Source organism: Aptenodytes patagonicus, unplaced genomic scaffold (genome assembly GCF_965638725.1).
Source record: "Aptenodytes patagonicus unplaced genomic scaffold, bAptPat1.pri.cur scaffold_210, whole genome shotgun sequence".
NCBI classification, from domain to species: Eukaryota; Metazoa; Chordata; class Aves; order Sphenisciformes; family Spheniscidae; genus Aptenodytes; species Aptenodytes patagonicus.
The window spans coordinates 1-70,300 of NW_027472145.1; the positions used below are offsets into that span (position 1 = coordinate 1).

Consider the following 70,300-nt stretch of genomic DNA (forward strand, 5'->3'; position numbering starts at 1 on the left):
GGATTTCTTGCAAGGATGGGGGAGAAAATTGGGATTTTTTTCAAGGAGGGGGAGAAAAACCGGATTTTAGCAAAATGGGTGGGAATAAATGGGAATTTTTGGCAAGGATGGGGAAAAAATCGGGGATTTTTGGCAAGGTTATGGGGGCAAAAATAGGGAATTTTGGCAAAGATGGGGGAAAAAGGAATTTTTGGTAAGGATGGGTTAAAAATAGGGATTTTTTTCAAGGATGGGGGGGAAAAATAGGGATTTGGGGAAGGATGGGGGGGGAAAATAGGGGTTTTTTTTCAAGGATGGGGGGGGGGGGAATGGGGATTTTGGGGAAGGGCGGGGTCTGGAAGCCCCGTACCTTGATCAAGGTGACCGTGGCGCTGTAGAAGAGGCTGAGGATGAAGAGGACGATGAAGGTCGAGGCCGTCGCCCAGAGGTTGTTGAGGTCCTCCTCTTCCACCTCCGTGAAGCCATCGAGGAAGGCTTTTTGGGGGGGGGGGGGGGGGATGACACGACACAAGAAGGGGGGGTTAGCACTGTCACCCGGCTGAGGGGAGCACCCTGGGGTGCAGCACCCTGGGGTGCAAAGGGAGGGGAGGCGGGATGCCCGTTTTGGGTTGATTTGGGGGTGTTTTGGCTACGCACGAGGCTGGGAAGGGGGTTTGGGGTGTGGAGGTGACCGGGGCCGGGGGGGAGGGGGGGCACTGCATTCAGGGGCCGGGGGCTGCTCAGCAAGCGAGGCGGGGGGGGGGGGGGGGTTGGCGTCAGGGTGCGTGCACCCCAAAATCCAGGGTGCGCACCCCAAAATCCGGGTTTGTACCCCAAAACCCGGGGTTTGTACCCCAAAAAGCTGGGGGTGCACGCTCCCCAAAAGCGGGGGGTCAGATCCATTGCATGCAGCCGCTCCCCCCCTGCCTTGCAGCGGTGGCGGGGGCGGGGGGGGGGGCCCAATTTTTCGGCCTCCTCCCCTTCTGCCCCTAAACCGGCATTTTTAGACCCAAAACGTGGGCAGGATCGCCCGCAGGGGGCAGATTTCCCCTTCCCCCCCCCCCCAGAAAAAGGGGGTGGGAGCCGGCTTTGCAAATTTGGCAGGATTTGGGGGCGGGGGGGGGGTGGGGGTGGGGGGGAAAGGGCTGCAGCTGCAGCTGCGTGCAAGGGGAGGGCGCACGCGAGGGGACGCTGCGGGCGATGGCGCAAGAGGACGGTGCAGCGGGAGGAGGCGCGCAGGCTGCGGGAGGACACGCGCAGGGTGCAAGAAGGAGGACGGTTGCAAGATGCAAGGGGAGGACGGTTGCAAGAGGAGGACGGTTGCAAGAAGAGGACGGTTGCAGGGTGCAAGAGGAGACAGTTGCAAGATGCAAGAGGAGGACGCGTGCAAGAGGAGGACGGCTGCAGGTTGCAAGGAGGAGGACGGTTGCAAGATGCAAGAGGAGACGGTTGCAAGAGGAGGACGGTTGCAGGTTGCAAGGGGAGACGGTTGCAAGACGAGGACGCGTGCAGGTTGCAAGAAGGACGGTTGCAAGAGGAGGACGGTTGCAGGTTGCAAGAGGAGGACGGTTGCAAGATGCAAGAGGAGACGGTTGCAAGAGGAGGACGGTTGCAGGTTGCAAGAGGAGATGGTTGCAAGACGAGGATGCGTGCAGGTTGCAAGAAGGACGGTTGCAAGAGGAGGACGGTTGCAAGATGCAAGGGGAGGACGGTTGCAAGAGGAGGACGGTTGCAAGAGGAGGACGGTTGCAAGAGGAGGACGGTTGCAGGTTGCAAGAGGAGGACGGTTGCAGGGTGCAAGAGGAGACGGCTGCAAGATGCAAGAGGACACCTGAAAGATGCAAGAGGAGGACGCGTGCAAGAGGAGGACGGTTGCAGGGTGCAAGGAGGAGGACGGTTGCAAGATGCAAGGGGAGACGGTTGCAAGAGGAGGACGCGTGCAGGTTGCGAGAAGGACGGTTGCAAGAGGAGGACGGTTGCAGGTTGCAAGAGGAGGACGGCTGCAAGATGCAAGAGGACACCTGAAAGATGCAAGAGGAGGACGCGTGCAAGAGGAGGACGGTTGCAGGGTGCAAGGAGGAGGACGGTTGCAAGATGCAAGGGGAGACGGTTGCAAGAGGAGGACGCGTGCAGGTTGCGAGAAGGACGGTTGCAAGAGGAGGACGGTTGCAGGTTGCAAGAGGAGGACGGTTGCAGGGTGCAAGGAGGAGGACGGTTGCAAGATGCAAGGGGAGACGGTTGCAAGAGGAGGACGCGTGCAGGTTGCGAGAAGGACGCATGCAAGAGGAGGACGCTCGCAGGTTGCAAGAGGAGACGGTTGCAAGACGCGAGAGGAGACGGTTGCAAGGAGGAGGACGCTCGCGGGTTGCAAGAGGAGACGGTTGCAGGTTGCAAGAGGAGGACGGTTGCAAGACGCAAGAGGAGATGGTTGCAAGACGCGAGAGGAGACGGTTGCAAGGAGGAGGACGCTCGCGGGTTGCAAGGAGGAGACGGTTGCAAGACGCAAGAGGAGGCCGCGTGCAGGGTGCAAGAAGGAGGACGCGTGCAAGAGGAGGACGCTCGCGGGTTGCAAGAGGAGGACAGTTGCAAGACGCGAGAGGAGGTGGTTGCAAGAAGGAGGACGCTCGCGGGCTGCAAGAGGAGGACGGTTGCAAGACGCAAGGAGGAGGGCGGCGCAGCGGGATGCGGCAAGAAGTGGGGGGGGGGGGGCCGCTGGCAAGAGAGGCGGGGGGGGGGGGGGGGCGGCTGCGAGCGATGCTGCGAAGGCGACGCAACGCCGCCGAGCGGCCAGAAGCGCCCCAAAACGAGCCACCCCCACCCTCTTACACCCTCCCCCCCCCCAAGGAAGAGCTGCGGGCCGGCCCCGGAATGCAGTGCCAAAACTTACCCCCCCACCCCCCCCACCCCGAAACCCCGCCCCACCCCTCCCCTCCCCAACGCAAAGATCGGGCGCGGCGGCGCTTCTTTTCCATCAAAATTTGATTTTATTGCCTTTTTTTTTTTTTTTTGGGGGGGGGTGGTGGTGGTGGTGAGTTTTTTTTTGGCTTTTAGGTGACGCCCGGGAGGTTTTGCTTTCCAGAAATTCATACGTGGGGGGAAAAAAAAAAACCCAAACCAAACCAACCCCAAAAACGAACCCCAAAACCCACAAACACCAAACCACACGTGACCAAAACAACCACAAAAATTATATAAACCCCCCCCCCCCCAAAAAAAAACAACAAACGGGGGCGGGGGGAGGAGGGAATTTAGTAGCAGGCGCTGGCGGCGTCGGAGAGGACCAGGGACACGTTGACGGAGGTGGGTTTACCCGAAGCTTTATCCACCGATTTCTGAGCCACCTGCAAAGGGATTTGCTCGTGGCCGACCAGGCAAGTGAAGACGTTGCCGGCTCCCCAGTCCTCGCCGCTGACCGTCAAGGAGCTGTAGGTCAAGTAGGAGACGGGGGGTTGCGATTCGGGGACGGGGGGCATGGTGACGTAGTCGGCGGCGGGTAGAGGCTCGCCGTTGCGGAGCCAACGGACGAAGACATCCGGCGGGTTGAAGCCCTTCACCAAGCAGGTGACGGTGGCGGTTTCGTGCATGGAGAGTTGCTCGGAGGGCGGGGAGAAGACGAAGATGGAGGGGGCTTTGGCGTCGCGGCCTGCGAGGGGAGGGGAGGGGAGGGGGAGGGGGGGGGGAAACACAAAAGAGAGGAGGAGTTGGCGGGTGGGTGCGGGGGCGCGAAAGAAAGGGCGCGACGGCGGCTTCGCGAGGGGGAACGGCGCGGGCGCAGCCCCCGCGTTGTAAATAAACAAACGGTGGGAGCGCGGCCGCCTCTCCCCGGATTTGCAAGACAGAGGGGAAAAAAAATTAAAACTTAAAAATAAAATTTAAAAAAAAAAAGGAAAAAAAAAAAAAAAAGGTGACGCGATCGCTGCCCGGCTTCGCAAAAAATAAGTGGTGGCGCGATCGGGCCCGTTTTCCCCAGGTTCGCGAAAATAAATGCGCTGCGATTGCAGCCGTTTTCCCCAGATTCGCGAAAATAAATGCACTGCGATCGCAGCCGTTTTCCCCACATTTGTGAAAAAAGGGCGCTGCGATCGCAGCCGTTTTCCCCAGATTTGTGAAAAAAAGGGCGCTGCGATCGCAGCCATTTTCCCAAGATTTGCAGAAATTAATGGTGGTGCAATCGCAGCCGTTTTCCCCAGATTTGTGAAAAAAATGTGCTGCGATCGCAGCCGTTTTCCCCAGATTCACGAAAATAAACGGTGGCGCAATCGCAGCCGCTTTCCCCAGATTTGTGAAAATAAATGCACTGTGATCGCGCCCGTTTCCCCCAGATTTGCGACAATAAAGGCGCTGCGATCGCGCCCGTTTCTCCTGCTCTTGCGGAAGACCCCCCCCCAGCTCCACCCCCACCCCCCACCCCGAGCCCCGCCCCCAAGGACTTACCGGTGGTCTTCTGCAGCTTGACCTCTTTGGGGAAGAGGAGCTCGGGGTGGCTGACCTTGCAGGTGTAGACCTCCCCCTTGTCCCAGTCGTCGGCGCAGACGCTGGCCACGCCGGCCACGCCGAAGAGCCCGTTGGGTTGCAGGACTTGAGGCAGCGTTTTGGTCTCCAGCTTCTCGCCGTTCTCCTGCCACCAGGAGATGTCCAACCCTTCCACGCTAGGGAGGTTGCCCACCTTGCACGTCAGCTTGGCCGCCTTGTCCTTGAAGATATCGGCGAAGGCCGGGGGGACGGCCTGCACCGTGATGTCCTCGTTGCTGTGGCCGATGACTGGAAGAGGTTGGGTTGATGGGTTTGGGTGGTCGCACCCCCCCCAAAAAAATACCTCCAACCGCCCCAAAAATACCTCCAACCCCCCTCAAAATACCTCCAACCCCCCTCAAAATACCTCCGATCCCCCTCAAAATACCTCCGATCCCCCTCAAAATACCTCCAACCCCTCTCAAAATACTTCCAACCCCCCCAAAATACCTCCGATCCCCCTCAAAATACCTCCGATCCCTCTCAAAATACCTCCAACCCCTCTCAAAATACCTCCAACCCCTCTCAAAATACCTCCAACACCCCCCAAAATACCTCCAACCCCCCAAAAATGCCTCCAACCGCTCTCAAAATACCTCCGATCCCCCTCAAAATACCTCCAACCCCTCTCAAAATACCTCCAACCCCCCCAAAATACCTCCAACCCCCCAAAAATACCTCCAACCCCCCTCAAAATACCTCCAACCCCCCCAAAATACCTCCGATCCCCCTCAAAATACCTCCGATCCCCCTCAAAATACCTCCAACCCCTCTCAAAATACCTCCAACCCCCCTCAAAATACCTCCAACCCCCCAAAAATGCCTCCAACCCCTCTCAAAATACCTCCAACCCCCCTCAAAATACCTCCAACCCCCAAAAAATGCCTCCAACCCCCCAAAAATGCCTCCAACCCCTCTCAAAATACCTCCAACCCCCCAAAAATACCTCCAACCCCCCTCAAAATACCTCCAACCCCCCTCAAAATACCTCCAACCGCCCAAAAATGCCTCCAACCCCCCTCAAAATGCCTCCAACCCCCCAAAAATGCCTCCAACCGCTCTCAAAATACCTCCAACCCCCCCAAAATACCTCCAACACCCCCAAAATACCTCCAACCCCTCTCAAAATACCTCCAACCCCCCCAAAAATACCTCCAACCCCCCAAAAATACCTCCAACCCCTCTCAAAATACCTCCAACCCCCCAAAAATGCCTCCAACCCCCCAAAAATGCCTCCAACCGCTCTCAAAATACCTCCAACCCCCCCAAAATACCTCCAACCCCCCTCAAAATGCCTCCAACCCCCCTCAAAATACCTCCAACCGCCCAAAAATGCCTCCAACCCCCCAAAAATACCTCCAACCCCCCAAAAATGCCTCCAACACCCCCCAAAATACCTCCAACCCCTCTCAAAATACCTCCAACCCCCCCAAAATACCTCCAACCCCTCTCAAAATACCTCCAACCCCCCCCAAAATACCTCCAACTCCCCTCAAAGTACCTCCAACCCCCCCAAAATACCTCCAACCCCCCTCAAAGTACCTCCAACCCCCCCAAAACACCTCCAACCCCCCCCCCAAAATACCTCCAACCCCCCCCCCCCCCGCGCCGCGGTGGACCCCCACTTACAGCCGCACTCCAGAGCTTTGCTGGTGTTCCTCAACTCCTCGCCCGTCAGGCAGGTGTAGACGGTGCCGGCGTTCCATTCGGCCTCGGTGACGGTCGCCCAGCTGCTGGTGACGTAAGCGCCTTTGCCGTCGACCACCGAGCCTTCGGTGGCCACCCCCTCTTTTAGGGGGACCCCGTTCTTCAGCCACCGGACGGCGGCGGGCGGCTGCCGGCCTCCGCGGATCTGGCAGAGGACGCTGGAGTTGCGGTAGGGGCCTTCGAAGTCCTCGCGGGACGGCGGGTGGAGGGTGACGACGGGGTCGAGTTGGGGGGAGTCTGGGAGGAGAGATGGGGGGGGGGGTGTTGAGCGGGGTGGAGACCCCCAAAATCGTGCCGAGGGGCACGGTGGGCTGCTGCGGGGAGGGTGCGGCGGCAGCGGGAGGCGGCAGCGGGGATGCGGCCGCAGCGGGATGCTCCAGGGAGGATGCGGCCGCAGCGGGATGCGGCGGCACCGGGATGCGGCGGCACCGGGATGCAGGGGAAAGATGCAGCCGCAGCGGGACGCGGCGCCGGGACGCGGCGCCGGGATGCTCCAGGGAGGATGCGGCCGCAGCGGGATGCGGCGGCAGCGGGGCGCAGGGAAAAAATGCAGCCGCAGCGGGACGTGGCACCGGGATGGCAGCAGGGAGGATGCAGCGGCACCGGGATGCTCAGGGAAGGATGCAGGACCGGGATGCGGCACCGGGATGCTCAGGGAAGGATGCAGGACCGGGATGCGGCAGCGGGATGCAGCACCGGGATGCTCAGGGAAGGATGTAGGACCGGGATGCGGCACCGGGATGCTCAGGGAAGGATGCGGGACCGGGATGCGGCACCGGGATGCAGCACCGGGATGCTCAGGGAAGGATGCGGCAGCGGGATGCAGCACCGGGATGCTCAGGGAAGGATGCGGCAGCGGGATGCGGCACCGGGATGCTCAGGGAAGGATGCAGCACCGGGAAGCTCAGGGAAGGATGCGGCAGTGGGATGTGGCACCGGGACGCAGCACCGGGATGCTCAGGGAAGGATGCGGCACCGGGATGCAGCACCGGGATGCTCAGGGAAGGATGCAGGACTGGGATGCAGCACCGGGATGCTCAGGGAAGGATGCGGCAGCGGGATGCAGCACCGGGATGCAGCACCGGGATGCTCAGGGAAGGATGCGGCAGCGGGATGTGGCAGCGGGATGCGGCACCGGGATGCTCAGGGAAGGATGCGGCAGCGGGATGCGGCACCGGGAAGCTCAGGGAAGGATGCAGCACCGGGATGCAGCACCGGGATGCTCAGGGAAGGATGCAGCACCGGGACGCAGCACCGGGATGCTCAGGGAAGGATGCGGGACCGGGATGCGGCACCGGGATGCTCAGGGAAGGATGCAGCACCGGGATGCAGCACCGGGATGCTCAGGGAAGGATGCGGCAGCGGGATGCGGCACCGGGATGCTCAGGGAAGGATGCGGGACCGGGATGCGGCACCGGGATGCTCAGGGAAGGCCGCGGCAGCCCCCGCCGCCGAGACCCTCCAGCGAAGGCCGCAGCCGCAGGGGGAACGCAGCGACGGGAAGGGACGGACGCCCCCGGGGCAGGGGGGGGAAAAGGGGAAAGGGGACGCCCGGGGCGGGCGGCGGCAGCAGAAGGAAGCTCAAGGGGGGGGAAGGACGCCACCCCGCTTCGGGGACAAGGGCCGGGGGGGGGGGACCCGGAGGACCCGGGAGGCGCCGGACTCACCGTGGTTGGACACCCGGACGATGCGTTGGCCCTGGGGGTGGGCGGCCTTGCAGTAGAAGGGTTGTCGGCTTTTCCCCTCCAGCAAGGGGAGGCTGAGGCGGCTGGCGGCCACGTAGCCCCCGGGGGCCAGGACGGAGGGGAAGGCGGCCACCCCCTCGCCGGCGACGCTGCCGTTGGCGGCGTCGCTCCAGCCGAAGGCCAGGTCGTCGGGGACGAAGCCCACCGCCACGCAGCCCACCGAGTAGAGCTCTTGGCCGGGGGGGGTCGTCCCGCAAGAAACCAGCGGGAAGAGGCTGGGGGCGCGGGGGGCGGGTGGGGCGGCTGGAGGAGGAGGAGGAGGAGGAGGAGGGGGGGGGGGAGAAGAAGAGGCGTTAGGGGAGGTCGAGGAGGGGCGTCGGGGGGAGCACCCCACCCCACCCCACCCCACCACCCCCTCCACCGTGCGCGTGCAACGCACCGGCGGTTCTGCGCAGGAATCGCCGGCGCACGTGGGAAGGGGAAAAGAAAACGCCCGCCCGGGCAGGTGTAAAACCCCCGCCATTTTGGGGGGGGGGGGGGGGCAAAAAAGCCGGCCATTTTGGGGCAAAAAGCCGCCATTTCGGGGTAAAAGCCGCCTGGGCAGGTGCAAAACCCGCCATTTTGGGGCAAAAACACGCCATTTCAGGGCAAAAAGCCGCCCGGGCATGTGCAAAACCCGCCATTTGGGGGCAAAACCCCCCATTTCGGGGCAACCCCCCCCATTTTGGGGCAAAAAGCCGCCATTTCGGGGCAAAAACCCACCTGGGCACACACAGAACCTGCCATTTTGGGGCAAAACCCCACCATTTTAGGGCAACCCCCCCCATTTTGGGGCAAAAAGCCGCCATTTCGGGGCAAAAACCCACCTGGGCACACACAGAACCTGCCATTTTGGGGCAAACCCCCACCATTTTGGGGCAAAACCCCCCATTTTGGGGCAAAACCCCACCATTTTGGGGCAAAAAGCCGCCCGGGCATGTGCAAAACCCCCCATTTTGGGGCAAAAACCCACCTGGGCAGGTGCAAAACCTGCCCTTTTGGGGCAAAAACCCCCCATTTTGGGGCAAACCCCCACCATTTCAGGGCAAAAACCCACCTGGGCAGGTGCAAAACCCACCATTTCGGGGCAAAACCCCCCATTTTGGGGCAAAAAGCCACCCAGGCACATGCAAAACCCCCCATTTTGGGGCAAAACCCCACCATTTCGGGGCAAAAAGCCGCCCGGGCATGTGCAAGACCCCCATTTTGGTGCAAAACCCCCCATTTCGGGGCAAAAAACCCCCTGGGCAGGTGCAAAACCCCACCATTTTGGTGCAAAACCCGCCATTTTGGGGCAAAACTCGCCATTTCGGGGCAAAACCCGCCATTTCGGGGCAAAAACTCGCCTGTGCACGTGCAAAAGTCGCCTTGTTTTGGTGCAAAACCCCACCGCTGCCCCATAGCTGCCCCACAGCCGCCCCACAGCCTGTACTGCAGGATGAGCACCAGTAGTACCAGTACTAGACCAGTACCAGCTGGTACCGGTACTAGACACCACCACCCCCCCCCGCCCCCAGCTGCCCCACAGCTGCCCCACAGCTGCCCCACAGCTGCCCCTGCAGGACCGGTACCGGTACCGGACCAGGACCAGCTGCCCCACAGCTGCCCCATAGCTGCTTCTGCAGGACCAGTACCAGCTGCCCCATAGCAGCTCGTACCAGTACGGGACCAGTACGGCACCCCACAGCTGCCCCATAGCTGCCTCTGCAGGACCAGTACCGGACCAGGACCAGCTGCCCCATAGCCGCCCCATAGCTGCCTCTGCAGGACCAGTACCGGACCAGTACCAGCTGCCCCATAGCTGCCCCATAGCTGCCTCTGCAGGACCAGTACCAGCTGCCCCATAGCAGCTCGTACCAGTACGGGACCAGTACGGCACCCCACAGCCGCCCCATAGCTGCCTCTGCAGGACCAGTACCGGACCAGGACCAGCTGCCCCATAGCCGCCCCATAGCTGCCTCTGCAGGACCAGTACCGGACCAGCACCAGCTGCCCCATAGCCGCCCCATAGCTGCCTCTGCAGGACCAGTACCGGACCAGCACCAGCTGCCCCATAGCCGCCCCATAGCTGCCTCTGCAGGACCAGTACCGGACCAGCACCAGCTGCCCCATAGCCGCCCCATAGCTGCCTCTGCAGGACCAGTACCGGACCAGGACCAGCTGCCCCATAGCCGCCCCATAGCTGCCTCTGCAGGACCAGTACCAGCTGCCCCATAGCAGCTCGTACCAGTACGGGACCAGTACGGCACCCCACAGCCGCCCCATAGCTGCCTCTGCAGGACCAGTACCGGACCAGGACCAGCTGCCCCATAGCCGCCCCATAGCTGCCTCTGCAGGACCAGTACCGGACCAGGACCAGCTGCCCCATAGCAGCTCGTACCAGTACAGCACCCCACAGTTGCCTCTGCAGGACCAGTACCGGCTGCCCCATAGCAGCTCATACCAGTACAGGATCAGTACGGCACCCCACAGCCGCCCCATAGCTGCCTCTGCAGGACCAGTACCGGACCAGGACCAGCTGCCCCACAGCCGCCCCACAGCTGCCTCTGCAGGACCAGTACTGGCTGCCCCATAGCCGCCCCATAGCTGCCTCTGCAGGACCAGTACAGGACCAGTACCAGCTGCCCCATAGCCACCCCATAGCTGCCTCTGCAGGACCAGTACCGGCTGCCCCATAGCAGTACCGGACCAGTACCGGCTGGTACCAGTACAGCACCCCACAGCCGCCCCATAGCTGCCTCTGCAGGACCAGTACCAGAGCAGCACCAGCTGCTACCAGTACGGGACCAGTACCAGCTGCCCCACAGCTGCCCCATAGCTGCTTCTGTAGAACCAGTACCGGCTGCCCCATAGCAGCTCATACTGGTACGGGACCCCACAGCCGCCCCATAGCTGCCTCTGCAGGACCAGTACCGGCTGCCCCATAGCCGCCCCACAGCTGCCTCTGCAGGACCAGTACCGGCTGCCCCATAGCAGTACCGGACCAGTACCAGACCAGTACCGGCTGCCCCACAGCCACCCCATAGCTGCCTCTGCACGACCAGTACCAGACCAGTACTGGCTGCCCCACAGCCGCCCCACAGCTGCCTCTGCAGGACCAGTAGCGGCTGCCCCATAGCGGTACCGGACCAGTACTGGCTGGTACCAGTACGGCACCCCACAGCCGCCCCATAGCTGCCTCTGCAGGACCAGTACCGGACCAGTACTGGCTGCCCCATAGCAGTACCGGACCAGTACCGGCTGGTACCAGTACCGGCTGCCCCACAGCCGCCCCATAGCTGCCTCTGCAGGACCAGTACCGGACCAGTACCAGCTGCCCCATAGCAGTACCGGACCAGTACTGGCTGCCCCATAGCAGTACCGGACCAGTACCGGCTGGTACCAGTACCGGCTGCCCCACAGCCGCCCCATAGCTGCCTCTGCAGGACCAGTACCGGACCAGTACCGGCTGCCCCATAGCAGTACCGGACCAGTACCGGCTGCCCCACAGCCGCCCCATAGCTGCCTCTGCAGGACCAGTACCGGACCAGGACCAGCTGCCCCATAGCCGCCCCATAGCTGCCTCTGCAGGACCAGTACCGGACCAGGACCAGCTGCCCCATAGCAGCTCGTACCAGTACAGCACCCCACAGTTGCCTCTGCAGGACCAGTACCGGCTGCCCCATAGCAGCTCATACCAGTACAGGATCAGTACGGCACCCCACAGCCGCCCCATAGCTGCCTCTGCAGGACCAGTACCGGACCAGGACCAGCTGCCCCACAGCCGCCCCACAGCTGCCTCTGCAGGACCAGTACTGGCTGCCCCATAGCCGCCCCATAGCTGCCTCTGCAGGACCAGTACAGGACCAGTACCAGCTGCCCCATAGCCACCCCATAGCTGCCTCTGCAGGACCAGTACCGGCTGCCCCATAGCAGTACCGGACCAGTACCGGCTGGTACCAGTACAGCACCCCACAGCCGCCCCATAGCTGCCTCTGCAGGACCAGTACCAGAGCAGCACCAGCTGCTACCAGTACGGGACCAGTACCAGCTGCCCCACAGCTGCCCCATAGCTGCTTCTGTAGAACCAGTACCGGCTGCCCCATAGCAGCTCATACTGGTACGGGACCCCACAGCCGCCCCATAGCTGCCTCTGCAGGACCAGTACCGGCTGCCCCATAGCCGCCCCACAGCTGCCTCTGCAGGACCAGTACCGGCTGCCCCATAGCAGTACCGGACCAGTACCAGACCAGTACCGGCTGCCCCACAGCCACCCCATAGCTGCCTCTGCACGACCAGTACCAGACCAGTACTGGCTGCCCCACAGCCGCCCCACAGCTGCCTCTGCAGGACCAGTAGCGGCTGCCCCATAGCGGTACCGGACCAGTACTGGCTGGTACCAGTACGGCACCCCACAGCCGCCCCATAGCTGCCTCTGCAGGACCAGTACCGGACCAGTACTGGCTGCCCCATAGCAGTACCGGACCAGTACCGGCTGGTACCAGTACCGGCTGCCCCACAGCCGCCCCATAGCTGCCTCTGCAGGACCAGTACCGGACCAGTACCAGCTGCCCCATAGCAGTACCGGACCAGTACTGGCTGCCCCATAGCAGTACCGGACCAGTACCGGCTGGTACCAGTACCGGCTGCCCCACAGCCGCCCCATAGCTGCCTCTGCAGGACCAGTACCGGACCAGTACCGGCTGCCCCATAGCAGTACCGGACCAGTACCGGCTGCCCCACAGCCGCCCCATAGCTGCCTCTGCAGGACCAGTACCAGCTGCCCCATAGCCGCCCCATAGCTGCCTCTGCAGGACCAGTACCGGCTGCCCCATAGCAGTACCGGACCAGTACTGGCTGGTACCAGTACGGCACCCCACAGCCGCCCCATAGCTGCCTCTGCAGGACCAGTACCGGACCAGGACCAGCTGCCCCATAGCAGTACCGGACCAGTACTGGCTGCCCCATAGCAGTACCGGACCAGTACCGGCTGCCCCACAGCCGCCCCATAGCTGCCTCTGCAGGACCAGTACCGGACCAGTACCGGCTGCCCCATAGCAGTACCGGACCAGTACCGGCTGCCCCATAGCCGCCCCATAGCTGCCTCTGCAGGACCAGTACAGGACCAGTACCGGCTGCCCCACAGCCGCCCCATAGCTGCCTCTGCAGGACCAGCACCGGCTGCCCCATAGCGGTACCGGACCAGTACCAACACCGGGGCCGGGCTTGCAGTCAACCCCATTAAGGCAATTAATGCCCTTAATTAAGACAACCAATGCCCTTAATTAAGACAACCAATGTCCTTAATTAAGGCAACCAATGCCCTTAATTAAGACAACCAATGCCCTTAATTAAGGCAATTAATGCCCTTAATTAAGACAACCAATGTCCTTAATTAAGGCAACCAATGCCCTTAATTAAGACAACCAATGCCCTTAATTAAGGCAATTAATGCCCTTAATTAAGACAACCAATGCCCTTAATTAAGACAACCAATGCCCTTAATTAAGGCAATTAATGCCCTTAATTAAGACAACCAATGCCCTTAATTAAGACAACCAATGCCCCCCACCGTGCACCCCCCTCCAATTAATTAACCCAATCACGCCAAGCAGCAACCCCGTCCCCGATAACTACCCGCGCCAGGGCCTGTAATTAACCCCGCTCGTTAATTAACTCCAAATTACAACCACCAACACCCCCCACCCCCCCCCCCCCAAAAAAAAAAAATCAAAAATCGCCTTAAAAACCCCCTCGGTTCCGGCCAAAAAGTGGCCGAAGGCCTCCGGGAGCTTAATTAATTACCCCCTGCCTCGTTAGCCGGGGTTAATTAGTGGGATTTTCCCCCCCTAATAAAGGTTTAAAAGCCGCCTCGCCTAATAATTAATGCATTATTAATTAGATAGGCATCTCTATATTAATATGCGGGTCCATAGGTGACCTATAGGTCCCCTGTTAATTAGCAATTAGGGGGTTAATTAGCGCGCGGTGTTTCCCCGGGAGGGATTCAGGCCTGGGCCTGTTAATTAAGGCCGCCGTAATTAATACGCCTGCATATTAATATAGGGATATCACAGAGCCGGGGGGGGGTGACAACCGATAATCCCGCTCCCCGGGGAAGCGTTTAAGAGATATATAGGTACCGAGAGCAGACAGCACCTATATCACAGCGTAGATTTCTATATATCCATTAAATATATCATATAGAATCTATATCACAGCGTAGATTTCTATACATCCATTAAATATATCATATAGAATCTATATCACAGCGTAGATTTCTATATATCCATTAAATATATCATATAGAGTCTATATCACAGCGTAGATTTCTATATATCCATTAAATATATCATATAGAGTCTATATCATAGTGTTGATTTCTATATATCCATTAAATATATCATATAGACTCTATATCATAGCGTAGTTTTCTATATATCCATTAAATATATCATATAGACTCCATATAATATCGTAGATTTCTGGATATCCATTAAATATATCATATAGACTCTATATCATAGCGTAGATTTCTATATATCCATTAAATATATCATATAGAATCTATATCACAGCGTAGATTTCTAGGTATCCATTAAATATGTCATATAGACTCCATATAATATCGTAGATTTCTGGATATCCATTAAATATATCATATAGAATCTATATCATAGCGTAGATTTCTATATATCCATTAAATATATCATATAGAATCTATACATCATCATAGATTTCTAGGTATCCATTAAATATATCATATAGAGTCTATATAATATCATAGATTTCTATATATCCATTAAATATATCATATAGAATCTATATCACAGCGTAGATTTATATATATCCATTAAATATATCATATAGAGTCTATATCACAGCGTAGATTTCTATATATCCATTAAATATATCATATAGAGTCTATATCATAGCGTAGATTTCTATATATCCATTAAATATATCATATAGAGTCTATATCACAGCGTAGATTTCTATATATCCATTAAATATATCATATAGAGTCTATATCATAGCGTAGATTTCTATATATCCATTAAATATATCATATAGACTCCATATAATATCGTAGATTTCTGGATATCCATTAAATATATCATATAGACTCTATATCATAGCGTAGATTTCTATATATCCATTAAATATATCATATAGAATCTATACATCATCATAGATTTCTAGGTATCCATTAAATATATCATATAGAGTCTATATAATATCATAGATTTCTATATATCCATTAAATATTTCATATAGAATCTATATCATAGCGTAGATTTCTATATATCCATTAAATATATCATATAGAGTCTATACATCATCGTAGATTTCTATATATCCATTAAATATATCATATAGAGTCTATATAATATCATAGATTTCTATATATCCATTAAATATATCATATAGAATCTATATCATAGCGTAGATTTCTATATATCCATTAAATATATCATATAGAATCTATACATCATCATAGATTTCTATATATCCATTAAATATATCAGCTATATCTATTATAGATCTATTTTCATGGAATGTAAAAGATATTTTATAGGCATTTCTATATAAAATATTAATATATGATATATAATAAGACATATTATGTGACATCTCCTCTATATTCGATGGTATATTAATGTAGAAATACGTATAAATCAGATTAAATACCTCTCTATAGGATAAAAATATATTAAAGTAGGTGTTACAATACATAAATTCACTTTTCTACCTGTATTAATAGCTTATATTAAGTATATATTTGATATATATTAATAATATGTTAATATATTAAATATATATCAATGTCTTAAATGTATATCAATATATTAAATATATATCAATATATTAAATATATTAATATTATATAATAATAAATATTATGATATAATAAATGTTATATTAATATATTTAATATATATTTAATATATATTTAATATATTTAATATAGATTTAATATAGATTTAATATAGATTTAATATAGATTTAATATAGATTTAATATAGATTTAATGTATTAATACATTTAATATATTAATAATATGTAATGTATTTAATATATATTTAATATATAAATAATGTATTAATACATTTAATATATTAATAATATGTAATATAATATATTTAATATATATTTAATATATAAATAATGTATTAATACATTTAATATATTAATAATATGTAATATAATATATTTAATATATATTTAATATATAAATAATGTATTAATTAAATATATTATATGTAATATAATATATTTAATATATATTTAATATATATATTTAATATATCTTAAAATATACAGAGGGTTGGGGTGGTTTTTTTTTTTATCTATTTTTTAATAATAATAATAATATTTAATAATAATAATAATTTTTAATAATCTCTACACTAAAAAATTTCTCACTAAAAATATATATAAATATAATAAATATAAATATAAAATATATATAAACTGCTGGGCCGAAAATTGGCCCTTTCAGGGCAACAACTTTGCCCGAAACCGCCTGAATTCAGCCCAAAGCTGCTGTTTACCCCCCCCCCCCCCCCCCCCGGCCACCTGCCAAAAAAAGGTTATTTTTTTTGTTGTTTTTTGCCCCAAACCAGGTGCTGTTTTTCAGGCCGGTTGCGCCTGGTTGGGTTTTAGTCATTTAACATGCAAAAGAAAGAGGGGGGAAAAAAAGGGAAATTAGGGGAAAAAAAAAAATAACCCCCCCCCCCCCACACACACACTTCTCATTTCTTGCTGTTTTCGAAACCAAAAACGCGGCTATTTTGGGCAATTCTGGGCTGCGAAATAAACAAGCGCAGCCGCCACCTGCGGGCCGAAGACATCGGCCATTTTAGGTGTCCACACCCCCGTGGGGGGAGGAAAAATATATCTATATATATATATTTTAAAAAAAAATCACTTTTAATTTAATTTCTTCATTGTCTCGCCTCGAATTTCGCTTCTCTAAGGGCCAAAAAAAACAAAAAAAAAGGGCTTTTCGTGATGTTTTAGCCCCATCCCCGGGGCAAATAATTCAACTCTTGGAGCCGCGGTGTCATTTAGAGCCCTGAAGTTAAAAGATCTTAATTTTATATATATATGTATAAAATATATAAAAATATATTTATATATAAATTGTATTTATGTGTATTTAAATATATTTAATATATATATTTATATAAAAATATATAAACATATTTTAGATATGAAATATATTAAAATATAATTAAATATATATAAAATATGTCTATAAAAATATGTTTATATATAAAATATATAAAAATACATTTAAATATATATAAAATATATATTTATATAAAAATATATGTCTATAATATGTTTATATATAAAATATATTAAAATATATTTAAATATATATAAAATATATTTTTATATAAAAATATATGTCTATAATATGTTTATATATAAAATATATAAAAATATATTTAAATATATATAAAATATATTTTTATATAAAAATATATGTCTATAATATGTTTATATATAAAATATATTAAAATACATTTAAATATATATAAAATATATTTTTATATAAAAATATATGTCTATAATATGTTTATATATAAAATATATTAAAATATATTTAAATATATTAAAAATATATATTTATATAAAAATATGTGTCTATAATATGTTTATATATAAAATATATAAAAATATATTTAAATATATAAAAATATATATTTATATAAAAATATGTGTCTATATAAAATATGTTTATATATAAAATATATAAAAATATATTTTTATATATATAAAATATATATTTATATAAAAATATGTGTCTATATAAATTATGTTTATATATAAAATATATAAAAATATATTTAAATATATAAAATATATATTATATATAAATATATTTTTATAAAATATAAAATATAGATATATATAAAATATATTTATATAAAATATATTTGTCTATAAAATATATAAAAATATATTTTTATATAGGCTATTATCTCCTTTATACTATGTATTTCCATGCTTAATTTATTTTTATACGTTATATTTTTTGGTTTTAATTGATAACATTAAACCCCCACGACCTGCACCGTAAATCACCCCCGATTTGACCTAAAAATCCCTTAAAAAAAAAAAAAATCCTCATACTCTTTTTTTCTGCAAGAATCACATTTTCATCGCAAGGGCCACAAAAATAAATCCCGTCCTTACGTTAACTGCGATTAAATATTCCCATCAGCGCTCTGAAAGTCTTAATTATCTGATATACTTAATTAATAAACGCAATAAAATGAGTTTTCCCCGATAAAAAAGGGCCTCCCTGCTCTTGAAAAACTCGATTTCTGGCGCTTTTCAACCTATTTTTTATTAATTTTAAATTTTTTTTAATTTCTTTTTAAGCGACTGCGGCGCTGAGGAGCCGCCCCCCAAAAATGACTCTTTTTCTCTTTTTTTTTCCCCCCCTCAGCTCCCCCAAACCCCGCTTTTTAAACCCAAACCAGCCCCGCCGGCTACCCTAATTAGCAAAAATTCATTAAAAATGAGATTAATGGCAGAATTAAATGAAATCCTGCGGTTATTGGTGAAGAGGGAGGGAAAAAAAATATATATAATATATATAATTCACAATAATGGACCAAAAAGGGCAAAAAAACCCCCCCTAATTCCTCACGTCCCCACTTAAAATTTTAATATTCTCTTAATTGATCATTAGTGACCAAAGAGCCAAAGTTGGGGAACAAAATAATGAGGATTTTCGCTGGAATTAATAAGTTTCCTATTAACGAAGGAATTAAAAAAAAAAAAAGAATCATTAAATCTCCTATTAAAAGGATTGAAATACAAACTTTTGGGGGGGGTCTAAAGCCAAACTCCTCTGAAAAAAGCCCCCCCCCCCAAAAAAAAAAAATCAAATTAAATTTTTTCTACCTAAAAAATGGGGTTGGAGTTCGGCTCCGCCAAAAAAAAAACCCGAAACAACTTAAAACTGCCCTAAAAAGATTATAAAAATTAAGATTTTTTTTTTAAAGCGATGACTAAGCCCCCCCCAAATTCGCCCAAGAGCCCCCCAAAAATGCCACGGCTTAAAGAAAATGTGATAAAAACCCGCCCCCCCCCAAAAAAAATCAAGGAGATTCAGAAATTTGGGGACTTGGGCAAATTTGACTCCGAATCCCCCCCAAACCGGCGCAAAAAAGGGGGGGAACGACCTAAAATCTTCACCCGCCATTTCAGGGCGGATTCCCCCCCCCCCCCCCCCGATTAATTAACCTCCCCGAGCGGTTTAATTAAAAACAGGGATATTTCTATGCCCTTTTTTGCCCCAAAAATGCTCTCAAAAAAAAAAAAAAAAGCCACTTTTAGGGCACGGCCTGAAGACTTGATAGTCGAACTGTCCGATTAAAAATATCTAAAATACCTAAAATATTTGTAATTTGTAACTTTTTATAAATTATAACTTATCTTTTATAAATTATAACTTATCTTTTATAAATTATAACTTATCTTTTATAATTTGTAACTTATCTTTTATAAATTATAAATTTTTATAATTTGTAACTTATCTTTTATAAATTGTAACTTATCTTTTATAAATTATAAATTTTTATAATTTGTAACTTATCTTTTATAATTTGTAACTTATCTTTTATAAATTGTAACTTATCTTTTATAAATTATAACTTCTTTTATAAATTATAACTTATCTTTTATAATTTGTAACTTATCTTTTATAAATTATAACTTTTTATCATTTGTAACTTATCATTCATAAATTATAACTTACCTTTTATAATTTATAACTTATCTTTTATAATTTATAACTTATCCTTGACATATAAATCTATTTTTATATATTTCCTATATAAATATCACTACATTTGTATTTTTAAATATATATATTTTTTTTAAAGACGACCCAGCAGCCAAACACTTAAAAAAATCCACAAAAACACTAAAAAAAAAAAAAATTTCAGAGTCCTCCCTGCTTTTATCTACCAAATCCTTTTTTGCGGCTTATTTTGGCCCTAAAAGTCCTTTTTTATTCCCCATTTCGCCCGAACGCAGCGATTTCCCCCCCAGAAAAAAAAAAAAAATATTTCTATTTATAATATTATATTCAGGGGAGGGGGGGGGAATAAAAAATCACCATTTCCACTCTACCCAAAACCCCCTCAATTAAACCTCGGCCCTTGGAGGAAAATGTCATTTTCCTCACCAAAAAACATCTCCCAGCACAAAAAAAAATCACAGACTGAGCCCCAAAACCTGTCTCTTTGACCCCAAATCTCCTATTTTTTTTCCAAAAGCCACCCTAATACCGCCAAAATTTGGGGCTTTTGGGCCATTTTCGCCAACAAATTGCCCCGGATTCACTTTTCCCCGCAAAAAAAGACCCTAAAATCGACTATTTTTGCCCACTTCTGCCACCAAATCACCTGTGGATCATTTTCCCCCCCCTAAAAATTGTCTTTTTGACCTATTTCTCAGCATCAAATCGCCTCCAAATGGATTTTTGACCCTGAAAAAGCCCTCAAAATTGACTTTTTGACCTATTTTTGACCATCAAATCATCCCCACGTGAATTTTTCCCACACAAAAAGACCCTAAAGACCGACATTTTCCCCTCAAAATCTGCCATCGCATCACCTAGGGATGATTTTTTCCCCCCTTAAAAAAAAAAAGACCCTAAAATGGACTTTTTCGCCCAAATCTGCCATTAAGTCGCCTTAGGGTGAATTTCCACCCCCCCCAAAAAAAAAAACCAAACCTGAAAATCGACTTTTTGACCCGGTTTTGACCGCCAAACGGCCGCTGGCCGAATCCCCCGCCCCTTAAAAAAAAACCCCCAAAATCGACTTTTTTGGCCTCAAACGGACATTCCCCCCCCCCAATACCGACATTTTGACCCGCCAACCGCCGTTTCGGCCCCCGAAAAGGGGGGGGGGTGTCTCCTGCCCTCGAGCCCCACACCCCCACACACCCCCCCCCCCCCGGCCAAGATTTTGGGAGAAAAAAGACCAAAATTTGTCGCGGCGAGATGTTGGGGACGAGGACTTACCGGAGGAGACGGTGACGGTGGTCCCGGAGCCCCACGCGTCGATACCACCAGCATTATCACGGTGGGGCGAAGCCGATGCCCCGGCGTGCAAAAACTCCTCCCCTGGCAGGTGCGTGGGGGGGGGGTGGGTGTGCGCGAAAACCCATTTTTAACCGATTCGGGGCATTTTTATCCCGTCGGCTGAAAAACAACAACAACAAGAAAATAAATTTGATTTTTGTCCTTTTTTTTGGGTGCATCCTGCAGGCTTAAAATTCGGGGGGGGGTGGGGGGGTGTCTCTTCTCCCTGGGTGCGTCGCGCGGAGTGATGCGACGGAAACGCGGATATGCGAAAAACGGGCGGGGGGGGGAAAAAACAGAGAGAAAAGGGAAAAAATAAGCCACGAAAGGAAAAAGCCTCGCCGTATTCGGGGCAAAAGTGGACACAAAGAGGAGAAAAAAACCCCCCTATTTGGGACCACAACGCCCATATAAGGCGGAGAAATACCCCTATTTGGGGCAAAAAAAGGGGCATGAAGGCAAAAGCACCCGAATATTTGGGGCAAAATGGGCCAAAAGAGGCAAAAGCATCTAAATATTTGGGGCAAAAATGGCAACAAAGAGGAAAATACCCCGTATTTGGGCTCACAATGCCCATATAGGGCAGAGAAATGACCATATTTGGGGGGAAAATGCCATAAAAGGCAAACGCATCTGAATATTTGGGGCAAAAACGGCCATAAAGGGTGAAAACATCCCCATATTTGCTACAAAGATTGCCATAAAGGGAAAAATCATCCCGTATTTTTTTTATAAAATTGGACATAAACAGCAAAATCATTCCCATATCGAGGGGAAAATGGCCATAAAAGCCAAGAAGATGCCAATATTTGGGGTAAAAATGGCTCTAAAAGGCAAAACATCCCCAGATTTGGGGTAAAGCTAGAAATAAAGTGCAAAAACATCCCCAGATTTGGGGCAAAACTGGCCCTAGATGACAAAACATCCCCGTGTTGGGGTAAAAATGGCCATAAAAGGAAAACCATCCCCGGATTTGGGGTAAAACTAGGCATAAAAGCCCAAAGCATGTCCATATTTGGGGCAAAACTGGCCACAAATGGACCAACACCCCAACACTTGGTCCAGAAATGCCCATAAACAGCAAGAGCATCCCCATATTTCGGTAAAAAAAAAAAGGTCGCAAAAGCAAAACATCCCCATTTTGGGGTTAAAATTGGCCAGAAAGGCAAAAAGAGCACAAACAGAGCCAGATTCTGCGCAAAATTAGTCATGAAGGGCAAAAGCACCCCCACATTTGGGTCAGAAATAGCCCGAAGAGCCAAAGTGTGCTCAGATTTGGGTCGAAATTGGCCCGAAGAGCCAAAGCGTGCCCGGATTTGGGCCAAAAGTGGCCCACAGAGCCAAAGCGTGCCGGGATTTGGGTCGAAATTGGCCCGAAGAGCCGAAGCATGCCCGGATTTGGGCTGAAACTGGCCCACAGAGCAAAAACGTGCTCAGATTTGGGCCGAAGGTGGCCCACAGAGCAAAAGCGTGCCCGAATTTGGGTCAAAAGTGGCCCACAGAGACAAAGGATGCCCGGATTTGGGCCAAAAGTGGCCCACAGACCCAAGGTGTGCCTGGATTTGGGCCAAAAGTGGCCCACAGAGCCAAAGCGTGCTCAGATTTGGGTCGAAAGTGGCCCAAAGAGCAAAAGCATGCCCGGATTTGGGCCGAAAGGGGCCCGAAGAGCCAAAGCGTGCCAGGATTTGGGTTGAAAGTGGCCCACAGAGCCAAAGCGTGCCCGGATTTGGGTCGAAAGTGGCCCACAGAGCTGAAGCGTGCCCGGATTTGGGTCAAAAGTGGCCCGAAGAGCAAAAGCGTGCTCAGATTTGGGCTGAAAGTGGCCCACAGAGCCAAAGCGTGCCCGGATTTGGGCCAAAAGTGGCCCACAGAGCCAAAGCGTGCCCGGATTTGGGCTGAAAGTGGCCCACAGAGCTGAAACATGCCCGGATTTGGGCCGAAAGTGGCCTGAAGAGCTAAAGCGTGCTCAGATTTGGGACGAAAGTGGCCCACAGAGCTGAAACGTGCCAGGATTTGGGCCGAAAGGGGCCCGAAGAGCTAAAGCGTGCTCAGATTTGGGACGAAAGTGGCCCACAGAGCTGAAACGTGCCAGGATTTGGGCCGAAAGGGGCCCGAAAAGCAAAAGCGTGCTCAGATTTGGGTCGAAAGTGGCCCACAGAGCCAAAGCGTGCCCGGATTTGGGCTGAAAGTGGCCCACAGAGCTGAAGCGTGCTCAGATTTGGGCCGAAAGTGGCCCAAAGAGCAAAAGCGTGCCCGGATTTGGGCCAAGAGTGGCCCACAGAGCTGAAACGTGCCCGGATTTGGGTCAAAAGGGTCCCACAGAGCTGAAGCGTGCTCAGATTTGGGTCGAAAGTGGCCCAAAGAGCAAAAGCGTGCCCGGATTTGGGCCAAAAGTGGCCCACAGAGCCAAAGCGTGCCTGGATTTGGGCTGAAAGTGGCCCACAGAGCCAAAGCGTGCCAGGATTTGGGTCGAAAGTGGCCCACAGAGCTGAAGTGTGCTCAGATTTGGGTCGAAAGTGGCCCGAAAAGCAAAAGCGTGCTCAGATTTGGGTCGAAAGTGGCCCACAGAGCCAAAGCATGCCGGATTTAGGCCGAAAGTGGCCCGAAGAGCTGAAGCGTGCCCGGATTTGAGCCAAAAGTGGCCCACAGAGCTGAAGCGTGCTCAGATTTGGGTCGAAAGTGGCCCGAAAAGCAAAAGCGTGCTCAGATTTGGGTCGAAAGTGGCCCACAGAGCCAAAGCATGCCGGATTTAGGCCGAAAGTGGCCCGAAGAGCTGAAGCGTGCCCGGATTTGAGCCAAAAGTGGCCCACAGAGCCAAAGCGTGCCCGGATTTGGGCCAAAAGTGGCCCACAGAGCCAAAGCGTGCTCAGATTTGGGCCGAAGGTGACCCACAGAGCCAAAGTGTGCTCAGATTTGGGCCGAAAGTGGCCCGCAGAGCCAAAGTGTGCCTGGATTTGGGTCAAAACTGGACAGAAGAGCCAAAGCGTGCCCAGATTTGGTGCAAAACTGCCCCAAAGAGGCAAAACATCCCCAGATTTGGGGCAAAACCGGCCACAAAGGACAAAAAACCCCCAGGTTTCCTGCGGAAGCGGCCGGGGAGGGGAAGAGGGCACAACCGGGGGCTGCTCCCCCGGGAAAGGGCCCCCCCCACCCCCCGGGCACAGCCGCTGCCGGCAGCTGAGCTGAGCCCCCGGCAGCGTTTTTGTCACCGCCTGCACCACCGTGGCAAGCACCACCACAATAACCACCACTACCCACGGTGACACAGGGTGGGACAAAATCCCCCCCGGCGCAGCCCCCTCCTCTGCGGGGCCGCACGCCCCAGCGGCCACAGGCCGAGCTCGTCCCTCCCGCCTCCCAAAACGCCCCCGAAAGGGAAAAACGGCCCCAGGGTTGCTGCAAAACTGGGCAGAAAGCCCCAAACCTCCCCCGATTTGCAGCAAAAATCACCGTAGAAGGAAAAAAAAACATCCCTAGGGGTGGGCGGAACAGGGGACGATGGGCAAAAGCGTCCTCATCCTGGGGGCAAAAATGGCTCGAAACCAAAAAAAAGCGTGGGCAGATCTGGGGTAAAACTGTCCACAAAAGGGTAAAACAGCAGCCCCAGGATCGGGGCGAAATCGCGCCAAAGGGCAAAACATCCCCCCACGTCCTGCAAATATGGCCAAAAGGCAGAAGAGCGCCAGGATTGGGGCAAAACGGGCCATAAAAGTCAAAACATCCGCAGCCTTGCTGCGGAACCGGCCATCGAGGAAAAGCGTCCCCGTATCGGGACAAAACTGCGCATAAAAGGCAAAAAACGCCCCCCGTATTGGGGGCAGAAGGGTGCGTAACGTACAAAAAAAACCCCCATCTTCGCTGCAGATAAAAGCATGCAGGCAAAAGCATCTCAGCTTTGGGGTTAAAATGGCCAGAAAGCGCAAAATATCCCCATATGGGCGGCGATTCCCACCATAAAGGGCCAAAGGATCTCCATATTGGGGCAAACCTGCCCTTAGGAGGCAAAAGCTCCCCAGACTGGCTGCAGGCACGGGCCCAAAAAGCTTAAAGCACCTCATCTTTGGGGAGAAAGTGGCAAGGAAAGGGCAAAACATGCCAAGGTGTAGGGCGAAGAGAGCTCTAAAAAGACAAGCGTCCCCAGAGCTGCTGCAGAAATGGCGAGAGAGGGCAAAAAGCATCCGCGGGTTTCCTGCGGAAGCGGCCGGGGAGGGGAAGAGGGCACAACCGGGGGGGCTGGTCCCCCGGGAAAGGGCCCCCCACCACCACCCCCCGGGCGCAGCCGCTGCCGGCAGCCGAGCTGAGCCCCCGGCAGCGTTTTTGTCACCGCCTGTACCACCGTGGCAACCCAACCACCACCACCACAACCAGCAGTACCCACGGTGACACAGGGTGGGACAAAATCCCCCCCGGCGCAGCCCCCTCCTCTGCGGGGCCGCACGCCCCAGCGGCCACAGGCCGAGCTCGTCCCTCCCGCCTCCCAAAACGCCCCCGAAAGCAAAAACACCCCCACGTTTGCTGCCTAAGTCACCCTAAAAGGAAAAAGCATCCCGATCTCGCGGCAGAACCGGGGGGTAAAAGGCAAGAGCATCCGCAGGTTTGGGGCAAAAACGGTACTGAAAGGCAAAACGTCCTCAGGGTTCCTGCTGAACGCGCCCTAAAGGCCAAAAGCATTGTGGGGTCTGGGGCAAAAATGACCGTAAAAAAGAAAAAGAATGCAGATGTCTGGGGTAAAACTGGCCGCGAAAGGCAAAACATCCCCCGGTTTCAGGCAAAACCGGCCGTAAGAGGCAAAACATCCCCCGATTTCAGGCAAAACCGGCCGTAAGAGGCAAAACGTCCCCATCGTTCAGGCAAAACAGGACAGAAGAAGAAAAACATCCCCGGATTAGAGGCAAAACTGGCCCTAGAGGACAAAACAGCCGCATACGGGGGCAAAAATGGCCACAGAGAACAAAATATGCCTGAATTTGGAGGAAAAATGGCCATAAAGGGTAAAAGCATCCCCCAAATTTGCCGCAAAAGGGGCCGGAAAGGGGAAACTGGCACAAACTGCCCCAGATCTGGTGCAAGACTAGCCATGACGGGCAAAAGGACCCCCACTTTGTGGGCCAAGCGGTGCCTCAGAGCCAAAGGGTGCCCAGATTTGGGTCGAAACCGGCCCGAAGAGCTGAAGCATGCTCAGATTTGGGTCGAAAGTGGCCCAAAGAGCAAAAGCGTGCCCGGATTTGGGCCAAAAGTGGCCCGCAGAGCCAAAGTGTGCCCGGATTTGGGTCAAAACTGGACAGAAGAGCCAAAGCGTGCCCAGATTTTGGGCAAAACTGCCCCAAAGAGGCAAAACATCCCCAGATTTGGGGCAAAACCAGCCACAAAGGACAAAAAACCCCCAGGTTTCCTGCGGAAGCGGCCGGGGAGGGGAAGAGGGCACAACCGGGGGCTGCTCCCCCGGGAAAGGGCCCCCCCCGGCCCCGGGCACAGCCGCTGCCGGCAGCTGAGCTGAGCCCCCGGCAGCGTTTTTGTCACTGCCTGTACCACCGTGGCAAGCATAACCACCACCACCACAACCAGCAGTACCCACGGTGACACAGGGTGGGACAAAATCCCCCCCGGCGCAGCCCCCTCCTCTGCGGGGCCGCACGCCCCAGCGGCCACAGGCCGAGCTCGTCCCTCCCTCCCGGGTGCAAAAACGCCCCGAGAGGGAAAAAGCCCCCCAGAATTGCTGCCCCGCTGGACATCGAGTGCAAAAGCCTCCCCAGACTTGGGGCAAAACTGGCCCCAAAGACCAAGAGATTCCCACAGTGAGGGCAAAAGGGGACAGAAGAGGCAACCTTCTCCGCGGTCACTGCAAAACTGGGCGCCAAACCCCAAAGCACGCCCCCGTTTGGGGCCAAAACGGCCACAGAGGGCAAGACAGCCCCACATCGGCTGCAGATCTGGCCCCTAAGATCCAAAAGCATCCCCGTGTTCGGGGCAAAAAGTGGCCGTCAAGGGCAAAACCCCCCCACACTGGTGGGTAGGACGCCCAGAAATGAAAGAGGAATGCCAATATTTGGGGGGGGGGAAGCGACTTCAAGGGCAAAATACCACCAGGTTTGGGGCAAAAAAGGGACGCAAAGTGCCGGAGCATCCCCCCCGTGGGGGCAAAACTGGACGTAAAAGGCAAAACACCCCAACGCGTGGCACGGGATTGGCCACAAAGGGCAAAACCAGCCCCACCGTTGGTGCAAAAATGGTTGGAAAGGGACAACGTCGCCATATCGGGAGGGAAAATGGTCAGAAAGGGCACCCCCCGCGCCAACATCCGCTGCAAATACGGTCGTAAAAGGCATAAGCATCCCCCTCTTTGGGGCAAAACTGGACCTAAAGGGCAAAAGCGTCCGGATATCTGGGATAAAAGCAGGATGAAAAGGCAAAACGGCCCCAGGTTTCCTGCGGAAGCGGCCGGGGAGGGGAAGAGGGCACAACCGGGGGCTGGTCCCCCGGGAAAGGGCCCCCCCCCGGCCCCCGGGCGCAGCCGCTGCCGGCAGCCGAGCTGAGCCCCCGGCAGCGTTTTTGTCACTGCCTGTACCACCGTGGTAAGCATAACCACAACCCCAACCACCACTACCCACGGTGACACAGGGTGGGACAAAATCCCCCCCGGCGCAGCCCCCTCCTCTGCGGGGCCGCACGCCCCAGCGGCCACAGGCCGAGCTCGTCCCTCCCGCCTCCCAAAAACATTCCTCAATGGCAAAAGCGTCCCAACTGCGGGGGGGCCAAGCGCCCACAAAAAGCAGAGACGTGCTCCTAGTGAGGGCAAAGTTAGCCACAAAGGGCCAGACTTCCCCAGATCGGGGGCGAAAATGGCCATAAAGGGCAAAATCCACCCCCCCGTCTGGGGCAAACATGGCCCGCAAAGGTAACCCCCCCCCCCCTATTTCTGCGTAACCGGCCACAGAGGGCAAAGCATCTTCATGTGACGTCCAGAACTGGCCGTCAAGGAGTAGAAACATCCCCAGACGTGGGGCAAGACTGGCTGTAAACGACAACGCATCGCCGTAGTCGGGGCAAAACCACCCGGAAGGCAAAAGCACCCCCACACTCGGGGGCAAAAAGGGCCTTGGGGGCAAAAAGGGGCCCTTCGGGGCAAAAGCGTCAAGAGTTTTGGGGGGGGCAAACCTGCACACAAAGGGCAAAACATCCCCAGAGCTGCTGCGAAAGTCTCCGCCGGAGGCAAAAGCGTCCCCAGCGTTGGGCGGGAACGGGAATCCAGGGCAAAAGGATCGTCGCCTCGGGGGCAAAAATGCTCTTAAAGGCAAAACGTCATTCCTCGGTCGCCAGTTACCACCGCTGAGCAGCTGCAGGTACAATTTCCCCTTCAACGCCCCCACGTTGGCTGCGACCTTGGCGAGGCAGGGAAAAAAACGGGCACAGATTGGCAGCCAAATTGACAGAAAAGGGCAAAAGAGGTCGGGACTTGGGGCAGAAAAGGTCATAAGAGGAAAAGAATCCCCAGATTTGGGCCAGGAAGGGAAAAGCATCCCCCGAGCTGCTGCGGAACTGGCCAGAAATGGAACAGCAACCCCCTGTTCACTGCGGAAGCGGCCGGGGAGGGGAAGAGGGCACAACCGGGGGCTGCTCCCCCGGGGAAAGGGCCCCCCCCCCCCAACCCCGGGCACAGCCGCTGCCGGCAGCCGAGCTGAGCCCCCGGCAGCGTTTTTGTCACCGCCTGTACCACCGTGGCAATCACAATAAGCACAACCAACATAAACACCAGCAAAATAACCAGCAGTACCCACGGTGACACAGGGTGGGACAAAATCCCCCCCAGCGCAGCCCCCTCCTCTGCGGGGCCGCACGCCCCAGCGGCCACAGGCCGAGCTCGTCCCTCCCGCCTCCCAAAACAGTCAAAAACAGTCCCTATTTCAGGCAAAACAGGGAGTAAGAGGCAAAGCCATCCTCATCCCTAGGGAGAAAAGGCGGTGAAGAGCACGAAATCCCCAGACTTGCTGTAAAACTGGGCACGTAGGGAAAACAAACTCGGGTTTGGGGAAAGATTGGCCAGAAAGAGCACAACCTGCCCCGGTCTGGGGCAAAACCGGCCAAGAGTTGCTCAAGAGCTTAGCAGACGAGCCCAGAGAATGGACATAGTTTGGACAAGAAATGGCAACAGGGGGCAAAAAGTCCCCCAACGTGCTGCAGAAACGCCCACCAGAAGCAACAGCAAGCCCCTGTGTCGGAGAAAAACGGTGCTAAGAAGTAAAACGGCCCCATATTTGGGCCCCGAAATGGCCACAAAGGGCAAAACAGCCCCGCGCTGGCTGCAGAACTGGCCCCAAAATCCAAAGCGTCACCACGTCTGGGGCAAACCTGGTTCTACGAGGAAAAGCAGCCCCGCGTGCGGTGCCAACAGCGACAATCACGGGCAAAACGTCCCGGGATCCCCTACAAAACCGGCCAGAAAGGGGGGAAAAGGGCACAAACGGCTCCGGATTTGGTGCAAAAAGAGCCATCGAGGGAAAAAGCACCCCCATCGTTCGGGCCAAATTAGCCGTCAGAGGCAAAACCTCCCCAGAACGGCTGCAAAACGGACGAGAACGGGCAAAACATGCTGCGAGTGAGGGCAAAAATGGTCGTGAGAGGAAAACAATCCCCAGATTTGGGGTAGAAACGGCCAGGAAGGGAAAAGTTCCCCGAGTTGCTGCGGAACTGGCCAGAAAGGGAACAGCAACCCCCTGTTCACTGCGGAAGCGGCCGGGGAGGGGAAGAGGGCACAACCGGGGGCTGGTCCCCCGGGAAAGGGCCCCCCCACCCACCCCCCGGGCGCAGCCGCTGCCGGCAGCCGAGCTGAGCCCCCGGCAGCGTTTTTGTCACCGTCTGCACCACCGTGGTAAGCATAACCACCACCACAACCCCAACCACCACTACCCACGGTGACACAGGGTGGGACAAAATCCCCCCCGGCGCAGCCCCCTCCTCTGCGGGGCCGCACGCCCCAGCGGCCACAGGCCGAGCTCGTCCCTCCCGCCTCCCAAAAACATTCCTCAACGGCAAAAGCGTCCCAACTGCGGGGGGGCCAAGCGCCCACAAAAAGCAGAGACGTGCTCCTAGTGAGGGCAAAGTTAGCCACAAAGGGCCAGACTTCCCCGGATTGGGGGCGAAAATGGCCATAAAGGGCAAAATCCACCCCCCCGTCTGGGGCAAACATGGCCCGCAAAGGTAACCCCCCCCCCCCCTATTTCTGCGTAACCGGCCACAGAGGGCAAAGCATCTTCATGTGACGTCCAGAACTGGCCGTCAAGGAGTAGAAACATCCCCAGACGTGGGGCAAGACTGGCTGTAAACGACAACGCATCGCCGTAGTCGGGGCAAAACCACCCGGAAGGCAAAAGCACCCCCACACTCGGGGGCAAAAAGGGCCTTGGGGGCAAAAAGGGGCCTTTAGGGGCAAAAGCGTCAAGAGTTTTGGGGGGGGCAAACCTGCACACAAAGGGCAAAACATCCCCAGAGCTGCTGCGAAAGTCTCCGCCGGAGGCAAAAGCGTCCCCAGCGTTGGGCGGGAACGGGAATCCAGGGCAAAAGGATCGTCGCCTCGGGGGCAAAAATGCTCTTAAAGGCAAAACGTCATTCCTCGGTCGCCAGTTACCACCGCTGAGCAGCTGCAGGTACAATTTCCCCTTCAACGCCCCCACGTTGGCTGCGACCTTGGCGAGGCAGGGAAAAAAACGGGCACAGATTGGCAGCCAAATTGACAGAAAAGGGCAAAAGAGGTCGGGACTTGGGGCAGAAAAGGTCATAAGAGGAAAAGAATCCCCAGATTTGGGCCAGGAAGGGAAAAGCATCCCCCGAGCTGCTGCGGAACTGGCCAGAAATGGAACAGCAACCCCCTGTTCACTGCGGAAGCGGCCGGGGAGGGGAAGAGGGCACAACCGGGGGGGCTGCTCCCCCGGGAAAGGGCCCCCCCCGGCCCCGGGCGCAGCCGCTGCCGGCAGCTGAGCTGAGCCCCCGGCAGCGTTTTTGTCACCGCCTGTACCACCGTGGTAAGCATAACCACCACCACCACCACAACCAGCAGTACCCACGGTGACACAGGGTGGGACAAAATCCCCCCCGGCGCAGCCCTCTCCTCTGCGGGGCCGCACGCCCCAGCGGCCACAGGCCGAGCTCGTCCCTCCCGCCTCCCAAAACGCCCCCGAAAGGGAAAAACGGCCCCAGGGTTGCTGCAAAACTGGGCAGAAAGCCCCAAACCTCCCCCGATTTGCAGCAAAAATCACCGTAGAAGGAAAAAAAACATCCCTAGGGGTGGGCGGAACAGGGGACGATGGGCAAAAGCGTCCTCATCCTGGGGGCAAAAATGGCTCGAAACCAAAAAAAAAAGCGTGGGCAGATCTGGGGTAAAACTGTCCACAAAAGGGTAAAACAGCAGCCCCAGGACCGGGGCGAAATCGCGCCAAAGGGCAAAACATCCCCCCACGTCCTGCAAATATGGCCAAAAGGCAGAACAGCGCCAGGATTGGGGCAAAACGGGCCATAAAAGTCAAAACATCCGCAGCCTTGCTGCGGAACCGGCCATCGAGGAAAAGCGGCCCTGTATCGGGACAAAACTGCGCATAAAAGGCAAAAAACGCCCCCCGTATTGGGGGCAGAAGGGTGCGTAACGTACAAAAAAAACCCCATCTTCGCTGCAGATAAAAGCATGCAGGCAAAAGCATCTCAGCTTTGGGGTTAAAATGGCCAGAAAGCGCAAAATATCCCCATATGGGCGGCGATTCCCACCATAAAGGGCCAAAGGATCTCCATATTGGGGCAAACCTGCCCTTAGGAGGCAAAAGCTCCCCAGACTGGCTGCAGGCACGGGCCCAAAAAGCTTAAAGCACCTCATCTTTGGGGAGAAAGTGGCAAGGAAAGGGCAAAACATGCCAAGGTGTAGGGCGAAGAGAGCTCTAAAAAGACAAGCGTCCCCAGAGCTGCTGCAGAAATGGCGAGAGAGGGCAAAAAGCATCCGCGGGTTTCCTGCGGAAGCGGCCGGGGAGGGGAAGAGGGCACAACCGGGGGGGCTGGTCCCCCGGGAAAGGGCCCCCCCCCACCCCCCGGGCGCAGCCGCTGCCGGCAGCTGAGCTGAGCCCCCGGCAGCGTTTTTGTCACTGCCTGCACCACCGTGGCAAGCATAAGCAGCACCACCACCACAACCAGCAGTACCCACGGTGACACAGGGTGGGACAAAATCCCCCCCGGCGCAGCCCCCTCCTCTGCGGGGCCGCACGCCCCAGCGGCCACAGGCCGAGCTCGTCCCTCCCTCCCGGGTGCAAAAACGCCCCGAGAGGGAAAAAGCCCCCCAGAATTGCTGCCCCACTGGACATCGAGTGCAAAAGCCTCCCCAGACTTGGGGCAAAACTGGCCCCAAAGACCAAGAGATTCCCACAGTGAGGGCAAAAGGGGACAGAAGAGGCAACCTTCTCCGCGGTCACTGCAAAACTGGGCGCCAAACCCCAAAGCACGCCCCCGTTTGGGGCCAAAACGGCCACAGAGGGCAAGACAGCCCCACATCGGCTGCAGATCTGGCCCCTAAGATCCAAAAGCATCCCCGTGTTTGGGGCAAAAAGTGGCCGTCAAGGGCAAAACCCCCCCACACTGGTGGGTAGGACGCCCAGAAATGAAAGAGGAATGCCAATATTTGGGGGGGGGAAGCGACTTCAAGGGCAAAATACCACCAGGTTTGGGGCAAAAAAGGGACGCAAAGTGCCGGAGCATCCCCCCCGTGGGGGCAAAACTGGACGTAAAAGGCAAAACACCCCAACGCGTGGCACGGGATTGGCCACAAAGGGCAAAACCAGCCCCACCGTTGGTGCAAAAATGGTTGGAAAGGGACAACGTCGCCATATCGGGAGGGAAAATGGTCAGAAAGGGCACCCCCCGCGCCAACATCCGCTGCAACCACGGTCGTAAAAGGCATAAGCATCCCCCTCTTTGGGGCAAAACTGGCCCTAAAGGGCAAAAGCATCCGGATATCTGGGATAAAAGCAGGATGAAAAGGCAAAACGGCGCCCGGTTTCCTGCGGAAGCGGCCGGGGAGGGGAAGAGGGCACAACCGGGGGGGCTGGTCCCCCGGGAAAGGGCCCCCCCCGGCCCCGGGCGCAGCCGCTGCCGGCAGCTGAGCTGAGCCCCCGGCAGCGTTTTTGTCACCGCCTGCACCACCGTGGTAGCCCAACCACAACCAGCAGTACCCACGGTGACACAGGGTGGGACAAAATCCCCCCCGGCGCAGCCCCCTCCTCTGCGGGGCCGCACGCCCCAGCGGCCACAGGCCGAGCTCGTCCCTCCCTCCCGGGTGCAAAAACGCCCCGAGAGGGAAAAAGCCCCCCAGAACTGCTGCCCCACTGGACATCGAGTGCAAAAGCCTCCCCAGACTTGGGGCAAAACTGGCCCCAAAGACCAAGAGATTCCCACAGTGAGGGCAAAAGGGGACAGAAGAGGCAACCTTCTCCGCGGTCACTGCAAAACTGGGCGCCAAACCCCAAAGCACGCCCCCGTTTGGGGCCAAAACGGCCACAGAGGGCGAGACAGCCCCACATCGGCTGCAGATCTGGCCCCTAAGATCCAAAAGCATCCCCGTGTTCGGGGCAAAAAGTGGCCGTCAAGGGCAAAACCCCCCCACACTGGTGGGTAGGACGCCCAGAAATGAAAGAGGAATGCCAATATTGGGGGGGGGAAGCGACTTCAAGGGCAAAATACCACCAGGTTTGGGGCAAAAAAGGGACGCAAAGTGCCGGAGCATCCCCCCCGTGGGGGCAAAACTGGACGTAAAAGGCAAAACACCCCAACGCGTGGCACGGGATTGGCCACAAAGGGCAAAACCAGCCCCACCGTTGGTGCAAAAATGGTTGGAAAGGGACAACGTCGCCATATCGGGAGGGAAAATGGTCAGAAAGGGCACCCCCCGCGCCAACATCCGCTGCAACCACGGTCGTAAAAGGCATAAGCATCCCCCTCTTTGGGGCAAAACTGGACCTGAAGGGCAAAAGCGTCCGGATATCTGGGATAAAAGCAGGATGAAAAGGCAAAACGGCCCCAGGTTTCCTGCGGAAGCGGCCGGGGAGGGGAAGAGGGCACAACCGGGGGCTGGTCCCCTGGGAAAGGGCCCCCCCCGGCCCCGGGCGCAGCCGCTGCCGGCAGCTGAGCTGAGCCCCCGGCAGCGTTTTTGTCACTGCCTGTACCACCGTGGTAACCCAACCACCACCACAACCATAACCAGCAGTACCCACGGTGACACAGGGTGGGACAAAATCCCCCCCGGCGCAGCCCCCTCCTCTGCGGGGCCGCACGCCCCAGCGGCCACAGGCCGAGCTCGTCCCTCCCGCCTCCCAAAACGCCCCCGAAAGCAAAAACACCCCCACGTTTGCTGCCTAAGTCACCCTAAAAGGAAAAAGCATCCCGATCTCGCGGCAGAACCGGGGGGTAAAAGGCAAGAGCATCCGCAGGTTTGGGGCAAAAACGGTACTGAAAGGCAAAACGTCCTCAGGGTTCCTGCTGAACGCGCCCTAAAGGCCAAAAGCATTGTTGGGTCTGGGGCAAAAATGACCGTAAAAAAGAAAAAGAATGCAGATGTCTGGGGTAAAACTGGCCGCGAAAGGCAAAACATCCCCCGATTTCAGGCAAAACCGGCCGTAAGAGGCAAAACGTCCCCATCGTTCAGGCAAAACAGGACAGAAGAAGAAAAACATCCCCGGATTAGAGGCAAAACTGGCCCTAGAGGACAAAACAGCCGCATACGGGGGCAAAAAATGGCCACAGAGAACAAAATATGCCTGAATTTGGAGGAAAAATGGCCATAAAGGGTAAAAGCATCCCCCAAATTTGCCGCAAAAGGGGCCGGAAAGGGGAAACTGGCACAAACTGCCCCAGATCTGGTGCAAGACTAGCCATGACGGGCAAAAGGACCCCCACTTTGTGGGCCAAGCGGTGCCTCAGAGCCAAAGGGTGCCCAGATTTGGGTCGAAACCGGCCCGAAGAGCTGAAGCATGCCCGGATTTGGGCCGAAAGTGGCCCACAGAGCCAAAGCGTGCCCGGATTTGGGTCAAAACTGGACAGAAGAGCCAAAGCGTGCCCAGATTTTGGGCAAAACTGCCCCAAAGAGGCAAAACATCCCCAGATTTGGGGCAAAACCGGCCACAAAGGACAAAAAAACCCCAGGTTTCCTGCGGAAGCGGCCGGGAAGGGGAAGAGGGCACAACCGGGGGCTGGTCCCCCGGGAAAGGGCCCCCCCCGGCCCCGGGCGCAGCCGCTGCCGGCAGCTGAGCTGAGCCCCCGGCAGTGTTTTTGTCACTGCCTGTACCACCGTGGTAAGCATAACCACCACCACAACCCCAACCACCACTACCCACGGTGACACAGGGTGGGACAAAATCCCCCCCGGCGCAGCCCCCTCCTCTGCGGGGCCGCACGCCCCAGCGGCCACAGGCCGAGCTCGTCCCTCCCGCCTCCCAAAAACATTCCTCAACGGCAAAAGCGTCCCAACTGCGGGGGGGCCAAGCGCCCACAAAAAGCAGAGACGTGCTCCTAGTGAGGGCAAAGTTAGCCACAAAGGGCAAGACTTCCCCAGATTGGGGGCGAAAATGGCCATAAAGGGCCAAACATGCCCAGATTTGGGTCGAGAATGGCCCAAAGGGCCAAAACCTGCCCAGATCTGGGTCGAGGATGGCCCAAACGGCTAAAGCTGCCCAGATTTGGGGCGAGGACGGCCCAAAGGGCTAAAGCCTGCCCAGATTTGGGTCGAGAATGGCCATAAAGGGCCAAAGCCTGCCCAGATTTGGGTCGAGAATGGCCCAAAGGGCCAAAGCCTGCCCAGATTTGGGGCGAGGACGGCCATAAAGGGCCAAAGTCTGCCCAGAACTGGGTCGAGGACGGCCCAAAGGGCCAAAGCCTGCCCAGAACTGGGTCGAGGACGGCCCAAAGGGCTAAAGCCTGCCCAGATTTGGGTCGAGAATGGCCCAAAGGGCCAAAGCCTGCCCAGATTTGGGGCAAAACTGGCCATAAAGTGCAAAACATGCCCAGATTTGGGTTGAGAATGGCCCAAAGAGCCAAAGCCTGCCCAGATTTCAGCAAAACTTGCCATAAATGGCAAAAACATATCCATACTCGGGTCAAAACTGACCAAATAGTCCATGTGAAAGGTCTTTCAGGGATTTTGGGACACAGGAGACAGATGCTCACCGCAAGGATCCGGGCTCCGTGCAAAGGGCGCTTGGGTGCCCTGTCAAGGCTCTTGGGTGCACCACAAGGGTCTGGGCTCCTCGAAAGGCTCTCGTGCACCGTGCAAGGGTCTGGGCTTCCGTGCAAAGGGTCTCATCCTCCATGCAAGGGTGCTTGGGCTCACCGCAAGGATCCGGGCTCCGTGCAAAGGGTCTCACCCTCCGTGCAAGGGTGCTTGGGTGCCATGCAAAGGGTCTGGGAGCCGTGCAATAGCTCTCGGGCACCGTGCAAATGGTCTCATCTTCCGTGCAAGGATCTGGGCCCCGTGCAAAGGGCGCTTGGGTGCCCTGCAAAGGGTCTGGGCTCCGAGCACAAGCCCAGATGCACCGGCTGCAGCCGCTCAAGCGCGGCAAAGAGGGCTGAGAGCTACCAGGCATCGCCGCCCTCCGTCTCCCACGGGACAACCAGTCAACGCAGGGGTTTTTTGCCAGCCGCACACAGGGTCGGTGCCACCGTGAGCAGCACTTTTCGCGCAGTAGTAGGTGGCGGTGTCGTCGGCCTTCAGGCTGTTCATCTGCAGCGTGACTGTGCTCTGGGAGTTGTCCCTGGAGATGGTGAAGCGCCCTTTGACCGCCGGCGCGTAGAATGGGCTACTACCACCGCTGTAAATACTCGCGACGAACTCGAGCCCCTTCCCGGGCGCCTGTCGCACCCACTCCATGCCGGTGCTGCTGAAGGTGAAGCCGGAGGCCTTGCAGACGAGGCGCAGGGACCCCCCGGGTTTCTGGGAGCCCCCTCCGGACTCGACCAGCTGCACGGCCGCCCGCAGCCCTGGGGAAGGAGGAAAGGACAGAATTGAGTCGCCCGGTCCCGGCATCGCCCGCTCCCCCCCGCCCCATATCCGCGCCCGGGGAAGGGGTCAGCGGGGCCGGGTCCTACCTGGGAGGGCCGCGAGGAGGAGGAGGAAGGTGGAGGCCAAGTGGATGCCCATGGCGGAGAGGAGGAGGGTGGGGAAGACTGGGGATGTGCCACCATGGTGGGACCGGGGGGTTTTAAAGGCGCCGGGTGCCGGGGATTTGCATGGGAGGGGTCCGCCCCCTGGCCCCCTGCCCCCCTGCCCCGCCCGGTGTTTTAATTGCAAATCTCTGCTGGGTGCTCGTTAGCGGTAGGGATTTGAATTCTTTAATCGCAAGCTCTGCTGGGCACCTGTATCACTTGTTTACGCCGAATTATTTAATTGCACCGTCTCTAGGGAATCCGTCACAGGTGTAGAGCGAGTTATCGAACTGCAATGTCTCTAGGGAATTCATCGCTGCCGGACGCCGAATTATTTAATTGCCAGCTCCGCAGCGCGCCCTTCTATCTTTTTTTTTATACAGAAATATTTAATTGCCGTCCCCGTCGTGCAAACCTCGCGTTTTATTTACGCTGGGTTCTTCCATTGCCGGCTCTGCCCTGCCCTCGTCGCTTTTTGCACAGCGAATTCTTTAATCGCCAGCTCTGCAGCGGGCCCTTGGCGCTTCTTTGCCGTGGATTATTTCATTGCGAGCTCCGCAACGAAAATTAAATCACTCCTTTAACCCTGAGTAATTTAATTGCGAGCTCTGCAGGGCCTTGATCGCTTATTTACACCGAATTATTTCATTGCGAGCTCCGCAGGGCCCTTACCACAGAGGTGCACTGAATTAATTAACGGCGAGCTCTGCAGTGCGCTTTTATGCCTTATTGACACGGAATTATTTAATTGCAATCTTTGCGGTGCGTCCTTACCACTTCTTCGCACCAAATTATTTAATTGCGAGCTCTGCAGTGCCCTTCTGTGCCTGATTTGCCCCGAATCATTTAATTGCGAGCTCTGCCGAGCCCTCGTCATTTATTTACCCCAAATTATTTAATTGCGAGCTCTGCAGTGCCCTCGTCATTTATTTACCCTGATTAATTTAATTGAGAGCTCTGCAGTGCCCTTTTGTGCCTGATTTACCCCAAATCATTTAATTGTGACCTCTGCAGTGCCCTCATCATTTATTTACCCCAAATTATTTAATTGCGAGCTCTGCAGTGCCCTCGTCATTTATTTACCCCAAATTATTTAATTCTGACCTCTGCAGTGCCCTCGTCATTTATTTACCCCAAATTATTTAATTGCGAGCTCTGCCGAGCTCTTTTGTGCCTGATTTACCCCAAATTATTTAATTGCGAGCTCTGCAGTGCCCTTTTGTGCCTGATTTGCCCCAAATTATTTAACTGTGACCTCTGCAGTGCCCTTTTGTGCCTGATTTACCCCGAATTATTTAATTGCAAGCTCTGCAGTGCCCTCGTCATTTATTTACCCCAAATTATTTAATTCTGACCTCTGCCAAGCCCTTTTGTGCCTTATTTACCCCAAATTATTTAATTGCGAGCTCTGCAGTGCCCTCGTCATTTATTTACCCCAAATTATTTAATTCTGACCTCTGCAGTGCCCTTTTGTGCCTGATTTACCCCAAATTATTTAATTGTGAGCTCTGCAGTGCCCTTTTGTGCCTGATTTACCCCAAATTATTTAATTGCAAGCTCTGCAGTGCCCTCGTCATTTATTTACCCCAAATTATTTAATTCTGACCTCTGCCAAGCCCTTTTGTGCCTTATTTACCCCAAATTATTTAATTGTGACCTCTGCAGTGCCCTTGTCATTTATTTACCCCAAATTATTTAATTCTGACCTCTGCAGTGCCCTTTTGTGCCTGATTTACCCCAAATTATTTAATTGTGACCTCTGCCGAGCCCTTTTGTGCCTGATTTACCCCAAATTATTTAATTGCGAGCTCTGCCGAGCCCTTTTGTGCCTGATTTACCCCGAATTGTTTAATTGCGAGCTCTGCAGTGCCCTTTTATGCCTTATTTACCCCAAATTATTTAATTGTGACCTCTGCCGAGCCCTTTTGTGCCTTATTTACCCCGAATTATTTAATTGCGAGCTCTGCAGTGCCCTCGTCATTTATTTACCCCGAATTATTTAATTGTGACCTCTGCAGTGCCCTTTTGTGCCTGATTTACCCCGAATTATTTAATTGCGAGCTCTGCCGAGCCCTTTTGTGCCTGATTTACCCCAAATTATTTAATTGTGACCTCTGCCGACCCCTCGTCATTTATTTACCCCAAATTATTTAATTGTGACCTCTGCCGAGCCCTTTTGTGCCTGATTTACCCCAAATCATTTAATTGCGAGCTCTGCCGAGCCCTCGTCATTTATTTACCCTGATTAATTTAATTGCGAGCTCTGCAGTGCCCTTTTGTGCCTGATTTACCCCAAATCATTTAATTGCGAGCTCTTCCCGGCGCTCATTAATTCTTCGGGCTTAATTATTTAATTGCCCTCCCTGCCGTGCGCTCATCGCTTGTCTGGGCTGGATTATTTAATCGCAATCTCTGCAGCGCCCTCATCGCTGACGTCATCGGCATCCCTTTGGGGCGGGAAGCCTGGAAATGAGCGTTCCGCGTTGCTCCCTTGCCCTCCCCTGCTGCTCTAACCCCTCCCCTCCCCTGACGCTGGGATTTTGGGGAAGGCGCTGGGATTTTGGGGAAGACGCTGGGATGCTGGTGCTCGGGGCAAGGATTTTGGGAAGATGCTGGGATTTTGGGACGCAGGGCAGGGGTGTCTGGGCTCAGGACAAGGATTTTGGGAAGATACTGGGATTTTGGGATGCAGGACAGGGGTGTCTGGGCTCGGAACGAGGATTTTGGGAAGATGCTGGGATTTTTGGGATGCAGGGCAGAGGCGTCTGCCCTCGGAACGAGGATTTTTGGGAAAATGCTGGGATTTTGGGGTGCAGGGCAGGGATGCCTGGGCTCGGGGCAGGGATGCTGATGCTCGGGGCAAGGATTTTGGGAAGTTATTGGGATTTTTGGGTGCATGGCAGGGGTGTCTGGGCTCAGGACAAGGATTTTGGGAAGATGCTGGGATTTTGGGACACAGGGCAGGGATGCCTGGGCTCGGGGCAGGGATGCTGATGCTCGGGGCAAGGATTTTGGGAAGATATTGAGATTTTGGGACACAGGACAGGGGTGCCTGGGCTCAGGGCAAAGATTTTGGGAAGATATTGGGATTTTGGGATGCAGGACAGGGGTGTCTGGGCTCAGGACAAGGATTTTGGGAAGATATTGGGATTTTGGGGTGCAGGGCAGGGGTGTCTGGGCTCAGGACAAGGATTTTGGGAAGATGCTGGGATTTTGGGACACAGGGCAGGGATGCCTGGGCTCGGGGCAGGGATGCTGATGCTCGGGGCAAGGATTTTGGGAAGATATTGAGATTTTGGGACACAGGACAGGGGTGCCTGGGCTCAGGGCAAAGATTTTGGGAAGATATTGGGATTTTGGGATGCAGGACAGGGGTGTCTGGGCTCAGGACAAGGATTTTGGGAAGATATTGGGATTTTGGGGTGCAGGGCAGGGGTGTCTGGGCTCAGGACAAGGATTTTGGGAAGATGCTGGGATTTTGGGACACAGGGCAGGGATGCCTGGGCTCAGGGCAGGGATGCTGATTCTCGGGGCAAGGATTTTGGGAAGATGCTGGGATTTTTGGGATGCAGGACAGGGGTGTCTGGGCTCGGAACGAGGATTTTGGGAAGATGCTGGGATTTTGGGACGCAGGGCAGGGGTGTCTGGGCTCGGAACGAGGATTTTGGGAAGATGCTGGGATTTTGGGACGCAGGGCAGGGGTGTCTGCCCTCGGAACGAGGATTTTTGGGAAGATGCTGGGATTTTGGGGTGCAGGGCAGGGGCGTCTGCCCTCGGAACGAGGATTTTTGGGAAGATGCTGGGATTTTTGGGATGCAGGGCAGGGGCGTCTGCCCTCGGAACGAGGATTTTTGGGAAAATGCTGGGATTTTGGGGTGCAGGGCAGGGATGCCTGGGCTCGGGGCAGGGATGCTGATGCTCGGGGCAAGGATTTGGGGAAGATATTGGGATTTTGGGATGCAGGACAGGGGTGCCTGGGCTCAGGGCAAAGATTTTGGGAAGATACTGGGATTGTAGGGTGCCGGGCAGGGGTGTCTGGGCTCAGGACAAGGATTTTGGGAAGATGCTGGGATTTTGGGGTGCAGGGCAGGGATGCCTGGGCTCAGGGCAGGGATGCTGATGCTCGGGGCAAGGATTTTGGGAAGTTATTGGGATTTTGGGGTGCAGGGCAGGGGTGTCTGGGTTCAGGGCAGGGGTCTGGGCTTGGTGCAAGGATTTTGGGAAGTTTCTGGGTGCCTGCTGCACCGAGAGCACGCCAGAACTCCTGGAGGTGAAGCCAGAGCCCTTGCAGAGGAGGCACAAGACAGGGTTTTTGACCAAAAGCCGAGGATTTGGGCTCGATAAAGGGTTTTGTGCTTGGTGCAAGGGTCCAGCCTTGCTACAAGACCTGGGCCGTTGTGCAAGGATGTCGGGAAGTTGCTGGGATTTGGGGGACACGGTGCCGGGGTCGCTGCCACCGCAATCATCAGCACTTTTCGCGCAGTAGTAGGTGGCCGTGTCGTCGGCCTTCAGGCTGTTCATCTGCAGCGTGAGCGTGCTCTGGGAGTTGTCCCTGGCGATGGTGAAGCGCCCTTGCACCGCCGGCGCGTAGTATGTGTAACTACCACCACCGTAGCTAATACACGCGACGAACTCGAGCCCCTTCCCGGGCGCCTGTCGCACCCACTCCATGCCGGTGCTGCTGAAGGTGAAGCCGGAGCCCTTGCAGGGGAGGCGCAGGGCACAAATGGGGGTCAAGAGCTGGGGATTTGGGCACCGTGAAGGATGTGGGCTTGCTGCAGGGCCGCAGGCTGGATGCAAGGGTCTGTGTTCAGTGCACTGGTCCGGGCTCGGTGCAAGCGGTCCAGGCTCAGGGCAAGGACCTGGGTTTGGTGCACGGGTCTGCGCTAGTCGCAAGGGTTCAGGCTGGCTGCAGGGGTTTCCGGGAGGTGCTGGGGTTTGGGGACGCAGCGCAGGGACGTAGGGGCACGGTGCCGGGGTTGGTGCCACCACCAGCATAAGCACTTTTCGGGCAGTAGTAGGTGGCCGTGTCGTCGGCCTTCAGGCTGTTCATCTGCAGCGTGAGCGTGCTCTGGGAGTTGTCCCTGGCGATGGTGAAGCGCCCTTGCACCGCCGGCGCGTAAGCTGTGCTACTACCATCGTCGTAAATACCCGCGACGAGCTCGAGCCCCTTCGCGGGCGCCTCTCGCGCCCAAATCACGCACCCATCCCCGCACCGGCTCCCCAGTTCCCAGCAGCTTTCAGAAACCCCTGCCTCCTTCCTGGACCCCTGCACCCAGCCTGGTCCCTCGCACCCGGCCTGCACCCCCCAACCCCACGCCCTTGCCCTGAGCCTCCACTCTTCGCCCCCAGCCCGGACTTCTTGCATCGGACCCGGATCCTTTGCCGCCAGCCCCGGCCCCGCAACGGGGCCCACATCCCCGGCTCTTGAACCGGCTGGATGCTGCCCCCACGGCCCCGTAGTCTGTACCACCACCGCGGCCGTCGCCGTTGCCGCCGGCGGTGATTTCTGCGACCCGCTCGAGCCCCTTCCCGGGCGCCTGTCGCGCCCGGTCCGTGCCGGAGCTGCTGGGGGTGAAGCCGGAGGCCCTTGCAGAGGAGTTTGGGTGAAGATCTGGGGATTTGGGCACCCCGCAGAGGTCCGGGCTCATTGCCAAGGGTCCGGGCTGGGTGCAGGGATCCGGGCTCGGGGCAAAGGATCCCAGCTCGGGGCAAAGGATCCCATCTCGGTGCAGGGATCCGTGCTCGGGGCAAAGGATCCCGGCTCGGGGCAAAGGATCCCGGCTTGGGGCAGGGATCCAGGCTCGGGGCAAAGGATCCCGGCTCGGGGCAAAGGATCCCAGCTCGGTGCAGGGATCCTGGCTTGGGGCAAAGGATCCCGGCTCGGGGCAGGGATCCGGGATCGCTGCAGGAGTCTGGGCTTGGGGCAGAGGTCTGAGCCCGGTGCAGGGGTTTCGGGACGATGCTGAGATGTTGGGGGCACGGTGCCGGGAGGGTGGGGCACGGTGCCAGGGATCTGGGCTTCGGGCAGGCAGATGCACCGGCTGCAGGCATCGCAGCGCGGCGCAGAGGGCTGGGGGCTGCCAGGCATCGCTGCCTCCTGCGAGGATGCCGCTCGCCTGCGGTTTTCCTGCCGAGACACAGGGTTGGTGCCACCACCAGCATAAGCACTTTTCCTGCAGTAGTAGGTGGCCGTGTCGTCGGCCTTCAGGCTGTTCATCTGCAGCGTGACTGTGCTCTGGGAGTTGTCCTTGGAGATGGTGAAGCGCCCTTTGACCGCCGGCGCGTAGTATGTGCTACTACCACTGCTGCTAATTTGTGCGACGTACTCGAGCCCCTTCCCGGGCGCCTGTCGCACCCAGAGCATGAGGTAGCTACTGAAGGTGAAGCCGGAGCCCTCGGAGAACACGGCTTGGACACGGATTAGGGCTCAGGGCAGGGCTTTGGGCTGGGTGCAGGGGTTTGGGGTCAGGATGGGGGTTTTGGCAGTGTGCAGGGGTTTGGGGTCCCTGGGCTGGAGGAGGCAGGGTGCAGGGATGGGGTCTGGGTGCACGAGGCAGGAGCCGGGCAGGGGTTCCGGGGACGGGGCAGGGAGCTGGGGCTCGATGCGAGGGTCCGGGATGCTCTGCAGAGGTTCAAGCGCAGCGCAGGGGGCTGGATGCTGTCCCCGTAGTCTGTGGCACCACCACCACCGCCAGTGGTTTCTGCAACCCTCTCGAGCCCCTTCCCGGGTGCCTGTCACGCCCAAACCATGTAGGTGTTGCTGCAGGTGAAGCCGGAGGCCTTGCAGACGAGGCCCAGGGACCCCCCGGGTGTCTGGGAGCCCCCTCCGGACTCGACCAGATGCACGGCCGCCCGCAGCCCTGGGAAGGGGGGGAGAAGGGGACACACACCCACCCCCCAGGTCCCCCTGTTCCTTGCTTCCAGGCTGGCACCCTTTGCTCGGGGGAGCAAAATCGGGGTCCTCGGGGGTGTCTGGGCACAGGAAGGGGTCCGGGCTCATTTCAGAGGTTCGGGGCAGGGGTCCGGGCTCGGTGCAAGGTTTCGGGGCCCGGAGCAAAGGGTCTCAGCACCGTGCAGGGCTCCGGGCTGGGTCCAAGGGTCCGGGCCGGGTGCAGTGGTCCTGGCTCGGGGCAGGGGCTTTAGGAAGATGCCGGGATACGGGGGAACACCGCAGGGATGTTTGGGCTCGGTGCAAACAGTCCGGGCTCGGTGCAAGGGGTCTGGGCTGAAGGCAGGGGTCGGGGCTTGGTGCCAAAGGTCCAGGTCCGGCGGGAGGGTCCGGGCTTGGGGCAAGGGTTTTTGGGAAGATGCTGAGGTGCTGGGGCACGGTGCCATCATCTCTGCCACCATCAGCAGCACTCGCGCAGTAGTAGGTGGCCGTGTCGTCGGCCTTCAGGCTGTTCATCTGCAGCGTGACTGTGCTCTGGGAGTCGTCGCTGGAAATGGTGAAGCGCCCTTGCACCGCCGGCGCGTAGTATATCCTACTGCCCTCGCGAATATACGCGACGAACTCGAGCCCCTTCCCGGGCGCCTGTCGCACCCAGTACACGGCGTTGCTGCTGAAGTCAAAGCCGGAGGCCTTGCAGACGAGGCGCAGGGACCCCCCGGGTTTCTGGGAGCCCCCTCCGGACTCGACCAGCTGCACGGCCGCCCGCAGCCCTGGGGAAGGAGGAAAGGACAGAATTGAGTCGCCCGGTCCCGGCATCGCCCGCTCCCCCCCGCCCCATATCCGCGCCCGGGGAAGGGGTCAGCGGGGCCGGGTCCTACCTGGGAGGGCCGCGAGGAGGAGGAGGAAGGTGGAGGGGGGGGGCTGATCCAAGATGTGTCCTGCTCGGGGGGGGGGTCCTCTCTGCCCAGGGCGGGGCTCGAGTTGGTCGGGACAATGGTTAAACCGAACGAGGGTGGCAGGGGGCTTGAGCACCCCTGTCCCTGCCCGGCTCCCAGACCCGTTTCCAGACCCCTGACCCCACTCCAGGACCCCTGGAACCGAGCCCGGACCCCTTGAACTGATCCTGGATCCCTTGAACCGAGCCCGGACCCTTTGAACTGAGCCCGGACCCCTTGAACCGAGCCTGGATCCCTTGAACCGAGCCTGGATCCCTTGAACCGAGCCTGGACCCCTTGAACTGAGCCCGGACCCCTTGAACCGAGCCTGGATCCCTTGAACCGAGCCTGGACCCCTGTCCTAAGCTTGGACCCTTGCTCCGAGCCTAGGCCCTTTGCATCCAACCCAGACCCCGGCAAGGGCTCCGGCTTCACCTTCGGCAGCTACGGCATGGAGTGGGTGTCACGCGCGGCCGGGAAGGGGCTCGAGGGGGCCGGGGGTATTGACAGCGGTGGTGGCTTTTACCACGCGCTGGCGGTGCTTTCAGAAACCCCTGCCTCCTTCCTGGACCCCTGCACCCATCCTGGTCCCTCGCACCCGGCCTGCACCCCCCAACCCCACGCCCTTGCCCTGAGCCTCCACTCTTCGCCCCCAGCCCGGACTTCTTGCATCGGACCCGGATCCTTTGCCGCCAGCCCCGGCCCCGCAACGGGGCCCACATCCCCGGCTCTTGAACCGGCTGGATGCTGCCCCCACGGCCCCGTAGTCTGTACCACCACCGCGGCTGTCGCCGTTGCCGCCGGCGGTGATTTCTGCGACCCGCTCGAGCCCCTTCCCAGGCGCCTGTCGCGCCCGGTCCGTGCCGGAGCTGCTGGGGGTGAAGCCGGAGGCCCTTGCAGAGGAGTTTGGGTGAAGATCTGGGGATTTGGGCACCCCGCAGAGGTCCGGGCTCATTGCCAAGGGTCCGGGCTCGGTGCAGGGATCCGGGCTCGGGGCAAAGGATCCCGGCTCGGGGCAAAGGATCCCGGCTCGGTGCAGGGATCCGGGCTCGGGGCAAAGGATCCTGGCTCGGGGCAAAGGATCCCAGCTCGGTGCAGAGATCTGGGCTCGGGGCAAAGGATCCCGGCTCAGGGCAAAGGATCCTGGCTCGGTGCAGAGATCCGGGCTCGGGGCAAAGGATCCCGGCTCAGTGCAGGGATCCAGAATCGCTGCCAAAGTCTGGGCTTGGGGCAGAGGTCTGAGCCCGGTGCAGGGGTTTCGGGACGATGCTGAGATGTTGGGGGCACGGTGCCGGGAGGGTGGGGCACGGTGCCGGGGTCTGGGCTTCGGGCAGGCAGATGCACCGGCCGCAGCCGTCGCAGCGCGGCGCAGAGGGCTGGGGGCTGCCAGGCATCACTGCCTCCCGCGAGGATGCCGCTCGCCTGCGGTTTTCCTGCCCAGACACGGGGTTGGTGCCACCACCAGCACCAGCAGCTTTCGCGCAGTAGTAGGTGGCCGTGTCGTCGGCCTTCAGGCTGTTCATCTGCAGCGTGACTGTGCTCTGGGAGTTGTCCCTGGAGATGGTGAAGCGCCCTTGCACCGCCGGCGCGTAGTTTGTGCTACCACCGCTGGTAATACTCGCGACCCACTCAAGCCCCTTCCCGGGCGCCTGTCGCACCCAGAACATGCTGTAGCTGCTGAAGGTGAAGCCGGAGCCCTTGCAGACGAGGCGCAGGGACCCCCCGGGTTTCTGGGAGCCCCCTCCGGACTCGACCAGCTGCACGGCCGCCCGCAGCCCTGGGGAAGGAGGAAAGGACAGAATTGAGTCGCCCGGTCCCGGCATCGCCCGCTCCCCCCCGCCCCATATCCGCGCCCGGGGAAGGGGTCAGCGGGGCCGGGTCCTACCTGGGAGGGCTGCGAGGAGGAGGAGGAAGGTGGAGGGGGGGGGCTGATCCAAGATGTGTCCTGCTCGGGGGGGGTCCTCTCTGCCCAGGGCGGGGCTCGAGTTGGTCGGGACGATGGTTAAACCGAACGAGGGTGGCAGGGGGCTTGAGCACCCCTGTCCCTGCCCGGCTCCCAGACCCGTTTCCAGACCCCTGACCCCACTCCAGGACCCCTGGGACCGAGCCCGGACCCCTTGAACTGATCCTGGATCCCTTGAACCGAGCCTGGACCCTTTGAACTGAGCCCGGACCCCTTGAACCGAGCCTGGATCCCTTGAACCGAGCCTGGATCCCTTGAACCGAGCCTGGACCCCTTAAACTGAGCCCGGACCCCTTGAACCGAGCCTGGATCCCTTGAACCGAGCCTGGACCCCTGTCCTAAGCTTGGACCCTTGCTCCGAGCCTAGGCCCTTTGCATCCAACCCAGACCCCGGCAAGGGCTCCGGCTTCACCTTCGGCAGCTACGGCATGGAGTGGGTGTCACGCGCGGCCGGGAAGGGGCTCGAGGGGGCCGGGGGTATTGACAGCGGTGGTGGCTTTTACCACGCGCTGGCGGTGCTTTCAGAAACCCCTGCCTCCTTCCTGGACCCCTGCACCCAGCCTGGTCCCTCGCACCCGGCCTGCACCCCCCAACCCCACGCCCTTGCCCTGAGCCTCCACTCTTCGCCCCCAGCCCGGACTTCTTGCATCGGACCCGGATCCTTTGCCGCCAGCCCCGGCCCCGCAACGGGGCCCACATCCCCGGCTCTTGAACCGGCTGGATGCTGCCCCCACGGCCCCGTAGTCTGTACCACCACCGCGGCCGTCGCCGTTGCCGCCGGCGGTGATTTCTGCGACCCGCTCGAGCCCCTTCCCGGGCGCCTGTCGCGCCCGGTCCGTGCCGGAGCTGCTGGGGGTGAAGCCGGAGGCCCTTGCAGAGGAGTTTGGGTGAAGATCTGGGGATTTGGGCACCCCGCAGAGGTCCGGGCTCATTGCCAAGGGTCCGGGCTGGGTGCAGGGATCCGGGCTCGGGGCAAAGGATCCCGGCTCGGGGCAAAGGATCCCGGCTCGGTGCAGGGATCCGGGCTCGGGGCAAAGGATCCCGGCTCGGGGCAAAGGATCCCAGCTCGGTGCAGAGATCTGGGTTCGGGGCAAAGGATCCCGGCTCAGGGCAAAGGATCCTGGCTCGGTGCAGAGATCCGGGCTCGGGGCAAAGGATCCCGGCTCAGTGCAGGGATCCAGAATCGCTGCCAAAGTCTGGGCTTGGGGCAGAGGTCTGAGCCCGGTGCAGGGGTTTCGGGACGATGCTGAGATGTTGGGGTCATGGTGCCGGGAGGGTGGGGCACGGTGCCGGGGGTCTGGGCTTCGGGCAGGCAGATGCACCGGCCGCAGCCGTCGCAGCGCAGCGCAGAGGGCTGGGGGCTGCCAGGCATCGCTGCCTCCCACCAGGACGCTGCTCGCCTGCGGTTTTCCTGCCCAGACACGGGGTTGGGGCCACCACCAGCACCAGCAGCTTTCGCGCAGTAGTAGGTGGCCGTGTCGTCGGCCTTCAGGCTGTTCATCTGCAGCGTGAGCGTGCTCTGGGAGTTGTCCCTGGCGATGGTGAAGCGCCCTTGCACCGCCGGCGCGTAGTATGTGCTACCACCGCTGGTAATACCCGCGACCCACTCAAGCCCCTTCCCGGGCGCCTGTCGCACCCAGAACATGCCGTAGCTGCTGAGGGTGAAGCCGGAGGCCTTGCAGACGAGGCGCAGGGACCCCCCGGGTTTCTGGGAGCCCCCTCCGGACTCGACCAGCTGCACGGCCGCCCGCAGCCCTGGGGAAGGAGGAAAGGACAGAATTGAGTCGCCCGGTCCCGGCATCGCCCGCTCCCCCCCGCCCCATATCCGCGCCCGGGGAAGGGGTCAGCGGGGCCGGGTCCTACCTGGGAGGGCCGCGAGGAGGAGGAGGAAGGTGGAGGGGGGGGGCTGATCCAAGATGTGTCCTGCTCGGGGGGGGCGGGGGGGGGGTCCTCTCCGCTCAGGGCGGGGCTCGAGTTGGTCGGGACAATGGTTAAACCGAACGAGGGTGGCAGGGGGCTTGAGCACCCCTGTCCCTGCCCGGCTCCCAGACCCGTTTCCAGACCCCTGACCCCACTCCAGGACCCCTGGAACCGAGCCCGGACCCCTTGAACTGATCCTGGATCCCTTGAACCGAGCCCGGACCCTTTGAACTGAGCCCGGACCCCTTGAACCGAGCCTGGATCCCTTGAACCGAGCCTGGATCCCTTGAACCGAGCCTGGACCCCTTGAACTGAGCCCGGACCCCTTGAACCGAGCCTGGATCCCTTGAACCGAGCCTGGACCCCTGTCCTAAGCTTGGACCCTTGCTCCGAGCCTAGGCCCTTTGCATCCAACCCAGACCCCGGCAAGGGCTCCGGCTTCACCTTCAGCAGCTACGGCATGGAGTGGGTGTCATGCGCGGCCGGGAAGGGGCTCGAGCGGGCCGGGGGTATTAACAGCGGTGGTGGCTTTTACCACGCGCCAGCAGTGCGCCAGAAGTGCTTCGGGTGATGGCGCTGACACGTGCGCCGTGCCCCGACATCCCCGCAGCGGCTCCCCCAAATCCCAGCAGCTTTCAGAAACCCCTGCCTCCTTCCTGGACCCCTGCACCCAGCCTGGTCCCTCGCACCCGGCCTGCACCCCCCAACCCCACGCCCTTGCCCTGAGCCTCCACTCTTCGCCCCCAGCCCGGACTTCTTGCATCGGACCCGGATCCCCGGCCCCGCAACGGGGCCCACATCCCCGGCTCTTGAACCGGCTGGATGCTGCCCCCACGGCCCCGTAGTCTGTACCACCACCGCGGCCGTCGCCGTTGCCGCCGGCGGTGATTTCTGCGACCCGCTCGAGCCCCTTCCCGGGCGCCTGTCGCGCCCAGTCCGTGCCGGAGCTGCTGGGGGTGAAGCCGGAGGCCCTTGCAGAGGAGTTTGGGTGAAGATCTGGGGATTTGGGCACCCCGCAGAGGTCCGGGCTCATTGCCAAGGGTCCGGGCTGGGTGCAGGGATCCGGGCTCGGGGCAAAGGATCCCAGCTCGGGGCAAAGGATCCCGGCTTGGTGCAGGGATCCGGGCTCGGGGCAAAGGATCCCGGCTCGGGGCAAAGGATCCCAGCTCGGTGCAGGGATCCGGGCTCGGGGCAAAGGATCCCGGCTCGGGGCAAAGGATCCCGGCTCGGTGCAGGGATCCGGGATCGCTGCCAAAGTCTGGGCTTGGGGCAGAGGTCTGAGCCCGGTGCAGGGGTTTCAGGACGATGCTGAGATGTTGGGGGCACGGTGCCGGGAGGGTGGGGCACGGTGCCAGGGATCTGGGCTTCGGGCAGGCAGATGCACCGGCTGCAGGCATCGCAGCGCGGCGCAGAGGGCTGGGGGCTGCCAGGCATCGCTGCCTCCCACGAGGACGCCGCTCGCCTGCGGTTTTCCTGCCGAGACACGGGGTTGGGGCCACCACCAGCACCAGCACTTTTCGCGCAGTAGTAGGTGGCCGTGTCGTCGGCCTTCAGGCTGTTCATCTGCAGCGTGAGCGTGCTCTGGGAGTTGTCCCTGGAGATGGTGAAGCGCCCTTCCACCGCCGACCCGTAGAATGGGCTACCAGTGCTGTCAATACGCCCGACGTACTGGAGCCCCTTCCCGGGCGCCTGTCGCATCCAGAGCATGACGTAGCTGCTGAAGTCAAAGCCGGAGGCCTTGCAGACGAGGCGCAGGGACCCCCCGGGTGTCTGGGAGCCCCCTCCGGACTCAACCAGCTGCACGGCCGCCCGCAGCCCTGGGGAGGGGGGAGAAGGGGAGACACCCCACCCCACCCCCAAGGTCCTCCTGTTCCTTGCTTCCAGGCTGGCACCCTTTGCTCGGGGGAGCACAGCTGGGGTCCTGGGGGGGTCTGGGCACAGGAAGGGGTCCGGGCTCATTGCAGGGGTCCGGGCTCGGAGGAAAGGGTCCAGGCTCGGTACAAATGGTTGAGGCTCGGGGCAAGGATCTGGCTTGGGTGCGGGGCTCTGGGGTGGGTGGAAGGCTCTAGGCTGGGTGCAGGGGTTTTGGGAAGACGCTGGGAATTAGGGGAACGGTGCGAAGAGTCCTGGCTCGGTGCAAAGTGTTTCCGGAAGATGCTGGGATGTGGCGATACAGGGTAAGGATGTCGGGGCACGGTGCCGGCGTTGGTGCCACCGCCACCATCAGCATCTTTCGCGCAGTAGTAGGTGGCCGTGTCGTCGGCCTTCAGGCTGTTCATCTGCAGCGTGAGCGTGCTCTGGGAGTTGTCCCTGGAGATGGTGAAGCGCCCTTGCACCGCCGGCGCGTATCTTGTGGTACTACCACTGCTGTAAATACCCGCAACCCACTCGAGTCCCTTCCCGGGTGCCTGTCGCACCCAAACCATGTAGGTGCTGCTGAAGGTGAAGCCGGAGGCCTTGCAGACGAGGCTCAGGGACCCCCCGGGTTTCTCGAGGCCCCCTCCGGACTCGACCAGCTGCACGGCCGCCCGCAGCCCTGGGGAAGGAGGAAAGGACAGAATTGAGTCGCCCGGTCCCGGCATCACCCGCTCCCCCCCGCCCCATATCCGCGCCCGGGGAAGGGGTCAGCGGGGCCGGGTCCTACCTGGGAGGGCTGTGAGGAGGAGGAGGAGGAAGGTGGAGGGGGGGGGCTGATCCGGGATGTGTCCTGCTCGGGGGGTGGTCCTCCCCGCCCAGGGCGGGGCTCGAGTTGGTCGGGACAATGGTTAAACCGAACGAGGGTGGCAGGGGGCTTGAGCACCCCTGTCCCTGCCCGGCTCCCAGATCCGTTTCCAGACCCCTGACCCAATCCCGGACCCCTTCCATCGAGCCCAGACCTCTGCCCTAATCGCTGACCCCTTGCACCACGGACGTGTCGTCACATCCCGTTATCTTCCCCAACCCCTTGCACTCAGCCCAAATTCCTGCCCCACGTGCAAACCCCTCTCTGTGCCCAGCTCCCCACCCCATGCCTGGACACCCCATGCGTTGTGCACCCCCCAGGGCAGGAGATTTTGGCACCGCGCAGGGGTTTGGGGTCCCCGGGCTGGAGCAGGCAGGGTGCAAGGACGGGTTCTGGGTGCAAGCGGCAGGAGCCGGGCGGGGGGTCCGGGGCCGGGGCAGGGGTTTAGGCACGATGCAAGGGTCTGGGTGCTCTGCAGTGATTCGGGTGCAGCACAGTGGGCTGGATGCAGCCCCTGCAGTCTGTGCCGCCGCTGGTGACTTCTGCGAGCCGCTCGAGCCCCTTCCCCGGGCGCCTGTCGCACCCCGAAAACATCGGAGCTGCTGAAGAAGAAGCCAGAGCCCTTGCGGAGGAGGCGCAGGACAGGGTTTTTGACCAAAAGCCGAGGATTTGGGCTCGATAAAGGGTTTTGTGCTTGGTGCAAGGGTCCAGCCTTGCTACAAGACCTGGGCCGTTGTGCAAGGATGTCGGGAAGTTGCTGGGATTTGGGGGACACGGTGCCGGGGTCGCTGCCACAGCAATCATCAGCACTTTTCGCGCAGTAGTAGGTGGCCGTGTCGTCGGCCTTCAGGCTGTTCATCTGCAGCGTGAGCGTGCTCTGGGAGTTGTCCCTGGCGATGGTGAAGCGCCCTTGCACCGCCGGCGCGTACCATGTGCTACCACCGCTGCCAATAAGCGCGACGTACTCGAGCCCCTTCCCGGGCGCCTGTCGCATCCATCCCATGCTGTAGCTGCTGAAGGTGAAGCCGGAGGCTTTGCAGAGCAGGCGCGGGGACCCCCCCCCCCCCCCGCCTCGGGTGTCCAGACTCAGTCTAAGGGTCTCGATCTCGGAGCAAAAGGTCTGGGCGTTGTGTTGCGGTCCAGGCTGGGTTCAGGGGTCCAGGTTTGGTTCAGGGGTTTTGGGAAGATGCTGGGATACGGGGGAACACCGCAGGGATGTTTGGGCTCGGTGCAAACAGTCCAGGCTCGGTGCAAGGGGTCCGGGCTCAGTTCAAGGGGTCTGGGCTCGGTTCCAGGGGTCCTGGAGTGGGGTCAGGGGTCTGGAAACGGGTCTGGGAGCCAGGCAGGGACAGGGGTGCTCAAGCCCCCTGCCACCCTCGTTCGGTTTAACCATTGTCCCGACCAACTCGAGCCCCGCCCTGGGTGGGGAGGACCCCCCCCCGAGCAGGACACATCCCGGATCAGCCCCCCCCCCTCCACCTTCCTCCTCCTCCTCGCAGCCCTCCCAGGTAGGACCCGGCCCCGCTGACCCCTTCCCCGGGCGCGGATATGGGGCGGGGGGGAGCGGGCGATGCCGGGACCGGGCGACTCAATTCTGTCCTTTCCTCCTTCCCCAGGGCTGCGGGCGGCCGTGCAGCTGGTCGAGTCCGGAGGGGGCTCCCAGAAACCCGGGGGGTCCCTGCGCCTCGTCTGCAAGGCCTCCGGCTTCACCCTCAGCAGCTACGGCATGTACTGGGTGCGACAGGCGCCCAGGAAGGGGCTCGAGTACGTCGCATATATTAACAGTGCTGGTAGCACATACTACGCGCCGGCGGTCAAAGGGCGCTTCACCATCTCCAGGGACAACTCCCAGAGCACGCTCACGCTGCAGATGAACAGCCTGAAGGCCGACGACACGGCCACCTACTACTGCGCGAAAGCTGCTGGTGCTGGTGGTGGCACCAACCCCGTGTCTGGGCAGGAAAACCGCAGGCGAGCGGCGTCCTCGCGGGAGGCAGCGATGCCTGGCAGACCCCAGCCCTCTGCGCCGCGCTGCGACGGCTGCAGCTGGTGCATCTGCCTGCCCGAAGCCCAGACCCCCGGCACCGTGCCCCCAACATCTCAGCATCGTCCCGAAACCCCTGCACTGGGCTCAGACCTCTGCCCCAAGCCCAGACTCTTGCAGCGATCCCGGATCCCTGCACCGAGCCGGGATCCTTTGCCCCGAGCCGGGATCCTTTGCCCCGAGCCGGGATCCTTTGCCCCGAGCCTGGACCCTTGCTCTGTGCCCCGACATCCCTGCGCTGTTCCCGGCATCTTCCCAAATCCCTTGCCCCAGGGCCGGACCCTTGCAGCCGGGCTTGAGCCTCACCCTGAACCCCGAGCCTTAGCCCCGAGCCTGGGCGGTTTTCACCGAGCCCAGACCCCTGCACCCAGCCCGGACCCTTGGCAATGAGCCCGGACCTCTGCGGGGTGCCCAAATCCCCAGATCTTCACCCAAACTCCTCTGCAAGGGCCTCCGGCTTCACCCCCAGCAGCTCCGGCACGGACCGGGCGCGACAGGCGCCCGGGAAGGGGCTCGAGCGGGTCGCAGAAATCACCGCCGGCGGCAACGGCGACGGCCGCGGTGGTGGTACAGACTACGGGGCCGTGGGGGCAGCATCCAGCCGGTTCAAGAGCCGGGGATGTGGGCCCCGTTGCGGGGCCGGGGATCCGGGTCCGATGCAAGAAGTCCGGGCTGGGGGCGAAGAGTGGAGGCTCAGGGCAAGGGCGTGGGGTTGGGGGGTGCAGGCCGGGTGCGAGGGACCAGGCTGGGTGCAGGGGTCCAGGAAGGAGGCAGGGGTTTCTGAAAGCTGCTGGGATTTGGGGGAGCCGCTGCAGGGATGTCGGGGCACGGCGCACGTGTCAGCGCCATCACCCGAAGCACTTCTGGCGCACCGCCGGCGCGTGGTAAAAGCCACCACCACTGTCAATACCCCCGGCCCGCTCGAGCCCCTTCCCGGCCGCGCATGACACCCACTCCATGCCGTAGCTGCCGAAGGTGAAGCCGGAGCCCTTGCCGGGGTCTGGGTTGGATGCAAAGGGCCTAGGCTCGGAGCAAGGGTCCAAGCTTAGGACAGGGGTCCAGGCTCAGTTCAAGGGATCCAGGCTCGGTTCAAGGGGTCCGGGCTCAGTTCAAGGGGTCCGGGCTCAGTTCAAGGGGTCCGGGCTTGGTTCAATGGTTCCAGGCTCAGTTCAAGGGGTCCGGGCTCAGTTCAAGGAATCCAGGATCAGTTCAAGGGATCCAGGCTCAGTTCAAGGGGTCTGGGCTCAGTTCAAGGGGTCCAGGCTCACTTTAAGGGATCCAGGCTCAGTTTAAGGGGTCCACGCTTGGTTCAAGGGATCCAGGCTCGGTTCAAGGGGTCCAGGCTCGGTTCAAGGGATCCAGGCTTGGTTCAAGGGGTCTGGGCTCAGTTCAAGGGGTCCGGGCTCGGTTCAAGGGGTCCAGGCTCAGTTCAAGGAATCCAGGCTCGGTTCAAGGGATCCAGGCTCGGTTCAAGGGGTCCAGGCTCGGTTCAAGGGATCCAGGCTTGGTTCAAGGGGTCTGGGCTCAGTTCAAGGGGTCCGGGCTCGGTTCAAGGGGTCTGGGCTCAGTTCAAGGAATCCAGGATCAGTTCAAGGGATCCAGGCTCAGTTCAAGGGGTCTGGGCTCAGTTCAAGGGGTCCAGGCTCAGTTCAAGGGATCCAGGCTCAGTTTAAGGGGTCCAGGCTCGGTTCAAGGGATCCAGGCTCGGTTCAAGGGGTCCAGGCTCGGTTCAAGGGATCCAGGCTCGGTTCAAGGGGTCCAGGCTCGGTTCAAGGGATCCAGGATCAGTTCAAGGGGTCCGGGCTCGGTTCCAGGGGTCCTGGAGTGGGGTCAGGGGTCTGGAAACGGGTCTGGGAGCCGGGCAGGGACAGGGGTGCTCAAGCCCCCTGCCACCCTCGTTCGGTTTAACCATTGTCCCGACCAACTCAAGCCCCGCCCTGAGCGGAGAGGACCCCCCCCCCGCCCCCCCCGAGCAGGACACATCTTGGATCAGCCCCCCCCCTCCACCTTCCTCCTCCTCCTCGCGGCCCTCCCAGGTAGGACCCGGCCCCGCTGACCCCTTCCCCGGGCGCGGATATGGGGCGGGGGGGAGCGGGCGATGCCGGGACCGGGCGACTCAATTCTGTCCTTTCCTCCTTCCCCAGGGCTGCGGGCGGCCGTGCAGCTGGTCGAGTCCGGAGGGGGCTCCCAGAAACCCGGGGGGTCCCTGCGCCTCGTCTGCAAGGCCTCCGGCTTCACCTTCAGCAGCACCTACATGGGATGGGTGCGACAGGCGCCCGGGAAGGGACTCGAGTACGTCGCACAAATTAGCAGCAGTGGTAGTACCACAGATTACGCGCCGGCGGTCAAAGGGCGCTTCACCATCTCCAGGGACAACTCCCAGAGCACAGTCACGCTGCAGATGAACAGCCTGAAGGCCGACGACACGGCCACCTACTACTGCACGAAAAGTGCTGGTGCTGGTGGTGGCCCCAACCCCGTGTCTGGGCAGGAAAACCGCAGGCGAGCGGCGTCCTCGCGGGAGGCAGCGATGCCTGGTAGACCCCAGCCCTCTGCGCCGCGCTGCGACGGCTGCAGCTGGTGCATCTGCCTGCCCAAAGCCCAGACCCCGGCACCGTGCCCCACCCTCCCAGCACCGTGCCCCCAACATCTCAGCATCGTCCCGAAACCCCTGCACCGGGCTCAGACCTCTGCCCCAAGCCCAGACTCTTGCAGCGATCCCGGATCCCTGCACCGAGCCGGGATCCTTTGCCCCGAGCCGGGATCCTTTGCCCCGAGCCGGGATCCTTTGCCCCGAGCCTGGACCCTTGCTCTGTGCCCCGACATCCCTGCGCTGTTCCCGGCATCTTCCCAAATCCCTTGCCCCAGGGCCGGACCCTTGCAGCCGGGCTTGAGCCTCACCCTGAACCCCGAGCCTTAGCCCCGAGCCTGGGCGGTTTTCACCGAGCCCAGACCCCTGCACCCAGCCCGGACCCTTGGCAATGAGCCCGGACCTCTGCGGGGTGCCCAAATCCCCAGATCTTCACCCAAACTCCTCTGCAAGGGCCTCCGGCTTCACCCCCAGCAGCTCCGGCACGGACCGGGCGCGACAGGCGCCCGGGAAGGGGCTCGAGCGGGTCGCAGAAATCACCGCCGGCGGCAACGGCGACGGCCGCGGTGGTGGTACAGACTACGGGGCCGTGGGGGCAGCATCCAGCCGGTTCAAGAGCCGGGGATGTGGGCCCCGTTGCGGGGCCAGGGATCCGGGTCCGATGCAAGAAGTCCGGGCTGGGGGCGAAGAGTGGAGGCTCAGGGCAAGGGCGTGGGGTTGGGGGGTGCAGGCCGGGTGCGAGGGACCAGGCTGGGTGCAGGGGTCCAGGAAGGAGGCAGGGGTTTCTGAAAGCTGCTGGGATTTGGGGGAGCCGCTGCGGGGATGTCGGGGCACGGCGCACGTGTCAGCGCCATCACCCGAAGCACTTCTGGCGCACTGCTGGCGCGTGGTAAAAGCCACCACCGCTGTCAATACCCCCGGCCCCCTCGAGCCCCTTCCCGGCCGCGCGTGACACCCACTCCATGCCGTAGCTGCTGAAGGTGAAGCTGGAGCACTTGCCGGGGTCTGGGTTGGATGCAAAGGGCCTAGGCTCGGAGCAAGGGTCCAAGCTTAGGACAGGGGTCCAGGCTCGGTTCAAGGGATCCAGGCTCAGTTCAAGGGGTCCGGGCTCGGTTCAAGGGATCCAGGCTCGGTTCAAGGGGTCCGGGCTCAGTTCAAGGGGTCCAGGCTTGGTTCAATGGTTCCGGGCTCAGTTCAAGGGGTCTGGGCTCAGTTCAAGGGGTCCAGGCTCACTTTAAGGGATCCAGGCTCAGTTTAAGGGGTCCAGGCTCGGTTCAAGGGGTCCGGGCTCGGTTCAAGGGGTCCAGGCTCAGTTCAAGGGGTCCAGGCTCGGTTCAAGGGATCCAGGCTCAGTTCAAGGGGTCCGGGCTCGGTTCCAGGAGTCCTGGAGTGGGGTCAGGGGTCTGGAAACAGGTCTGGGAGCTGGGCAGGGACAGGGGTGCTCAAGCCCCCTGCCACCCTCGTTCGGTTTAACCATTGTCCCGACCAACTCGAGCCCCGCCCTGAGCGGAGAGGACCCCCCCCCGCCCCCCCCGAGCAGGACACATCTTGGATCAGCCCCCCCCCTCCACCTTCCTCCTCCTCCTCGCAGCCCTCCCAGGTAGGACCCGGCCCCGCTGACCCCTTCCCCGGGCGCGGATATGGGGCGGGGGGGAGCGGGCGATGCCGGGACCGGGCGACTCAATTCTGTCCTTTCCTCCTTCCCCAGGGCTGCGGGCGGCCGTGCAGCTGGTCGAGTCCGGAGGGGGCTCCCAGAAACCCGGGGGGTCCCTGCGCCTCGTCTGCAAGGGCTCCGGCTTCACCTTCAGCAGCACCTACATGGGATGGGTGCGACAGGCGCCCGGGAAGGGGCTCGAGTTCGTCGCGGGTATTGACGACGATGGTAGTTACACATACTACGCGCCGGCGGTCAAAGGGCGCTTCACCATCTCCAGGGACAACTCCCAGAGCACAGTCACGCTGCAGATGAACAGCCTGAAGGCCGACGACACGGCCACCTACTACTGCGCGAAAAGTGCTGGTGCTGGTGGTGGCACCAACCCCGTGTCTGGGCAGGAAAACCGCAGGCGAGCGGCGTCCTCGTGGGAGGCAGCGATGCCTGGCAGCCCCCAGCCCTCTGCGCCGTGCTGCGATGCCTGCAGCCGGTGCATCTGCCTGCCCAAAGCCCAGACCCCGGCACTGTGCCCCACCCTCCCGGCACCGTGCCCCCAACATCTCAGCATCATCCCGAAACCCCTGCACTGGGCTCAGACCTCTGCCCCAAGCCCAGACTCTTGCAGCGATCCCGGATCCCTGCACCGAGCCGGGATCCTTTGCCCCGAGCCGGGATCCTTTGCCCCGAGCCTGGACCCTTGCTCTGTGCCCCGACATCCCTGCGCTGTTCCCGGCATCTTCCCAAATCCCTTGCCCCAGGGCCGGACCCTTGCAGCCGGGCTTGAGCCTCACCCTGAACCCCGAGCCTTAGCCCCGAGCCTGGGCGGTTTTCACCGAGCCCAGACCCCTGCACCCAGCCCGGACCCTTGGCAATGAGCCCGGACCTCTGCGGGGTGCCCAAATCCCCAGATCTTCACCCAAACTCCTCTGCAAGGGCCTCCGGCTTCACCCCCAGCAGCTCCGGCACGGACCGGGCGCGACAGGCGCCTGGGAAGGGGCTCGAGCGGGTCGCAGAAATCACCGCCGGCGGCAACGGCGACGGCCGCGGTGGTGGTACAGACTATGGGGCCGTGGGGGCAGCATCCAGCCGGTTCAAGAGCCGGGGATGTGGGCCCCGTTGCGGGGCCGGGGATCCGGGTCCGATGCAAGAAGTCCGGGCTGGGGGCGAAGAGTGGAGGCTCAGGGCAAGGGCGTGGGGTTGGGGGGTGCAGGCCGGGTGCGAGGGACCAGGCTGGGTGCAGGGGTCCAGGAAGGAGGCAGGGGTTTCTGAAAGCTGCTGGGATTTGGGGGAGCCGCTGCGGGGATGTCGGGGCACGGCGCACGTGTCAGCGCCATCACCCGAAGCACTTCTGGCGCACTGCTGGCGCGTGGTAAAAGCCACCACCGCTGTCAATACCCCCGGCCCACTCGAGCCCCTTCCCGGCCGCGCGTGACACCCACTCCATGTCGTAGCTGCCGAAGGTGAAGCCGGAGCCCTTGCGAGGGTCTGGGTTGGATGCAAAGGGCCTAGGCTCGGAGCAAGGGTCCAAGCTTAGGACAGGGGTCCAGGCTCAGTTCAAGGGATCCAGGCTCGGTTCAAGGGGTCCGGGCTCAGTTCAAGGGGTCCGGGCTCAGTTCAAGGGATCCAGGCTCGGTTCAATGGTTCCAGGCTCAGTTCAAGGGGTCCAGGCTTGGTTCAATGGTTCCGGGCTCAGTTCAAGGGGTCCGGGCTTGGTTCAAGGGGTCCGGGCTCAGTTCAAGGGGTCTGGGCTCAGTTCAAGGAATCCAGGATCAGTTCAAGGGATCCAGGCTCAGTTCAAGGGGTCTGGGCTCAGTTCAAGGGGTCCAGGCTCACTTTAAGGGATCCAGGCTCAGTTTAAGGGGTCCAGGCTTGGTTCAAGGGATCCAGGCTCGGTTCAAGGGGTCCAGGCTCGGTTCAAGGGATCCAGGCTTGGTTCAAGGGGTCTGGGCTCAGTTCAAGGGGTCCGGGCTCGGTTCAAGGGGTCCAGGCTCAGTTCAAGGAATCCAGGCTCGGTTCAAGGGATCCAGGCTCAGTTCAAGGGGTCTGGGCTCAGTTCAAGGGGTCCAGGCTCACTTTAAGGGATCCAGGCTCAGTTTAAGGGGTCCAGGCTCGGTTCAAGGGATCCAGGCTCGGTTCAAGGGGTCCAGGCTCGGTTCAAGGGATCCAGGCTTGGTTCAAGGGGTCTGGGCTCAGTTCAAGGGGTCCGGGCTCGGTTCAAGGGGTCCAGGCTCAGTTCAAGGAATCCAGGATCAGTTCAAGGGATCCAGGCTCAGTTCAAGGGGTCTGGGCTCAGTTCAAGGGGTCCAGGCTCACTTTAAGGGATCCAGGCTCAGTTTAAGGGGTCCAGGCTCGGTTCAAGGGATCCAGGCTCGGTTCAAGGGGTCCAGGCTCGGTTCAAGGGATCCAGGCTCGGTTCAAGGGGTCCGGGCTCGGTTCAAGGGATCCAGGATCAGTTCAAGGGGTCCGGGCTCGGTTCCAGGGGTCCTGGAGAGGGGTCAGGGGTCTGGAAACGGGTCTGGGAGCCGGGCAGGGACAGGGGTGCTCAAGCCCCCTGCCACCCTCGTTCGGTTTAACCATTGTCCCGACCAACTCAAGCCCCGCCCTGAGCGGAGAGGACCCCCCCCCCGCCCCCCCCGAGCAGGACACATCTTGGATCAGCCCCCCCCCTCCACCTTCCTCCTCCTCCTCGCAGCCCTCCCAGGTAGGACCCGGCCCCGCTGACCCCTTCCCCGGGCGCGGATATGGGGCGGGGGGGAGCGGGCGATGCCGGGACCGGGCGACTCAATTCTGTCCTTTCCTCCTTCCCCAGGGCTGCGGGCGGCCGTGCAGCTGGTCGAGTCCGGAGGGGGCCTCGAGAAACCCAGGGGGTCCCTGAGCCTCGTCTGCAAGGGCTCCGGCTTCACCTTCAGCAGCACCTACATGGGATGGGTGTGACAGGCGCCCGGGAAGGGACTCGAGTACGTCGCACAAATTAGCAGCAGTGGTAGTAGCACAGATTACGCGCCGGCGGTCAAAGGGCGCTTCACCATCTCCAAGGACAACTCCCAGAGCACAGTCACGCTGCAGATGAACAGCCTGAAGGCCGACGACACGGCCACCTACTACTGCGCGAAAAGTGCTGGTGCTGGTGGTGGCACCAACCCCGTGTCTGGGCAGGAAAACCACAGGCAAGCGGCGTCCTCGTGGGAGGCAGCGATGCCTGGCAGCCCCCAGCCCTCTGCGCCGTGCTGCGATGCCTGCAGCCGGTGCATCTGCCTGCCCGAAGCCCAGACCCCGGCACCGTGCCCCACCCTCCCGGCACCGTGCCCCCAACATCTCAGCATCATCCCGAAACCCCTGCACCGGGCTCAGACCTCTGCCCCAAGCCCAGACTCTTGCAGCGATCCCGGATCCCTGCACCGAGCCGGGATCCTTTGCCCCGAGCCGGGATCCTTTGCCCCGAGCCCGGATCCCTGCACCGAGCTGGGATCCTTTGCCCCGAGCCGGGATCCTTTGCCCCGAGCCGGGATCCTTTGCCCCGAGCCTGGACCCTTGCTCTGTGCCCCGACATCCCTGCGCTGTTCCCGGCATCTTCCCAAATCCCTTGCCCCAGGGCCGGACCCTTGCAGCCGGGCTTGAGCCTCACCCTGAACCCCGAGCCTTAGCCCCGAGCCTGGGCGGTTTTCACCGAGCCCAGACCCTTGCACCCAGCCTGGACCCTTGGCAATGAGCCCGGACCTCTGCGGGGTGCCCAAATCCCCAGATCTTCACCCAAACTCCTCTGCAAGGGCCTCCGGCTTCACCCCCAGCAGCTCCGGCACGGACTGGGCGCGACAGGCGCCTGGGAAGGGGCTCGAGCGGGTCGCAGAAATCACCGCCGGCAGCGACGACGGTGGTACAGACTACGGGGCCGTGGGGGCAGCATCCAGCCGGTTCAAGAGCCGGGGATGTGGGCCCCGTTGCGGGGCCGGGGCTGGCGGCAAAGGATCCGGGTCCGATGCAAGAAGTCCGGGCTGGGGGCGAAGAGTGGAGGCTCAGGGCAAGGGCGTGGGGTTGGGGGGTGCAGGCCGGGTGCGAGGGACCAGGCTGGGTGCAGGGGTCCAGGAAGGAGGCAGGGGTTTCTGAAAGCTGCTGGGATTTGGGGGAGCCGCTGCGGGGATGTCGGGGCACGGCACACGTGTCAGCGCCATCACCCGAAGCACTTCTGGCGCACCGCCGGCGCGTGGTAAAAGCCACCACCGCTGTTAATACCCCCGGCCCCCTCGAGCCCCTTCCCGGCCGCGCGTGACACCCACTCCATGCCGTAGCTGCCGAAGGTGAAGCCGGAGCCCGTGCGAGGGTCTGGGTTGGATGCAAAGGGCCTAGGCTCGGAGCAAGGGTCCAAGCTTAGGACAGGGGTCCAGGCTCGGTTCAAGGGATCCAGGCTCGGTTCAAGGGGTCCAGGCTCGGTTCAATGGTTCCAGGCTCAGTTCAAGGGGTCCAGGCTCGGTTCAATGGTTCCAGGCTCAGTTCAAGGGGTCCGGGCTCAGTTCAAGGGGTCCGGGCTTGGTTCAATGGTTCCGGGCTCAGTTCAAGGGGTCCGGGCTTGGTTCAATGGTTCCGGGCTCAGTTCAAGGGGTCCGGGCTCAGTTCAAGGGGTCCGGGCTTGGTTCAATGGTTCCGGGCTCAGTTCAAGGGGTCTGGGCTCAGTTCAAGGGGTCCGGGCTTGGTTCAATGGTTCCAGGCTCAGTTCAAGGGGTCTGGGCTCAGTTCAAGGGGTCCAGGCTCACTTTAAGGGATCCAGGCTCAGTTTAAGGGGTCCAGGCTTGGTTCAAGGGATCCAGGCTCGGTTCAAGGGGTTCAGGCTCGGTTCAAGGGATCCAGGCTTGGTTCAAGGGGTCTGGGCTCAGTTCAAGGGGTCCGGGCTCGGTTCAAGGGGTCCAGGCTCAGTTCAAGGAATCCAGGCTCGGTTCAAGGGATCCAGGCTCAGTTCAAGGGGTCTGGGCTCAGTTCAAGGGGTCCAGGCTCACTTTAAGGGATCCAGGCTCAGTTTAAGGGGTCCAGGCTCGGTTCAAGGGATCCAGGCTCGGTTCAAGGGGTCCAGGCTCGGTTCAAGGGGTCCAGGCTCGGTTCAAGGGATCCAGGCTTGGTTCAAGGGGTCTGGGCTCAGTTCAAGGGGTCCGGGCTCGGTTCAAGGGGTCCAGGCTCAGTTCAAGGAATCCAGGATCAGTTCAAGGGATCCAGGCTCAGTTCAAGGGGTCTGGGCTCAGTTCAAGGGGTCCAGGCTCACTTTAAGGGATCCAGGCTCAGTTTAAGGGGTCCAGGCTCGGTTCAAGGGATCCAGGCTCGGTTCAAGGGATCCAGGCTTGGTTCAAGGGGTCTGGGCTCAGTTCAAGGGGTCCGGGCTCGGTTCAAGGGGTCCAGGCTCAGTTCAAGGAATCCAGGATCAGTTCAAGGGATCCAGGCTCAGTTCAAGGGGTCTGGGCTCAGTTCAAGGGGTCCAGGCTCACTTTAAGGGATCCAGGCTCAGTTTAAGGGGTCCAGGCTCGGTTCAAGGGATCCAGGCTCGGTTCAAGGGGTCCAGGCTCGGTTCAAGGGGTCCAGGCTCGGTTCAAGGGATCCAGGATCAGTTCAAGGGGTCCGGGCTCGGTTCCAGGGGTCCTGGAGTGGGGTCAGGGGTCTGGAAACGGGTCTGGGAGCCGGGCAGGGACAGGGGTGCTCAAGCCCCCTGCCACCCTCGTTCGGTTTAACCATTGTCCCGACCAACTCAAGCCCCGCCCTGAGCGGAGAGGACCCCCCCCCCCGCCCCCCCCGAGCAGGACACATCTTGGATCAGCCCCCCCCCTCCACCTTCCTCCTCCTCCTCGCGGCCCTCCCAGGTAGGACCCGGCCCCGCTGACCCCTTCCCCGGGCGCGGATATGGGGCGGGGGGGAGCGGGCGATGCCGGGACCGGGCGACTCAATTCTGTCCTTTCCTCCTTCCCCAGGGCTGCGGGCGGCCGTGCAGCTGGTCGAGTCCGGAGGGGGCTCCCAGAAACCCGGGGGGTCCCTGCGCCTCGTCTGCAAGGGCTCCGGCTTCACCTTCAGCAGCACCTACATGGGATGGGTGCGACAGGCGCCCGGGAAGGGGCTCGAGTACGTCGCACAAATTAGCAGCAGTGGTAGTAGCACATACTACGCGCCGGCGGTCAAAGGGCGCTTCACCATCTCCAGGGACAACTCCCAGAGCACAGTCACGCTGCAGATGAACAGCCTGAAGGCCGACGACACGGCCACCTACTACTGCGCGAAAAGTGCTGGTGCTGGTGGTGGCCCCAACCCCGTGTCTGGGCAGGAAAACCGCAGGCGAGCGGCGTCCTCGCGGGAGGCAGCGATGCCTGGCAGACCCCAGCCCTCTGCGCCGCGCTGCGACGGCTGCAGCTGGTGCATCTGCCTGCCCGAAGCCCAGACCCCCAGCACCGTGCCCCCAACATCTCAGCATCGTCCCGAAACCCCTGCACTGGGCTCAGACCTCTGCCCCAAGCCCAGACTCTTGCAGCGATCCCGGATCCCTGCACCGAGCCGGGATCCTTTGCCCCGAGCCGGGATCCTTTGCCCCGAGCCTGGACCCTTGCTCTGTGCCCCGACATCCCTGCGCTGTTCCCGGCATCTTCCCAAATCCCTTGCCCCAGGGCCGGACCCTTGCAGCCGGGCTTGAGCCTCACCCTGAAGCCCGAGCCTTAGCCCCGAGCCTGGGCGGTTTTCACCGAGCCCAGACCCCTGCACCCAGCCCGGACCCTTGGCAATGAGCCCGGACCTCTGCGGGGTGCCCAAATCCCCAGATCTTCACCCAAACTCCTCTGCAAGGGCCTCCGGCTTCACCCCCAGCAGCTCCGGCACGGACCGGGCGCGACAGGCGCCCGGGAAGGGGCTCGAGCGGGTCGCAGAAATCACCGCCGGCGGCAACGGCGACGGCCGCGGTGGTGGTACAGACTACGGGGCCGTGGGGGCAGCATCCAGCCGGTTCAAGAGCCGGGGATGTGGGCCCCGTTGCGGGGCCGGGGATCCGGGTCCGATGCAAGAAGTCCGGGCTGGGGGCGAAGAGTGGAGGCTCAGGGCAAGGGCGTGGGGTTGGGGGGTGCAGGCCGGGTGCGAGGGACCAGGCTGGGTGCAGGGGTCCAGGAAGGAGGCAGGGGTTTCTGAAAGCTGCTGGGATTTGGGGGAGCCGCTGCGGGGATGTCGGGGTACGGCGCACGTGTCAGCGCCATCACCCGAAGCACTTCTGGCGCACCGCCGGCGCGTGGTAAAAGCCACCACCGCTGTCAATACCCCCGGCCCCCTCGAGCCCCTTCCCGGCCGCGCATGACACCCACTCCATGCCGTAGCTGCCGAAGGTGAAGCCGGAGCCCTTGCGAGGGTCTGGGTTGGATGCAAAGGGCCTAGGCTCGGAGCAAGGGTCCAAGCTTAGGACAGGGGTCCAGGCTCAGTTCAAGGGATCCAGGCTCGGTTCAAGGGGTCCGGGCTCAGTTCAAGGGGTCCGGGCTCAGTTCAAGGGATCCAGGCTCGGTTCAATGGTTCCAGGCTCAGTTCAAGGGGTCCAGGCTTGGTTCAATGGTTCCGGGCTCAGTTCAAGGGGTCCGGGCTCAGTTCAAGGGGTCCGGGCTTGGTTCAATGGTTCCAGGCTCAGTTCAAGGGGTCTGGGCTCAGTTCAAGGAATCCAGGATCAGTTCAAGGGATCCAGGCTCAGTTCAAGGGGTCTGGGCTCAGTTCAAGGGGTCCAGGCTCACTTTAAGGGATCCAGGCTCAGTTTAAGGGGTCCACGCTTGGTTCAAGGGATCCAGGCTCGGTTCAAGGGGTCCAGGCTCGGTTCAAGGGGTCCAGGCTCGGTTCAAGGGATCCAGGCTTGGTTCAAGGGGTCTGGGCTCAGTTCAAGGGGTCCGGGCTCGGTTCAAGGGGTCCAGGCTCAGTTCAAGGAATCCAGGCTCGGTTCAAGGGATCCAGGCTCGGTTCAAGGGGTCCAGGCTCGGTTCAAGGGATCCAGGCTTGGTTCAAGGGGTCTGGGCTCAGTTCAAGGGGTCCGGGCTCGGTTCAAGGGGTCTGGGCTCAGTTCAAGGAATCCAGGATCAGTTCAAGGGATCCAGGCTCAGTTCAAGGGGTCCAGGCTCAGTTCAAGGGATCCAGGCTCAGTTTAAGGGGTCCAGGCTCGGTTCAAGGGATCCAGGCTCGGTTCAAGGGGTCCAGGCTCGGTTCAAGGGATCCAGGCTCGGTTCAAGGGGTCCAGGCTCGGTTCAAGGGATCCAGGATCAGTTCAAGGGGTCCGGGCTCGGTTCCAGGGGTCCTGGAGTGGGGTCAGGGTTCTGGAAACGGGTCTGGGAGCCGGGCAGGGACAGGGGTGCTCAAGCCCCCTGCCACCCTCGTTCGGTTTAACCATTGTCCCGACCAACTCAAGCCCCGCCCTGAGCGGAGAGGACCCCCCCCCGCCCCCCCCGAGCAGGACACATCTTGGATCAGCCCCCCCCCTCCACCTTCCTCCTCCTCCTCGCGGCCCTCCCAGGTAGGACCCGGCCCCGCTGACCCCTTCCCCGGGCGCGGATATGGGGCGGGGGGGAGCGGGCGATGCCGGGACCGGGCGACTCAATTCTGTCCTTTCCTCCTTCCCCAGGGCTGCGGGCGGCCGTGCAGCTGGTCGAGTCCGGAGGGGGCTCCCAGAAACCCGGGGGGTCCCTGCGCCTCGTCTGCAAGGGCTCCGGCTTCACCTTCAGCAGCTATGTCATGTTCTGGGTGCGACAGGCGCCCGGGAAGGGGCTCGAGTGGGTCGCGAGTATTAGCTACGGTGGTGGTAGTTACACAGATTACGCGTCGGCGGTCAAAGGGCGCTTCACCATCTCCAGGGACAACTCCCAGAGCACGCTCACGCTGCAGATGAACAGCCTGAAGGCCGACGACACGGCCACCTACTACTGCGCGAAAAGTGCTTATGCTGGTGGTGGCACCAACCCCGGCACCGTGCCCCTACGTCCCTGCGCTGCGTCCCCAAACCCCAGCACCTCCCGGAAACCCCTGCAGCCAGCCTGAACCCTTGCGACTAGCGCAGACCCGTGCACCAAACCCAGGTCCTTGCCCTGAGCCTGGACCGCTTGCACCGAGCCCGGACCAGTGCACTGAACACAGACCCTTGCATCCAGCCTGCGGCCCTGCAGCAAGCCCACATCCTTCACGGTGCCCAAATCCCCAGCTCTTGACCCCCATTTGTGCCCTGCGCCTCCCCTGCAAGGGCTCCGCCTTCACCTTCAGCAGCAAAGGCATGGAGTGGGTGCGACAGGCGCCCGGGAAGGGGCTCGAGTTCGTCGCGGGTATTAGCTACAGTGGTGGTAGTTACACAGAGTACGCGCCGGCGGTCAAAGGGCGCTTCACCATCTCCAGGGACAACTCCCAGAGCACGCTCACGCTGCAGATGAACAGCCTGAAGGCCGACGACACGGCCACCTACTACTGCGCGAAAAGTGCTTATGCTGGTGGTGGCACCAACCCCGGCACCGTGCCCCTACGTCCCTGCGCTGCGTCCCCAAACCCCAGCACCTCCCGGAAACCCCTGCAGCCAGCCTGAACCCTTGCGACTAGCGCAGACCCGTGCACCAAACCCAGGTCCTTGCCCTGAGCCTGGACCGCTTGCACCGAGCCCGGACCAGTGCACTGAACACAGACCCTTGCATCCAGCCTGCGGCCCTGCAGCAAGCCCACATCCTTCACGGTGCCCAAATCCCCAGCTCTTGACCCACATTTGTGCCCTGCGCCTCCCCTGCAAGGGCTCCGCCTTCACCTTCAGCAGCACCAGCATGGAGTGGGTGCGACAGGCGCCCGGGAAGGGGCTCGAGTTCGTCGCGGGTATTGACGACGATGGTAGTTACACATACTACGCGCCGGCGGTGCAAGGGCGCTTCACCATCGCCAGGGACAACTCCCAGAGCACGCTCACGCTGCAGATGAACAGCCTGAAGGCCGACGACACGGCCACCTACTACTGCGCGAAAGAAGCTGGTGCTGGTGGCACTGACACCTGCACCGTGCCCCAACACCCCCGCCCCGTGTCCCCACATCCCGGCACCTTCCCGGAAACCCTGCACTGAACCTGTAGCCGTGCCCGAAAACCAAATCCTTTCCCCAAACCTGGACCCTCTGCTCCCAGCCCGGCCCCTTGCGGCAAGCCCAGACTGTTGCAACCGGCCGGGACCCTTGCACCCAGCCGGGACTTTCTGCGTTGAGGCCAGAGCCTTGTATGAAGCCCCAACCCCCGCCCTGAGCCCCGACATCCCAGCGCTGTGTCCCGGCCTTCCCGAAACCGTTCCACTGGGTACGGACCCCGTCCCCCAGCCCGGAACTCTGCGCCCAGCCGGGACCCCTGTCCCAAACCCAAACCACTGCTCCGAGCCCCTGAGCCCAGACCCTCTGGACTGAGCCCGGACCCCGACACGATGCTCAGACCTTTCCCCAAGGCGGGAGCCTTGCGGCCAGCCCGGACCCCTGCCCCATCCCGGGACACTTGCAAGGCGCTCAGATCCTTTGCGCCAAGCCCTGGACGCTTACACAGAGCCCGGACCCCTTCCTGTGCCCAGACCCCCCCAGGACCCCAGCTGTGCTCCCCCGAGCAAAGGGTGCCAGCCTGGAAGCAAGGAACAGGGGGACCTCGGGGGGGGGGGGGGGGGGTGTCTCCCCTTCTCCCCCCCTCCCCAGGGCTGCGGGCGGCCGTGCAGCTGGTCGAGTCCGGAGGGGGCTCCCAGAAACCCGGGGGGTCCCTGCGCCTCGTCTGCAAGGCCTCCGGCTTCACCTTCAGCAGCAACGACATGGTTTGGGCACGACAGGCGCCCGGGAAGGGGCTCGAGTGGGTCGCGGGTATTAGCTACGGTGGTGGTAGTTACACAGGCTACGCGCCGGCGGTCAAAGGGCGCTTCACCATCTCCAGGGACAACTCCCAGAGCACAGTCACGCTGCAGATGAACAGCCTGAAGGCCGACGACACGGCCACCTACTACTGCGCGAAAGAAGATGGTGCTGGTGGTGGCACCAACGCCGGCACCGTGCCCCGACATCCTTACCCTGTATCGCCACATCCCAGCATCTTCCGGAAACACTTTGCACCGAGCCAGGACTCTTCGCACCGTTCCCCTAATTCCCAGCGTCTTCCCAAAACCCCTGCACCCAGCCTGGAGCCTTCCACCCACCCCAGAGCCCCGCACCCAACCCAGATCCTTGCCCCGAGCCTCAACCATTTGTACCGAGCCTGGACCCTTTCCTCCGAGCCCGGACCCCTGCAATGAGCCCAGACCCCTTCCTGTGCCCAGACCCCCCCAGGACCCCAGCTGTGCTCCCCCGAGCAAAGGGTGCCAGCCTGGAAGCAAGGAACAGGGGGACCTAGGGGGGGGGGGGGGTGTCTCCCCTTCTCCCCCCCTCCCCAGGGCTGCGGGCGGCCGTGCAGCTGGTCGAGTCCGGAGGGGGCTCCCAGAAACCCGGGGGGTCCCTGCGCCTCGTCTGCAAGGGCTCCGGCTTCACCTTCAGCAGCAACGACATGGTTTGGGCACGACAGGCGCCCGGGAAGGGACTTGAGCTCGTCGCAGGTATTTACAGCAGTGGTAGTAGCACATACTACGCGCCGGCGGTGCAAGGGCGCTTCACCATCTCCAGGGACAACTCCCAGAGCACGCTCACGCTGCAGATGAACAGCCTGAAGGCCGACGACACGGCCACCTACTACTGCGCGAAAGATGCTGATGGTGGCGGTGGCACCAACGCCGGCACTGTGCCCCGACATCCTTACCCTGTATCGCCACATCCCAGCATCTTCCGGAAACACTTTGCACCGAGCCAGGACTCTTCGCACCGTTCCCCTAATTCCCAGCGTCTTCCCAAAACCCCTGCACCCAGCCTGGAGCCTTCCACCCACCCCAGAGCCCCGCACCCAAGCCAGATCCTTGCCCCGAGCCTCAACCATTTGTACCGAGCCTGGACCCTTTCCTCCGAGCCCGGACCCCTGCAATGAGCCCGGACCCCTTCCTGTGCCCAGACCCCCCCAGGACCCCAGCTGTGCTCCCCCGAGCAAAGGGTGCCAGCCTGGAAGCAAGGAACAGGGGGACCTCGGGGGGGGGGGGGGGGGTGTCTCCCCTTCTCCCCCCCTCCCCAGGGCTGCGGGCGGCCGTGCAGCTGGTCGAGTCCGGAGGGGGCTCCCAGAAACCCGGGGGGTCCCTGCGCCTCATCTGCAAGGCCTCCGGCTTCACCTTCAGCAGCACCTGGATGGAGCGGGCGCGAGAGGCGCCCGGGAAGGGACTCGAGTGGGCTGCGGGTATTTGGAGCGATGGTAGTGACACATGCTACGCCCCGTCACTCGAGTCAAAGCCTTCCTGCATCCCGGCATCTTGATGAAACCCTTTGCCCCGAGCCTGAGCATCCCTGCCCTGCCCCCCAACATCCCA

General features: G+C 58.7%; 2 gene segments (V, D, J or C); both read right to left on the minus strand.

The window, feature by feature from the left end:
• Positions 1-2,940: 2,940 nt before the first annotated feature.
• Positions 2,941-29,892, minus strand: LOC143173751 (Ig mu chain C region-like). The segment is given in 6 exon segments: positions 2,941-3,622; positions 4,414-4,740; positions 6,121-6,435; positions 7,866-8,186; positions 20,959-21,060; positions 29,811-29,892. Coding segments are annotated over 6 exon segments (1,542 nt in total).
• A 6,691-nt stretch (positions 29,893-36,583) lies between these two features.
• Positions 36,584-37,182, minus strand: LOC143173752 (immunoglobulin heavy variable 3-23-like). The segment is given in 2 exon segments: positions 36,584-37,014; positions 37,123-37,182. Coding segments are annotated over 2 exon segments (483 nt in total).
• Between the last annotated feature and the right edge of the window lie 33,118 nt (positions 37,183-70,300).